The sequence below is a fragment of the Vigna umbellata genome, chromosome 6 (assembly GCF_029865625.1).
Source record: "Vigna umbellata cultivar VRB3 chromosome 6, Vumbellata_1.0, whole genome shotgun sequence".
Lineage (NCBI taxonomy): Eukaryota > Viridiplantae > Streptophyta > Magnoliopsida > Fabales > Fabaceae > Vigna > Vigna umbellata.
Window position 1 is genome coordinate 18,962,925 of NC_142170.1, and position 72,089 is coordinate 19,035,013.

At 35.2% G+C, this 72,089-nt stretch overlaps 1 protein-coding gene, 2 long non-coding RNA genes, 2 other non-coding genes and 2 pseudogenes across 13 annotated transcripts; 3 read left to right on the top strand and 4 right to left on the bottom strand.

Annotated features, from left to right (window-relative positions):
• Positions 1 to 8,242: 8,242 nt before the first annotated feature.
• Positions 8,243 to 21,431, bottom strand: LOC124835823 (putative terpene synthase 2). 2 transcript variants are annotated; one of them, XM_088092519.1, is made up of 7 exons: positions 21,239 to 21,431; positions 20,844 to 21,129; positions 19,675 to 20,050; positions 19,343 to 19,504; positions 19,128 to 19,266; positions 9,007 to 9,252; positions 8,243 to 8,676 (listed from the first exon to the last, which is right to left on the bottom strand). In XM_088092519.1, the coding sequence occupies exons 1-7, from the start codon at positions 21,365 to 21,367 to the stop codon at positions 8,383 to 8,385; spliced, it is 1,632 nt and encodes a 543-aa protein (XP_087948645.1). In that variant the 5' UTR covers positions 21,368 to 21,431; the 3' UTR covers positions 8,243 to 8,382. The 2 variants fall into 2 exon arrangements, with proteins under 2 accessions (XP_087948645.1, XP_047166783.2); XM_047310827.2 differs by having other exon boundaries at positions 19,343 to 19,558.
• A 7,687-nt stretch (positions 21,432 to 29,118) lies between these two features.
• LOC148196892 (uncharacterized) lies at positions 29,119 to 32,917 on the top strand. Of its 6 annotated transcripts, XR_015780111.1 has the most exons (8): positions 29,120 to 29,353; positions 29,490 to 29,578; positions 29,674 to 29,846; positions 30,593 to 31,460; positions 32,064 to 32,085; positions 32,202 to 32,272; positions 32,459 to 32,515; positions 32,681 to 32,917. It is a non-coding gene; the product is annotated as an uncharacterized LOC148196892 (long non-coding RNA). The 6 variants fall into 6 exon arrangements; XR_015780114.1 differs by having other exon boundaries at positions 29,119 to 29,353; positions 30,593 to 30,635; positions 32,064 to 32,272; XR_015780113.1 differs by having other exon boundaries at positions 29,486 to 29,578; positions 29,648 to 29,846; positions 32,064 to 32,272.
• A 3,403-nt stretch (positions 32,918 to 36,320) lies between these two features.
• On the top strand, positions 36,321 to 38,211 carry LOC148196893 (uncharacterized). 2 transcript variants are annotated; one of them, XR_015780414.1, is made up of 4 exons: positions 36,321 to 36,445; positions 36,899 to 36,957; positions 37,104 to 37,154; positions 37,525 to 38,211. It is a non-coding gene; the product is annotated as an uncharacterized LOC148196893 (long non-coding RNA). The 2 variants fall into 2 exon arrangements; XR_015780413.1 differs by lacking the exon at positions 37,104 to 37,154.
• Positions 38,212 to 44,621: 6,410 nt separating this feature from the next.
• Positions 44,622 to 49,648, bottom strand: LOC124822148 (eukaryotic translation initiation factor 4B3-like; annotated as a pseudogene). The gene is made up of 4 exons (XR_015780482.1): positions 49,595 to 49,648; positions 45,978 to 46,794; positions 45,194 to 45,240; positions 44,622 to 44,950 (listed from the first exon to the last, which is right to left on the bottom strand). The product of XR_015780482.1 is annotated as a eukaryotic translation initiation factor 4B3-like (transcript).
• A 4,037-nt stretch (positions 49,649 to 53,685) lies between these two features.
• Positions 53,686 to 53,881, bottom strand: LOC124822149 (U2 spliceosomal RNA). Its single transcript, XR_007027523.2, has one exon. It is a non-coding gene; the product is annotated as a U2 spliceosomal RNA (small nuclear RNA).
• Positions 53,882 to 59,495: 5,614 nt separating this feature from the next.
• On the bottom strand, positions 59,496 to 59,691 carry LOC148196894 (U2 spliceosomal RNA). The gene has a single exon (XR_015780524.1). It is a non-coding gene; the product is annotated as a U2 spliceosomal RNA (small nuclear RNA).
• Positions 59,692 to 63,199: 3,508 nt separating this feature from the next.
• Positions 63,200 to 65,560, top strand: LOC148196895 (uncharacterized; annotated as a pseudogene).
• Positions 65,561 to 72,089: the final 6,529 nt, after the last annotated feature.

The following is a 72,089-nucleotide window of genomic DNA, read 5'->3' on the forward strand; positions in this document are numbered from 1 at the left end:
AGAAAACAGAAAAACAGAAAACAGAAAAATAAAATAAAATAAAATAAATTCGAAATTTAAAAATAAAATAAAAAAATAAGTCAAAGATAATCAATAATCACACAAATTAACCAGTTAAACCACGAGTCCCCGGCAACGGCGCCAAAAACTTGATGGACAAATTTATGAACACCAAATTATGATGTCACAAACTTGTTTTCAATCGGCAAGTATGACCGAATCGTTCAAGTAATAAACTTGGTAAGACCAAGTATCGTTCTTCCCAAAGGACTCACGGCCTAGTTTAGTTGTGTTGGTTACTGATTAGTTAAGACTTAAAAGACGAAATATTTGGAGTTTAATATGCAAGACAGAAAATAAACATGTATGCATGAAGTTTTGATCAATGGCAAAAATCAAAAGATAAACACTTTCAATGAAATTTATGTATGAATATGTTGTTGGGGGTCAATTTCATCTTATCCACTCTCATATATTTTTAGGAATTCAACAGTCAAATCATCATTGTTAATGCCACTCTCTAATGTACCTTTCCAGAAGGCTTCTCCCTAATCACGAGTTCATACAATTCCTAGCATTCCTAATGATCAGTTCATAAGTGCAGGAGCTTAATGACAACCAATATAAAATTGGGAGAAATTCCCCGGATCTAGACTTCCCCGTACGTGCCCGTATCGACAAAACCAATAATCATGCATCGAAAGAGTTAAACAATGCAAGCATTAAGCAAAGAGGAAAAACCCTAACTAATGATGAAAAGAAAGCATAAGTCTTAATTAAAAGATGTAAAAACAGATTCCATATATGAGAGTTTCACAAGATTACATTGATTCCCCAACAAACATACAAGGTTTAGTTCACCATATTCATGGTGAACCTAGATGAACAATAATGAAAGAATGAAAGAGATAGAAAAACCCGTGAAAGAGAAGAGGAGAGCTGTCACCATCTCCCAATCTACCCCAAGGGGTGGAAAAGTGTGTTTCTACTTCCTTCCAGCCAAAGATACAAATCCTAGGACGTGCAAGTCCTTAAATAGGGCATAAAAATAACATAAAACAAGTCCAAGCCCATAAAAACAAAAGAAAACCGGTCCAAGCCCACTTAGAATGGCGCTCAGCGGTATTTTACCGCTGAGCGGTACTAGCGCATGAACCATTTTGCCCCCCAGCTGCTGTTTTGCCCCTCAGCGGTGATTTCGGCACCCGAAAAGTGCCGCTCAGCGGTATTTTTCCGCTCAGCGCCACTCGGTCAGGCTTTTTCTGCGTTCTGGTTGGTTTTTCAGCATTCTGGTTGACTGGTTGACTTTTCTGGTTGACTGGTTGACTTTTCAGGTTTCTGGTTGACTTTTCAGCACTTCAATCATTCGGTATTTCAATTCTTCTTTCAAATCATTCAATTAGCCTACAAAATCAAGGGAATCTTGCAAAAAACCATTAAATTCACTTTCAACTCTCTTATTCTCAAAACTAAAGCAAAAATATGAGTTCAAGCTAGTTTTTAAGTCTTAAAGGTTGCTTTTGGTATCAAATTTAAGCATAAAAATAACGGTTTTTCAACCGTTATCAAAATGCTATCTCAGCTCCTCATCAATCTGAGCTGTATCTTCCTCCTCTTGGATCTTATAGTCTTGATTCTTTTTGCCCGATGAGGAGGCCGTCCCTGCATCAAACATAATTCACAAAACCAAAAGATACATTGTTAAGCATTAGTAAACCACAATGAAGAAATCAGCCCCTTCAATGATGCTCTCTCCCAACCCCAAACTTAGATGGAAAACTAGTGAGCAAGTGAGTGGAAGAGAAATTTTCTTAAGAGGGAAGAGTGAAAAGATGTGGAAAACCTTTGAAAAGGTATGTAAGAGTGTGTGTGCAGAGAAGAGCCTGAAAATAAACGCATTTGCGCATCTTAGGGTATAAAAATACCCTAATGGGCTCGGGTCCCGCTAAGGGGAACTAAAGCCCATTCTGCGAGAGTACCGCTCAGCGGCACTTTCGTGTTGTGCCTTTCTTCTTCCTAGCTTACCTTAGGTGCCTTCTACTCATGCCCCTGACTTGCTCCCTACAATTAAGTTCTCAGATCACTCAAACATTCAATCCCTATCATGCAACTAAAGCAGAATAAAAACAAACAATACAAATAAAATCAATCAACTGGGTTGCCTCCCAGGTAGCGCTTGTTTAACGTCACGAGCCTGACCCAAAATCCTCCAGCACCCTTCAGTAGATGCAAATCTTTCTTACCAACACCCATCAGTAGGTGTATACAAACATAGTATCCTTCAGTAGATACTCTTCCGCCTAACATCCATCAGTAGATGGAAACCCTGTAACAAACTTATAACAAAAACAAAAATACCCAAAAGTTCAAAATTACATCACCAAAAAAAAAATTAAAAGTTCTTAAATCACTGGGTTGCCTCCCAGCAAGCGCTCTTTTAACGTCACTAGCTTGACCCAATAAAGCTCATGTTCCACCTTCTTTTCCTTCTTTCTACTGAACTTCTTCAGAAATTTGATCAAACCAGGAACCTGTTGCAATGTCTTAATCATACGAACTTTAATCTCCAATTTCTTGAAGATTTCCATGAGGCACTTAAATTTCTTTTCCTTCCTATGATACTTCTTTGGATGAGGAAGAGGTTTTTCATATGATTCTTTCTTTTTTTCTCTCGTCCTCTTTTTCTTTTCTCTCACTTTCTTTTTTTCTTTTCTTTTTCTACTCACTTTCTCAATCTTCACACAAATTTTCTCTTCTTCTTTCTCTTCTCTCTCTTTTCTCTCTTCTCTCTCTTCTTTTTCCAACTCAACTTTTTCAACATTTACACTCACTAGCACTTCACACTCTTCCCTGGGGTTAACCTCAGTATTAGCCCCAAAATTTTTGTCAGGCCTTTCTTCCAATTGCTTGGTAATCTGACCCATTTGAATCTCCAAGTTCTTAATAGCGGCTTCAGTGCTCTTTTGAGAAGATTCAGTTTTCTGTATGAATTGCTGAAGAGTTTCTTCCAACCTTGTTGATCTTTCATTAAGTGTAGACATTTGTTGCCATAAGGTTGGTTGTTGCTGTTGTTGCTTGTGAAATGGCCCTGATTGTCCAGCTTGCCTACTTTGTCCTGGACCAATACTTGAGTGTGGTTTCCACCCTTGATTATAGTTCCCTTGACGGTATTGATTGGTCATGTAGTTTACATCCTCTACGGCTTCTACTGGAAAGGCACATTGACCATTAATATGGTCGCCTCCACACAATTCACACATCTGTGGTTGAACCTGTGCAACAGTCTTTAACTCTTTTGGCAGTTGTGCAAGTATCTTTGTGAGATTCTCCAATTGTTGAGTTAGTATCTTGTTCTGAGCTAGCAAGGCATCATTGGATTGCAATTGTAGAACTCCTTTTTGTTGAATAGGAGCTCCTCTTTCACTGTTCAGCTCATTATCACTAGTAGCCATATTGTCAATGATTTCTGTAGCTTCCTCTGGAGTTTTCCATTTGATATTTCCTCCTGCTGAGGCGTCAAGCATCATCTTGGTTTGTGAACCAAGACCTCCAAGGAAGGTTAGGACTACTTGCACATCATCAAAGTCATGCGTGGGTGTCTTTCTTAATAAGCTTTTATACCTATCCCATGCATGCCCTAGTGATTCCTCCATGCCTTGCTTGAAAGATGATATCTCTTGCTTTCCTTTGTTTACCTTGGTAGAATTGAGTGCCCATATAGTTAAATTCTTGACCGAATTGCATCCTGAAAGCATTAGGCACAAAACTCTAGAAAATATTTGTTAGCACAAAAAGATATAGGAGAAGATATAGATTCAGAAGATAAAAGATTCAGAAGATAAGATAAAATAAAATAAAATAAAATAAAATAAAATCTAATCTAATCAAATCAAATCAAATAAAATAAAATCTAATCTAATCAAATCAAATAAAATCTAATCTAATAAAATAAAGGTTTAATCCTTTTCGACATCCATATTTATGTACGAATGTCTCAGATGGGTCCTCGTTTTTTAAAGTGTATCAAAATGGTCCTTAATTTTGAAAATTGATATCAATTGAGTCCTTTCCATTAAGTTGGCTGGACGGCGTTAAAAAAATTGATGAGTGGATGCTGAGATGACGAACGAACGCTCGTCCACCAACGAACGAACGCTCGTCCATCAGAGAACGAACGCTCGTCGACCACCGAACGAATGGTCGTCCAGTGTGGAACGAACGGTCGTCCAGCGTTCGTTCGTCATCTCAGCATCCACTCATCAATTTTTTTAACGCCGTCCAGCCAACTTAACGGAAAGGACTCAATTGATATCAATTTTCAAAATTAAGGATCATTTTGATACACTTTAAAAAACGAGGACCCATATGAGACATTCGTACATAAATAGGGATGTCGAAAAGGATTAAACCTAAAATAAAATAAAATCAAATCAAATCAAATCAAATAAGATAAAATAAAATAAAATAAAATAAAATCAAATAAAATAAAATCAAATCAAATAAGATAAAATCAAATAAAATCAAATCAAATCAAATAAAATCAAATAAAATAAAACCAAATCAAATAAAAACCGAAAATAAAAACAGAAATTCAAAATTAAAGTCAAAGATAATCAATAATCACACAAATTAACCAGTTAAACCAGAGTCCCCGGCAACGGCGCCAAAAACACTATGCACAAATTTATGATCACCAAAATATGATGTCACAAACTTGTTTAACAATCGGCAAGTATGACCGAATCGTTTCAAGTAATAAACTCGGTAAGACCAAGTATCGTTCTCCCAAAGGACTCACGGCCTAGTTTAGTTATGTGATTTGTTGATTAGCTAAGACTTAAGAACAAAATAATTGGAGTTTAATATGCAAAAGACGAAAATAAACATGTATGCATGAGGTTGATCAATGGCTAAAACAAAAGACAAGCACTTTCAATGAAATATATTGATGAATATGTTGTTGGGGGTCAATTTCATCTTATCCACTCTCATATATTTTAGGAATTCAACATTCAAGTCATCATTGTTAATGCCACTCTCTAAATTACCTTTCAAGAAGGCTTCTCCCTAATTACGAGTTCATACAATTCCTAGCATTCCTAATAATTAGTTTTTTTAGCATAGGAGCTTAAGGCAACCAATATACTATTGGGAGAAATTCCCCGGATCTAGACTTCCCCGTACGTTCCCGTATCGACAAAATCAATAATCATGCATTGAATGAGTTAAACAAAGCAAGCATTAAGCAAAGAGGAAAAACCCTAACTAATGATGAAAGAAAGCATAAATCTTAGATTAAGATGCAAGCACAAATTCCATATATGAGAGCTTCAAAAGATTACATTGATTCCCCAATAAACATACAAGGTTTAGTTCACCATATTCATGGTGAACCTAGATGAACAATAATGAAAGAATGAAAGATAAAACCCTAGAAAGGTGAAGAGGTAGCCTGAGCATCCAAGATCCTCCTTCAAAGGGGTGGAAGAGAGAGTGTTTGCTTCGTTTCTGCCAAAGATACCAAACCCTAAGACATCTAGGTCTTTAAATAGGACATAAAAATAATAGAAAACGGGTCGAAGCCCAAACAGATCATAAAAATCGCAGAAAACTGGCCCAAAACTCGTATGGTTGACTTTTTCCGTATTTTGGTTGACTGGTTGACTTTTTGGTTGACTGGTTGACTTTTCTGGTTGACTGGTTGACTTTTCTGGTTTCTGGTTGACTTTTCTTATTCCATCTCTTTCCTTCTTCACTTCTTTCACTAAATTCACCTTAAAACCTGCACAAAAACACTGAAATCAAGCATAAACCTGTCCAGCTCTCTTATTTCTGAAAATATGGATAAAAGCATGATTTCAAGCTAGTTTCTAAGTGTAAAGGTTACTTTTTGTGTCAATTTTAAGCATGAAAATAACAGTTTTTCAACTGTTATCACTATTCTTTCTCCAACAAACCCCACAATTTGCTCGTTGTAAGGTACGATCAAATCCTCTGACAAATCCATCTGCTGGAATGTCTTCCAATATAGGATGTTGACCGAACTTACCTGATCGATCAAGACTTTTCCAACGTTGTACCGAGCGATAACAGTGGTTATCACCATAGGATTGTCCTGCTTAGGATCAGGAGCATGAAAATCCTCATCAATGAAGGTGATTTGTGGCATTGAGCGTTTCTTTACGTCTACCCTATGCATACTCTTCAATTATCTCAGGTTCCTCTTCCTTGTTGATTCCAACAACCCTCCCCCAACAAAGCCTCCAGAAATTGTATTAATATGACCGCTCAACTGTCGATCTTGGCTTCAACTTCTGTTGCGGCGGTCCGACCGGCGATCATCTCTGTGATCATATCGTCCTGATCTCTCCCTCCCTGGAGGGCTCCTTCCCCGCTCGGCTCTCACAAACCTCGTCAAGTGCCCTGCTCGCAACAATTCTTCAACCTTGTCTCTAAGCCTTCCGTAGTCTTCAGTGGTATGCCTCATATTCTGATGGTAGAGGCAATGTTTAGTACCATCTACATTCTTAGGCGTCATTTTTTTCTTCAACGGGTGTACCGATCAAATCTGGGCCCCTTCGGGCCATCTTTGAAAATTTTCCCCTTTTTTCGCTCGTTCAGGACGAACATTTTCTTCCCTTCTTTCTTTTCTTGGCCTGAGGGCGAAGCATTTTCCTCATGCTGTCTTTTTTGGACAACTCGCATCTCCTCAATCCTGATGAATTCAACCGTCCTTTCTTGCATTTTCCCCAATATCAGGGGTGGCCGTGCGAATAGGTTGTCCATAAAAGAACAAGGTCTGAGGGAAGTAGACAAGGTGCTCATGATGAACTTCTTGCCTACCCCTCGAACCTGCCTTACGGTCCTATTATAACGGTCCATAAAATCTCTCATATTCTTCCTTTGTTTGATCTTTGTTAACTCCATATAAGTAAGGTTCTGCGCCTTACTAGAGAACGAACTATTTTTCAAACAGATTTCTCAACGTCTCTGGGACGTAGGGAGTGGAACCATGCCAAGACTTCCCCTTTGATGGACAAGGAAACACCATGCACCATACTAGTTCATTAGGTGAAAAGATTGACATTGTATCCGCAAACGACCTTAGATGCTCCTCCGGATCGCCTGATCCATCATACTTCTCAACAGTATGGGGCATCTTCTCCGACATTGGCTCTTCCATAACAGTCAATGTGAAAGGGTGAAGTGCCCTGGCCCGACCGACATTATCTGGACAAACCGATATACTTCTGGAGCTGTTTTCCTCCTAATTAGTTTCTCAGACTCAGTCTCAGCAAGCTCCACTATGGGAGGTGCTCGGCCACGCACCGTCGACTGCTAGTTTGACTAGGCGCTCCGACCTGCATCACGCTTCGCCCTCAAGGGCACAATCTCCGCCTGCATGGCTTCCATCTATCTTCTCATCTCTTGCATCACTGGGTCTTGTGCTACCATTCTTATGGTCTCGCTAGAGTGTCTTCAAAAATCCTCGGCCCCACGATGGGCGCCAAAATGTTCGTGCAAAAAAGGATTCCTGTACACCGAACGTTCGTCTTGCTCCTTGCTCTTATTGATCGATCGCTGTATGGAGGGTGACCTGCAGAATACACTTTGACGCTCAAGTCAAAATCTTTCTGTAGGTCTTTTGTAAATTAATAGTGAGCCAAAGTGAGTTTACCTCGAAATTTGACCCCTATTTATAAAGTTTAGAAAATTTGACCAATTAATTTACCTCTTAATGATCATTAACGCAAACCTTAACCACTTAACGGTAGTTGTTGTAACATTAATTGTGCCTTAACTCTGTTGTCGGAACCGAGCGACCACGAAACGCTTTCTTACATATCAACCGCTCGGTCCATTTCATGCCCGCGGTACCCGATTGGTCAATTATAAGACCATAGTAACCTTGTCTATTTTACAACTTTATGTTTCGGTATGTTTTAATCATTAAAATAATATATTGAAAGATATTAAGAAATAAAAGGATAAAGGTGTATATAAACTATCCTTATCTCTAACTTTTATTGTAAAACTTTCCAGCATACCAATACGGTTAGTATTTTATGGAAAAATATAATGTGTGTTTAACTTCAAAGGAAATTAAAATCGTATATATATCATCCTCAATATAAACTTGCTAATATTTACTTCAATTGTTATATCGGGAAAAAATGCATTTTAATTGTCCAAAAGTGATGTTTAATATTTATCAAAGGAAATTATTACTAATTGACAGAGATTTTCTTTCTTGACAAATTTTTATTCTTTGAGAAGCTTGTCGAACAATCCAAAAGGATATGCAAGCAACATGGGGTTTCAAGCCGACCGTTACACAAAATGTAGATCACCAACAATTAATTAAAGACCAAAGCTTCCAGTTTATACAGACATCTTTTTAACTAATAAAGCTTCAATGTGATCTTTCATTATCCCTTCTGCATTTGTATAGATATCTTCGTCTTTGTAAAGCACGTCGATCACACGTGCAAAGTTGACCGCACGCATAAGAAATTTCATTGGTACTTGAGTAGGAGCTAAGCATGCATCGTTTATGTCCTTCCAAGCATTCTCAACTAACTTGCGTAGTTCTTCAATGGCACATTTCCTTGAGATTTTATGCTCTTTCATATAGCATTGAATGCTTGAAACAACATGTTGTCTCTCCTGTTCAAACTTCACAGACAAAAATAGCAACAAAAAGAAAAAACAGAATCCAAATAAAATTAATATTTAACGTATAGGATTTACAAATGATCTTAGAAAAAATATTATTTCTTTATCTTTTAAAATTTTATGAGTTTTGCAATTGCCAACTCCTAAACTAAGACAAATTTCTTATATAAACTCAAATTACTTATAAGTGGTTCGTATAGTTTATAAAGAAACTGACAAGTACAATTCTATTATTATTATTTATTCTCGACATATTTTCTAAAATTATGTATAATTTGTAATTCTCTATTTAGTTAAATTGATAGAAATTAATTAGTGTGTAGGGTGCACCTCATCTCCAACAATGTCATCCATGATCCTAAGCAGAAGTATAGAAGCTGCAATAATTACTGGTTCATTCGTTGCCCATAGAAGGATCTCCTCTGTTGTATCTTCCATGCCTAGGAAGGATGAGGTAATCAAGAGAGGGTAACCACTGGACGTTGTTCTTACTTGCATGTATTCCTCCACTGTTGGAACGTGGTTGGAATGGCACCATCTTGCCTCAACCATCTGAGCCTGGACTAGTCTTTTTATCTAGCATAAAGGCACAAATTTAAATATATAATATTCAGAAATATATACCACACTTTTCACTGGATATAAGAAAAAGATGGTCACACTTTGTGTATGCCAAATCCTACGGGTTTTGGAATATGAAAATTTTAAAGCTACACCTTTCAATCTTTCTACATCTATCAAACTTTAAATAAAATATTAATATTTTAATTATTCTACCTTATGCATCTCATTTTATTTTATATTTTAAAATAAAATTGTGTTTTCAGTGGTGAATAGTCACTAGTGAAGTAAAGGGAAACGACAACGATTATTTTCGTCTATCTGCAGCGGTTCCGCATGCGAGGTATATACAGGCGAAGTAAATAGTCTACACCTTTTGTCTCGGTTCTGAACCGAGGCAAAAAGGTGTATGCTTTTGCCTCGGTTACTGGTGAACCGAGTCAGTACAGGGGGTCTTATGCCTCAGTTTGGAGTTGAACCGAGGCAGTAGAAGAGTTTTTTTATATTTTACGAAAATATACATTCTTGTGTAGCAGGATATTAATTTGTATTAATAGATGATTTGGTGGTCCCATTACACATATAAAGGTGTGACTAGCTATTAATCCATACTTCTTCAACGGCCACAAGTCTGGAAATCTGGAAAAAAGCATTATGCAGTCCTTTGGATAATTGTGCAAGGAAAAAGTGATTTGTGGAGTAAAATATCAGAAGAGAAAAATTGAGAACTACGAAACTAGCCAGTAATGTAGGACAAAACTGAAATAAATTCTTCTGCAGGTTGAGTATAATATTTTGCAACCAAAACAATTTCTCACCATTTGCATTTCCACATTCAGCTACAAGATCAATAGCATATTTATGTGAGCCTATTACTGTGACTCTTTTTCCTTTGATCAATTCAGCAGCATAACTCACTAGTGCAGAAAAGGCTTTTAACGTCTGTTATTTTGGCCTTTTAATGTCAGATCCAGACCCAATGTCTTTGTGGGTGACGTTAATCAGACGTCGGACTGTATACACCAGTCGTCTATATAGACATCAGACTGTATATACCAGACGTCTATATAGACGTCGGATATGGATATACCGGACGTCTATATAAACGTCGGATGTGGGTATACCAGACGTCTACTCTGTTTTTTTAAAAAAAAATTAATTTATTTTTACAATAAAACCACACCTGAAAAACTGAAAATTGTCCCAGAAAACAATTTCAACTAAAGAAAGTTCTAATTAATCCAGAAAACAATCCATACCAAAACTATCAAAATATAAACTTAAACTAAACCTAAGTAATGTTCAACAGCAAATATAAGTGTTCCTAACTCCATCTTTGCAGAAGATAAGTTGTCCACTCCTGCACTAATGACTTTGCCATCAAAAATCATCCAGAATAACGTATAAAGTAAATAAAATAAGTGGAAATACCACCAACGTCTTGAAAATCAGAAAAAAAAGTACCTTTTTAGCTTTTGAAAGAATGAAAGGCTTATGGGTTTTGATGCAATGAGCATTACGGAGGTTGTCATCCCCAAAAATCAATTTCTTCCCCACCGCCAACGCCAACAACAAATGAGCCTCAGCCACCAGCTCCTCTGTAATAATCAGCCATTTCACCCTCCCTTCCAGCAAACCTTGTAAGCAGCGACTCTCGCGTGCGTTGCCATCCCTTGCGCCATCCCGGATGCGTAACAAAAAAGACTTACGCCTGAAACCACTGATCCCGCGACTGTGCTGGCTGTCTGGGTGCCGTGACCGTCATCTTCGCGAAGGGATATAGACTCCTCAGTCTCATTAATAGGACCCAACATGGCCTCGCAACCCTTGGCAAAGAACCTGACTCTGATCAACTTTCTGTTCTAGTTGGAAGCACTAAAGTTCGTTCATGTTAAAGGGACCGCCAACACGGTTGGGGTCGTTGTCGCCCGTCGGAGGTCTCGTCGATGGAGTGGGACTCGAGGACGAGGTCGCACTAGGAGCAGACGAGGCCGTCAGTGGAGTGGTCGGGGACTAGGCCGCACTCGGAGTAGACGACGCGAGAAAGAAGGCACTCGGCCGCACTAGGTTTTCCTTGCTTGAATGAGGCATTTGGGGAAAATTTTCATCTTGCGCATATTAGAAAGGCTTATATGTCTCAGTCCTTCCTGCCCCCGAGGCAGTAAAGGCTTATATTCTTTGGTCCTTCCTGTCAACCAAGGCAGTATCTTTGCCACCACAAACGTACCAGGTGAAAGGTGTAATTAATATAATATTTGTGGGGTTTATGCCTCGGTTAATCTTGTCAACAGAGAATCTATTATCTTTAGACATTGGTTATTTCACAACCGAGGCATTTAATGTTCTAATATTATGAAATTGCCACCGCGTTTTGATACGCTTCAGTTTTGCTGGAACCGAAGCGTAATATGCGAGTTAAAAATACGATGTTTTACTAGTGAGTATAAAGTTAGAAATTAATGTTTGTATTTCGTAACCCATCAAATAATAAAATTTTATTTTTCTATTGAAAAGAAAATTTCATAAGACGGACGGGTGTATAGTATACTACCGAGATGAAATCATCTGGACCTTAATTAGGAATATTATTAATATAACAATAAAAAGATTAAATCCTCTTATTAAGATATCTTAAGTATTCCTATATTAGACCTAATATATTTGGCATTGCCCATTCAACATATATAACAGATATAAAAGTGTGTTATTTACGAGGTAGAATTTATTTTTCATTTGTTACTGTTTTTATTGCATCTTATAGTCGGAGTATCTTGTAGCCACCCCTCAACTTATAGGCAAAAGAGGAGTAATTATCTCATATTAGGACAAGGTTGTTAAAGGAGGATCTTGTAAGGGAATTTCAATACTAAAATAAAGCTCTTTTGTCTCTCTGCTGTAGCCCTTCCCAACCTCCAACTAACCATATACCTTACCATGTAGCTTGCAAAATGGCATATGTAACAATGTTATATTAACTGCAATAAAAATCACCAAAAATAACAATAACAGAGGGTCAAACTTAAGATAGGTAGGGTAGAACATAAAACGGGTAGGGCCGACATTAAAATAGATATAGTCTTTATAGTCTTTATTATTAGTTCTAGTTTACATTTGCTCTTAGAATTTAAATGTTTTTCCTATGTACTGAGATGTGAAAACTTGTAGTGTTGTAGTATTGTGGCAACAAGTATCTTATGTAAAAGACTACAAACATATTATGCAATACAATTTGATATCTCCTTTTCAATTATCCTTCTCCAATAGAAATATCAGTGGTTAGTTTGACTCGATGTCATGAAAAATTTCATAAACTGCACCACAATGCAGGAGAGTAATAAAAAATCACACGAAATTAGTACCAAAGCAGAACATAAACTGCACCATAATTGGTTACTGGACAGCAGAAAATTCGCCCTTCGGAAATTACCGAAGGCTTTCACCCTTCGGAAATTACCGAAGGCTTTTTTAGCCCTTCGGTAATTACCGAAGGCTTTTGGCCCTCGGTAATTACCGAAGGCTTTTGGCCCTCGGTAAATGTTAGCGACAAGGGATTTACCGAGGGCTCTTTGACCGTCGATAAGCCTTCGGTAATTACCTTTTACCGACGGTTTTGGGCTGTTTCCGAGAGCTTCTGGCCTTCGGTAATGCCCTTCTTTTTTGTAGTGGATAAGATCAACCTAAAAATAGATAGGGTGAAGATTAAATGGATGACATTTAAAGCTCAACAAGTCTCCAACACGCACTTCAACACCAACACTTACAACTACAGATCGTGTGAATTCAATAGCGCTATCACCTTCAAAATCTCCTCATTCGATTATATCTCGTTCTCGTCCCCCAAAGTGATAAAGACAAAATGGTCTATAGGTCTAAATGCTCTAATGTTTTGAAGTTTAATTAAATAACATTAAAATGGGATAATAATCAGAAAATGACTTAGGATGAAAACACAAGACTTAGAGCCTGAACCCCAAACATACACAACCTAAAACCAGAAACCTCAACATAAAAAAACTTAGGAAAACTCTTACGTCCTTAGGACATAGAAAAACATCTATGTCAAAACACTCAGACACAAGGCTAAATGTTGTTGTGCTTAAAGCGTCTACGAGAGACTAAGTTAAACGCTGAATGCTTATTGTTGATAGGGGGAGCACAGTGTTAGCTAAACTTAATCCCTATGATGTTTTGTTTTTGATGATGACAACACATTGTTAATAAAAACACATGTATGTGTATTATGTTATGTGTGTTATATGTGTATGGGCTTACTATGAAATATGCACATATTGTGTTTGTCACATTTGATTGACATATTGTATTGATTGATGCATACTATTGGGCTTATGAAGTGACTATATCTGTGTATGCACAATTATGTTTTGGTGATATAAAAATCACATGCACAAAAGCATGTCTGCATGACTTAATTGATTACAGTGGTGTGATAATCAATTAAGGTCATCAAACAACTTGAGTTTTAAGGTATAATATTGTTGAGAATCAAATGAGTTTAAGATATCGACCATTTGATCCATTCATCCTAGCAAATAATGTTAGACAATTTTACAACGTCCAATAACCAACATTTCACAACATTGACAAACGTAGTTGGTGTGTTTCAATACAAATCAAGACTAGGAGTCGCATTGAGTCAAATCATCTCGAAGAAGATATCCCCTGCCAAGTTGATGAAATGTCACATGACAGTAAAATTATTGGAGTTAAAGGTGTAACTGTATTGCAGGACTTTGATAGCGATCTTGAAGAAATACAAGAAGAAGAAGAAGACGAAGAAGAAGAAGATGAGGACGATGAAGAAAAAACAATCATGATGATTATGATGATGACAATCATGATGACATTGATGATGACGATGACAAGGATGGTGATAGAATTTGGAACTGACTTTTGTGTTTGCAAAACTAATAATTGAAATACATTCTTGTAGTCTTTAGCAAGTAAACAGTTATATGGATGAACTATATGGATCAATTTTACTTCCTATACATGTTTGTTTTACTTCATTTGAAAATATATGTGTTACTTATACCTCTGCAGTGTTGTGCTATGTTTTATATACTTTCATTGCAGTAATGTCAAGAGAATGACCATCTTGTGTTGATAAAGGAAAGACTATAGCGAAGCCAATGAGACAACCCTACTACATTTTAAGGGTTTTTCAAACGTTACCAGCCCTAGATGGCCGAACTCTACCTAACGTTGGGTCACCACGTGTAACACACCATGCACTAGGGCCCACACCAAATCATCCTACGGATCTGATACCACCTTCTTATAACACTCCTTCTACACCTACTCCATCTTCAGTTTCGTCTCAAGATGTACAACATGCATCTGATGATCCTGCTGATGGACTTGACTTTGCTCCAAACGATAGATCGATCATTGAACCTTATGGTTGAGGGTAATATGAAATCTTCTTTCTAACTAATTTTTATTACATTCTTTGTTTAACTTGGCCTGCATATCATAACTTTTATGTATTCATATTCAGGTTTCTTCCTTCTAGAGTTGTTTCACAACCCATCACAAGGTCTATTTAGCAATAATTTCTCCAACCTAGGTCATCATGGGGACCAATCTCTTAGAGTATTTAGTACCCTTTTAGTAGCGATTTAAGGTAAAACATCCCACTACTTAATCTCATTTTATATTGATTTCACCTATTAAGTCCATTTGTTTTATTTTTACATGATCTACCGTAACAACAAAAGGTGTAGTGGAGACCTAAGCATGAAGCTCAAATTAAGAAAAATTTGCACACAAAAGCATATCACAAGTTGTTAGAAATGTTTATAGATGGACGCATTACAGGAGAATGCCCTTATTGGCTGGAAAGCACATATGGAACTCATTACTGACACATTGGAATTCACTAGATTACTACAACAAATGTGTACTGCCCAAAGAAATAGGGATGCAAAAAAGGGTGGTGTTCTACACATTGGTGGTTCAATCATCATACATGAGCATGTCATTCGTATGGTAGAAATCTTCATTGATTTCCTATCAATTATGATATAATTTATATACTTTGAAATTGATATCGATATATAACTTCTATAATTTTACATACAACAAAGTTGGGACAGGTTGTTCACGTTGATGAGGTGTTTTAGCAAACTCATCTACGTAAGAGATCTGGCCAATTTGTTGATTAGAGGTTGTGAAGGACACGTGTAAAAAAACTATTATGAAAACTTGAAAGTTGTATTATTTTTGTTTCTTTTAAACTTGTACCGACACTTTGCAGATTTTAATAGGAACAACATAACACTAGACTCTCACAAGTCATATCCGAGCAAGGATCATGGCCTACTAATGATGCATCCCAAGCAAATATGGATGACAAAGATATTATTAGGATATAGTGTTAGGCGAACATCGTTAATCGAAAAAACAAAGGACGGCTATATGGGGCAGGACAACTTGCTGCCTTATACATTGGTGAAAAAGGTTCATTGAAGCATGAACCATCTACATATCTAGTAGTGCTGACCAGGGTTATGCTGATCTGACACAACAACTGCAAGCTCGTGACCAAGCTTATGATGATTTCGAACAACAATTTGATAATCTCCAAAATTTAGTTATGAAGTTATTACCTCCAAACGCACAATCAATGGTCCATCAGCCTTAGTCCACACTACCACCGTCCCAGCCACCTCCCCAACAATGGTAGTATCAAGATGAAGAAGGTAATAACTCTGATGATGATTACAACGATTATAAGAGAGTTAGTTTATGTATAGGATTTTATTAACTTTATGTTTTGTATAATTGACATTATTTTTATCCTATTAATGATATGGACTTCATTTATTTCACTGCAGTGGTTGATTTATGACTACATATATCTAGATTATGTGATTAGGATTGTCTTGGATTGCCTCTGATTATGTCCAGGTTCAATGTGGTGGGAAGCAAATGATGCCCACTACACTTGAACATGTTTCGCATACAACCGATGAACCACTGACGAATAATTCACTAGTGCAGTCAAGGGAAATGACAACGGTTGTTTTCGCTTATAGACAGAGGTTCTGCAATTGAGGCATATACAGGCGAGGCAAAAAGGTAGGCCTTTTACCTCAGTTTTTAAGCGATTCAGTAGGATTCAGATTATGCCTCGGTTCCCAAACAATCGAGGCAGTAAAGTGTTTTTAATTTTTTTAATCTCAACCGAGATCTTTTGCTTTCTCTTTTCCTTCTCTTTTTAATCTCAACCGAGTATAGAATTCTTGATCAAACATAGCAAGAAAGAAGCTTCTTACCATTGACAACTAAAATATACTGAAAAGGAAAACCATCCACATATGAAACTTGCTGCTGAGTTTTCACTATTCAATGGTAAGAAGCTTCTTACCATTGACAACTAAAATATACTGAAAAGGAAAACCATCCACATATGAAACTTGCTGCTGAGTTTTCACTATTCAATGGTAAGAAGCTTAACAAATAATGTACATATAAACAGAACCTATGATTGTGCTGGAAAAAAGAAGGAAAGAAGATATGAATGACAAAAGGAAGAAAATAGACAGAAACACAATTTTGAGACAAAAAAAACAATATGTGGCTTGATTATCACGAACCAGTGACACCCAAACTCCATTAGCGCGTTCTCACTACCAAATCCTCTGATTATGACGAACTAATGGCACCCAAACTCCAACCTGCATTAACAACCCAACTTTTCAACCCCAATCAGAAGCCCCTAACGGAGGTGAAATCAGAGCTCTCCAATAGGCTTCAAATATTGGCGCACTACACCTTCCGAAAGTACACGGCGGAGGAGATCCTGTTGGCCACCGACAACTTCTCTTAGCGGCTGAGGTTGAAGTCTGACGAAGATTGGAGCAATGTTTACCGAGGACGCTTCAACCACTCCATCAAGATGCTCCCTTTCTTTCTCTCTTCTTTTCCAGCGAGCAATCAGAAGTCGCAGAGCAACCTAAGAATAAGAACCCCCAAATCCATTTCGCCATCCACCTGCAAAGACACTATCTTGACCGATTAATCAGTGGAACCAAGGTTTTAAACGGTAGAAAAGAGGAATGAACAGAGGGAAAAAGGTTTAATCGGTAGAAAAGTGGTTTTATGGTCGCTAAGGCTGAAGAAAGGCAAAATATGGAAGAAGAATGTTGGATCTGTGAAGGAAACTAGACTTACAGTGCGGAGGAGAGGTGGATCTTTAATGGAGGTTGGCGATGAGGAGATGCGCTCTTGAGAGAGAAACTGGCTCGCAAGAGTGTGTAGAGACGCGACTAACCGCCACCATTCCGCTGCAGCCGCTCCATGAGAAAAGAGTTTCCGTCATCGTAGCACCGTCGCCGCTCTCTCCCCACACCGTCACGCGCTCTCACCGCCAACGCACATCGTAGAGAAAAAGGAGAAGAGAAGAGGTGCTAGGTTTTTGGGGAAAAATTTTGTCATAGAGGCTAGGTTTTCTTGGCTGCTTTTTTAAGGTCCAGTCCAAGCCCATATGCCTCGGTCCATCTGCTAACCGAGGCAGTATCTTTGCCACGTGAGGTTTATGCCTTGGTTCACCCTGCCAACCGAGGTAGTATTCCTTTTAGACATCGGTTGCTTAACAACCAAGGTATATACTATTCTAAATATTACGAAACTGCCACCGCGTTTTGATACGCTTCGGTTTCAAAAAAACCGAAGCATAATGTGCGAGTTAAAAATGCGATTTTTTACTAGTGATTACAGAAATGAAAATTTCTTTTACAAACTAAGACTCATAGTCCACTACGAGCCTTAAATGTTAGTGTGAATACGACCAAGATCATTCAATCCCTTGGGAGATTATTATCTCGACCTTAATTAAGACCATTATTAAAATAAATAGAAGATTAAATAAGTTAATTCAGATACCTTAAGTATCCCTATATTAGACATAGGCTACCTGTCATAGGTCCATATTAAGGAAAATTCCCATATGATGATAATCACCCTAAGGGCTTACAAAATGCATCCATGACTATGCCTAACTCTAATCTTTTTCTCTCTAAATATGCAAATAATGTAGAATTGTATAGGTTTTCTTGCACATTGTTTAGGTCTTGTACTTTTTGGAACTTGTATTTATAAACCAAGTTGTAGGTTGAGCTCTCGTGCTTTCAATCGGGCTTTAGGATCAACCTTTTGAGCTCATCTATTTCCAGTTTAGCTTCTAGACAGACATGCAACTTGGTCTACAAATTCAAGGTCCAAAGAAAGAAAGTCCCAAAAAATGTGTAAGGAAACCTATACAATTCTACATTATTTTCATATTTAAAGAAAAGAAAACTAAATTTAGGCCTAGTCATGGACCCATGTTTTAAGCCTTTACGGGGTTGTAGGTTTATTCAAGAAAAAAAGCCATATAACTAGTATACAACCATTGGAGGTAAAATTAGTCATTCATTTATTACCATATTCATTGTATATAATGTATTATTGATTTAAGCATCAGAGTATCTTGTAAGCACTCCCCCTCAACATCTCGACAAAAAAGAAGTAATTATTTCATATTAGAAGCAAAGATGTTGAAGGAGAATCTTGTAAGGTCGACCTTACAAGAAAAAAAGGGACTATGTATTTTTTAGAGTCTATCAATGTTGTCGAACATTTATAGTTCGATTATAATATATATATATATATATATATATATATATATATATATATATATATATATATATATATATATATATATTGTATACAGTAAATCCAAACTTCTTTTCTTGTTTGGTCATTGAATAAGATAAGTGATTTTTTAGAGCAATTTTTTTTATACCTCCAAGAATATTTAATGTAACTTCTTAGTATAAGTTGAATAAAGAATAAGAATAAAGGAATCATTGAAACTATAATTTTACCTCTTTCTTGACATAGTTAATGCAATATACTTTTCCTTGCTTTCTCATCTCCTGGTCAATTTCTTCATATACATCAAAAATTGCCTTATAACATAATTGCATGTAATTTGGGAGATCAACACAGCAACGAATATCCCACCTGCTAGTTTTTAGGAAGTTATCTTTGATATATCGATAGAATTAAGCTAAAGATATATCATTTTGATGTGCCTAACCTGTCAATTGCATTGGTGAAAAGCTCAAGTTCTTCTATGGTTCCATAAGCATCGTAGATGTCATCAATGATGGTACCTAAAGCTGCTAATTTTGTTGTTATCCATCTTGAATATTGTGGTTCAAAGTACACCCCCAATGCCCAAAAATAACATTCTACGATCCTATCTCGTGTAAAAGGTAAATTGGATGAGACATCTAAATCCTTATCCCACCATCTGAATAAAAAAAAACATTAATATTCCAAAGAAAAAAACAAAAAGAAAGAATCTTTAACTGATATATATTCATTTATACATCGAAAGGTAATGTGTCTAAAGAAGATATATATTACTTGGTTATACTGCTGAGTTCTTTCAAATGTAGCTCCTGCAACTTGTTAAAATCTAATTTTGCAAATGTTAGCAATTTTTCATCATGAGATGGATATTCCTCGTATAAAGACATAAAATATGTTGTCTCCAACCTAGGCAAACCTCGGCGAAGTGATTGTCTTAAGTTATGCTGAACTCGTGCCACAAGAGAAGAACTTAGTTGGGTGGTTATAGACTTAGTTAATTGCTCCATACTGAAATTGTATGCTTCTTCAAGTACTTCTTCTCCATGACATCTTAGTTGGGCTGCTTCATAAAAGCTTAACATTCCTTCAATATCATCCGTTAAACTTTCCTTAAACTTTCCGGTTTGGTCTTCGAATTTGAAAAATACACCTGTTTAACTTATAAACATGTTTTAATTTCAAGATAAATATATCTAATTATATAACTATTATATAAGGGATATGCCACCACACAAATGACATACACATTAAAATCCAACTATTTGTATAAGTTGGTTTTAGTCATCCTATAAACCCAATCTTAAAAGTGAAAATGAAATAATAATTTGTTGTATAAGTTAAAATAAAATAAACCCTATTTAAAAAAATTATATTTATAAGAGGTTAAGTTTTGATGATTGAGAAATCTGTACTGACCCAAACATGTATGTATTTTGCGATTCATTGATTTGAGTTTTCAAACTCAGGCAAATTTTATCACCATTAACCTTCTAACGCAATTTCATGGTTACTCAGTACTTTAATATATTTATCTTGCAAGTCTACTATTTTATATAATATAATATTAGTATTACCCTTATATTAAATTCTTAAAATATTAAATTTATGAATTTTATTTTATATGATGTTCAATTTTTTTTCCTTGAACTTAATGTAAGATTTAAATATGATTCATCTTAATAAGATGTTAATAAGACATGGGTGTTTGACCCTCTATGTAAAAAAAAACGTTTGGATAGAAGAATGTATTTGAATCCATCACCAAGACTAAACTAGTTACTACTAAAGAAGGGAAGGGAAGACATAAGACGTAGTACTCAACAAAGAGATAAGTGGCCCATAGAGTAAACTTAAACAATAAATGCAATAGCATCGTAGTGAGTTGAACAAGGAGTTATTGTTCTTTGAAAAGTAAATTTGGTGAAATGCTCAGGAAAACCTACTTGAAGAAATGCGATATCCATGTTGTCTAAGCAGCCGAAAGAGTAGAGCCGTATGGTAAAGATCATCACAGTGAGCTATGATATTATTATCCTTTGTTGAAATGTCATAAATTTGACATAAAGCGCTGTCAATTTCGTGCTCAAAATGGTAAGACACACCCAAACGTTGGACTGAATCAATGAAGTTCAATTTAAGAGAGAAATTGGTATCATCAATAGGTGAGACAAGCCTCTTCCTCACGTCCTCTTTTAATAGATTAGCCTCTTGAATACGGCTATCACTTTCCTGCATCAAGTAGTAACGAAAAGTCCATTATACGAAACGTTTTATCTACACAGACTAAATGTTACCGTAGGAAAGAGATTGAAAAAGTAACGGATGAAAGAGTAAATACAGAGGAAGAGGGAACATAAGAAAGAAAGCGATTGCCCCAAATGGAGGGATGAAAATTGGCGGTGGTTCGAGTGAAAGGAGGTTTTGCACCACTGGCAGAAATTGGAGGTGATAAGGCACCGTTGGACATGGTTTGTAGGAGACTATGGGTTCAACGTACGTTACTAAGTACAGACACGCTTCTTATATTTTTGTGCCAGTCACATCTATACTGTCACGGACTTTATAAGAGGTAAAGTATTAAATTTTGGAATATATATTTTTGAGTCCACATGATTAAGACACTATAAATAAAAAGAAAAATAATTTTCAATGTTTTTGAAAAGTAATTAAAAAGTAAAAAATTGAATCATTATTATCAATATCTTTAATATTTGAATAAGTTAATGTTAAAAGATCATTAAACTTAAATATATTAACTTTGTTGGCACTTTTTAATAATTGCATGACATAGAAATTTCATTAAAACAAATATGTAAAAAAATATGAAGAACTATACTAAATTCATCATAAAAATTATATTTCACCAAATATAGAAAAACAAGATCAATTATAAAAAATATTTTAGATAAAACCATGAAAATTATTTGTATTATTTTCTATAAATAAAAGTTAATACGATTAATTTATTTACACAAAAATCTCATTAACAACGAAGAAAGTAAATTTTAAAGTATTACCATAAAGGCTTAATTACCTACTTAGTCCCCATGTTCGGAGGTAATTTGCTGTTTAGTACCCGGTTTTAAAAATGTAGGCATTTGATACCTATGTTTTGAAATTTGTATCAATTGAATCCTACCCACTTAACGCCGTTATAAATCTAACGTTTTTCTGACATCAACTTTGAATTGTGGACGAGCGGTTGTGGACGATCGTCCAAACAGAGGAGGACGCTCGTCCAACACTGGAGGACGCTCGTCCAAACAGAGGAGGACGCTCGTCCAACAGTGGAGGACGCTCGCCAAACAGAGGAGAACGCTCGTCCAACAGTGGAGGACGCTCGTCCAACAGTGGAGGACGCTCGTCCAAACAGAGGAGGACGCTCGTCCAAACAGAGGAGGACGCTCATCCAACAGTGGAGGACGCTCGTCCAACAGTGGAGGACGCTCGTCCAAACAGAGGAGGACGCTCGTCCAACAGAAGAGGACGCTCGTCCAACGATGCTCGGACGCTCGTCCACTACCGCTCGTCCACAATTCAAAGTTGATGTCAGAAAAACGTTAGATTTATAACGGCGTTAAGTGGGTAGGATTCAATTGATACAAATTTCAAAACATAGGTATCAAATGCTTACATTTTTAAAACCGGGTACTAAACAGCAAATTACCTCCGAACATGGGGACTAAGTAGGTAATTAAGCCTACCATAAACTAAGAGTAATATGTAATATGATTGAATATAACAAATGAAATAAATTCAACAGTATTAAATATGTCAAACGGGAAGTCTCCCTCTTATATAAAGATAGAACTTTAAAAAACAAAAATAATCAAAATGTAAAGAAAACACATTTTCCGCATGCGGAATCTTTTTCTAAAGAGTGGCTGGGAATAAAATCTTGAGTAGAAAATGGTGAGAGCTCGCCCACTATTTGAATTAATGTGGGTCTACAATAATACAACACACTAAGCTAAAAAAGATGTGATTGTAAATTAGCACGTGTGGACTTGACTAAAACATAAACCAATTGACTGTGTACCTAAAGCTGATAAGAGATCATTATCCTTCTTGCAAAAGATAAGAAAATAGTGGTGGCTAATGTGAAGGTTGTAGATTATGATCTCAAAATACAGTTTAAAATAAAAGTTAAAATATAAAACCAAGATGTTACAGAAATATATATATATATATATATATATATATATATATATATATATATATATAAACCTACATGTTCAAAATAGTATATTATTTTTTTTTAAAGATGTTGAATTTTTTTTTACAAAAGTATTTTTTTCAAAAATAATACTTAAGAACAAGTGCGAAAGACATCTAATAAGAAGAATGTGTTAATTTGAAAGGCAATATATGATGCTTAGAGATCTCATAGCTACATTTGATCTTTATTTACTGATCATAAATTCCATTAGATAAGTCTATTTTTCTTTTATATTTTAGTTTTTTAAACACCTGATTCATTGATATTTTTATATCTTTTGATGGAAGAAGATTAAGCACGTTACATTTAGAACTATATTTTTTTTTTCATATGCATAGGATATTCATCCCCTTAATAAGTTTAGTGTTTAGTGAGCTTTTAAACTCAAAAAATAAGATTAGAGCTGTCAAAACGGGTAATCCGCTTCAATCCAACTCGACTTACCACAGGTTAGTCATTTAGTGAGTCAACCTAACCTGTTTCATTTATTAGCAAGCTGAAAAATTTGAACTCGGCTCGACCCACCCCGGATTGGTGGGTTAAACGAGTTGGCTCATTAGCTCACTTAATTATAAGTTTTCTTTAAAATAAAAAAAATTATAATTTTTTTAATTCAAATCTAAATAAATTTCACTCTAAAACGATGTTAAACTCCAAAGACAATTCAAAATAAAAAAAATATCATACAATCCAAGCGTAATGCAAAAACAAACACAAAAGGCGAACAAATAAGTTTTTAATATTGATAATTTTTGTATCACTTGTCCATTTATAATATTAGAGTCTTGAATAGATAAATCTATAATATATTTCTCTCTTGAAACATCTGTTTTATATCCTCATCTACAATATAATAAAAGAATGTTAACTAATAATATTGAAACACAAAATAATAAATAATTAAATTAAATTAGTTAGGTTGGTGAGTCAACTCAGCTCACCACGGGTTCAACCCGGGTGAGCCGGGTTGAAAACTAACTCGCATAAAAAATTACATTTTTTTCACACCCAACCCAACTAAAACCCGTGGTGGGCCAAATTGACTCGCGGGTTATAACCCATTTTGACAGCACTAAATAAGACATATTTTAAATATCTTAATAAATTTGCAAAATTGAATTAGATATAAATATTTTACTAATTTATTAGAATCAATTTAACCTACTTTAACATAATGTATAAGATTGTTTTTAAGTTAAAAAGTATAATAAATTGACATATAAATATTTATTAATAAAATCCTAAATTATAAATGGAATTTCTACATAGTTCATTTTATAAAACGTTGTTATCTCTTTAGAAAAATTTTCTCTTAAATCTCTTTCCCTTCACATGAGTGCAGTAAATGGATATGACAATGGGTAACGGTTTGAAATAAAGATATATTAAGACAAATAAAAAAGGGAGAGTTTTTTTCCTCGCACTACAAAAAAGAAGGGCATTACCGAAGGCCAGAAGCCCTCGAAAACAGCCCAAAATCGTTGGTAAAAGGTGATTACCGAAGGCTTATCGACGGCCAAAGAGCCCTCGGTAAATCCCTTGTCGCTAACATTTACCGAGGGCTTTTGCCCTTCGGTAATTACCGAGGGCCAAAAGCCTTCGGTAATTACCGAGGGCCAAAAGCCTTCGGTAATTACCGATGGTCAAAAGCCTTCGGTAATTTCCTGTCGAAGATAAAAAAAAGGTGAGTCTTTCTTGTTAGCCAAAGCTACAAGGCAAAAGGTCATATGAACCTAAAGCTTCTTATGTGTTCTATTCAAACAACCAATTTGGAAACATTGTAAACTTTTTTTAATGTACAAGACACCTGGGAAGTGGAACAAAATTTACTTCAGTTGTTGAAGGCCAATTGCTCTGATTCTAATCAAGAAGCTAATTGACGTAGAAGACATTACTAAACTGAAGAGGCTAATCTAAACCTACACATTCTATGATCTTACAAACAAGGTAAGATGTCTCATGGCTAATTCTAACAGATTACAACCAATGGAAGAGGCCATTGTACATGCTTTATTTTATCAAATTCATCATTCACAAATTAAAGTACCAAAAGAAACCTCTTACATATTTGGCAATCAGTTTCAAACCATTCACAACAAATTTTGACATACCTCAATGTTTACAATATCATAAAACTTCAATCAGTATAACTTAACATTCAAACTCAACATTCACAACATCTAAGAACAAGATCAAATTCATGAAATAAAAATGAAAATAATAGGACATACATACAATCATGCAATTTCAGTTTAGGTCCCCATACCTTTGCCTTTGCTTTCCTTTCCTAGTTAAGTCTTCTCCGTAGACTCTCGTCCTCCCTTTGTGGCCACAATCCAAACTCCTTTAAAAGCTCACCCTAACACATGAAATGGAAGTTCCTCTAAAAACTCCTTTAAATGTCCACAAAAAATTGAATCCAATTTCAGGAACTTACAGTCATTCCAAATAGCCTAAGACTTTAACATAAATAATATTTTCCTAATGAACTTACTAACAACTATAAAAAGCGTATGGAAGTGATTTAAACAAAGAAAGTAGAGAAGTGTGTTAACACCCATCCATCCTTTTATTTTTTTCCCCTTTTCTGGAACCTTTTTAATCATTTGACATTTACTTTGATCAAAAGTTAAATAACTCTCTCAACCATATAAAAACAAAGCATGCAAATTAACACAGGAGATAAGGCAGCTGCATTTGGTTTTGGACATCTCACTCATATCATTTCTCATCATTACGACAAGAACAATTATTACTGCCAACACCTCCCAAAACATTAAAATTACACAAAAAAAACTCTAAATTATGGAGACCATATGAAATAGAACAACCAAAGCATAAATAAACACCCTTTTCACACTGCTACTCCTTCCACAATCCAGACTCTACTTCCTCCACCACCCAAACCACCCTCCTTCAACAACACTTTTAAATCATTCAATCAATATCAAACTTCATTTGTAATAAACACTTTTAAATGATTAAAAATAACATCAGCTTTGCAGCCATACAATTCAAATAATTAATAAGCATAGCAACAATTTAAGCATTAACTAATACTATCCAAAAAGGAATAACAATAACCAACTAAAACATCACCAAACAAATTTATCATACTGCACCAGAATTCAACAAACCAATTTCTTTGAATTTTGACAACTTTTGGCCAAAGAAAATAATCAAAAAGTAGCTTGAAAAAAAATTTATCACTACTCCACTTCCATTTTAACTCAAAAACTGATGGTTTAGAAACAAAATCTTCATATAAATCAAACTATGACCAAATGAACAGTAATATCAACTTTATTACACCAATTTAAACTTGTTCAATCTTTCCAATAGCATAGAAAAAGCATAAACCGAAAACCAACCCTTACTATTGCCAATTATGCAGTACAATAAACCATCATACCACCAAAATAAAGATTCAAAGTAAGTGAGGAACATCAACAAAACCAATTCAGACTTTAGACAATGTACTCATTAGCTTCTAATCTTATCAAAATCATTTTAGAGTTTAGACAATTCAAACAAAACCACTTGTTTCATAAATTAACCAGTTGAGTAGTTTTAAGTATGGCACTATTGTATCAGCACCATAAGAAGTTGACTGAACTGAAAGTAGTTATCCTAGCAAACAAAGAGGTTCACATATCAGGGTAATGTATTATTATTATAGCATGAACTGGATATATTTTCCGTAAAAGCCATAGTCAAATATGTGACTTAATATTTGTGTATATTTATTAAACAAATCGGATGTCCTTAAGGGGAATTCTCTATAATTACCACTTTTCATAGTTTTGGGTTTTGTTATGTATAGGTAATTGACGCTTTGCATACTCTATAGGTATTAACCATGTGTGTGTTTATGTATATAATTCAAAATTATTGTGTAGAGGTATTGGGTAGCAGTCAAAGAGTAGTAGTACCATTGAGTTAGAGAAAGACAAGAGTGAGGTTACAAGATGCAGAATTCAAATTACAAATTACATCAGCAAGTTTGATATATGATTAAGAACTGATTTGATAAGATAACTCATGCAGATTTCAAATTACTCACAAAGGCAATGTTCCAAACCTAATTTTACTTCATATATTCAAATCAACCATCCAAATTTTGATTCAGAAATTGAACCAGGTTGAAAACCAGGTATTTGGCTCAAACATACCACTCAAAAATTGCTCAAATAAGTAGAATGACAGTATACATGGCTACCAATGGTCTAAATGCTACAGCCAGAATTTTAACACTTTAAAGATTGAGCAAATATAAAGCAGATCGCCCAACTGCTATACCAGCAATTTTGAGCTATTTCTCAAGGTGCAACCAAGCTCTTGCTTTAGGAAATCATAGCTTAAATGGTCTGCACTTAGTAATGGCTCAAATCAGAGTGAAGAAATCAGTTCTAATGTCACTAACTGGTTGAAATTATAACAGCTTATGGATGAACCAGGAAGGTGATTTTGATGATGTGAATTAGGCACCCGAGCTCTGTATAAACATATCATTGCTCATTTTTGTGTGCTTACTATTGATCAATCAGTTAGATGCACCAAAACAAAATTTCACTCAGCAGAATACTTGGAATGAGAACAAAACAAGTAATATAACATGACTTTGGACAAAACTGGACAAATTTCAAAATAAAATGACTCAAATCAGAATGAACTGACTAAAAATGACGAAACCAAAGCAAATCAAGGTTGGCACACAAGAATAAACATCATCAGAACCTAAGAAATCAAAATTCCATGTTGTAATGATGAACAGAAGCAATGAAACAGTGAAGGAAACAAAGTTGACAAATTCCAAAATAGAAGAACTAGACACTGAGTTGGACTCAGTAGCTCCATGGCTCTGAATACCACATGATGTCACGTCTAGTCAAAGATCCTTGGGTGCAAGGCTTCATAGATGACAACTCTTATTGATTGTGCATGACTTTATTTGATGGGCTCATGCTTGTCTATTGGGCTTCAGCCCAAGTCATCACTTTTTAGAGAACTTGCCTAGAGAATTAACTGAATTCAACAAATGTTTCTCTCTTTACAAATGGATTACAGAATAGATAGGGTAGCACTTATGGTAGAAAAGATGCGTAAGAACTCAACTTTGGTGTTGTGGCATGTGTGGAGGGGATTTGTATAAGCTCTAGTAAGGAGAGTAGTTCAAATAGAGGGTACCTTAATTGCTAGACACAAAGGGAGACGACAGAAAATTATAGGTAAAACCATTGACAAGGATTTAACAACCAATGATGCTTACAAAAATTCTTAGAATGGGGTCTATGCCTAGCTCAACCCATAAAATTGACTTATAACATCATTTTATTAAATATCATCTTCTCCTCACTTATATATATCATCATTTTATTATATTTTTAATATGAAATCTTAAACACACCTTCTTTTGCTAAAAAATAGGTATCTTGAGTGTGAGACTAGATATTTTAAAAGTGGTTCAATAGTAGTTTGATAGCAAGTAATATGATAGACCCAATAATAGTTGCAAAGATAGACTCTTATACTATCTTAAAATGTAAGATTGGAACTTAATCAGTTCCAAAAAACTTGCTTGTATAGGATTGTTCTTCACTTATATAATATAATTTCATATCTCTCTTATTGATTGAAGATCTCTAGTAGACATGATGTATGGTAAATCATTATGTTGTTTGTTCCAGTAAGCAAGCTCACGTACACAAAGAAGGCTAGATTGTTGTTGTTGGTCATAAACACTAGTGCAAAATAGACTTTTTATAGCGTCTGTTTATACCTGTTCAAATTCATCAGGTGTAAAAAATAATGCGGTAGCAAAATGGTAAATAAAAAAAACTTTTTTACACCAATTACTCTAAAAATAGGTATAAAAAATAATATGATGACAAAATCGTAATAATAATAAATAATTTTACACTGGATATACTCAGAAACCAGTGTAAAATAATTTTTACACCTATTTTACTTATAACCAGTGTTGAATATTTAATATTCTAGCTTCTATTCACAATTCACTGCGCGCATCTTCTTCTTTTTTCCTCTTGGTTCTACATTTCTTCATCTTTGCTTCACATCTTCTCTTCTCTTAGTTCTCTCTGGTGTCTTCTTCTCCTCCGCAAGCTCCTTCGCATTGATGGCATTGATGGCAGAGTTCAAAACCGCCAATCCGCGACTCTTTTCCGATCTGCTCGTCAAAACCCTTGTGCTCTTGGACCGCGCCTCCTCTAGAAGGTTAGATCCTCTCTTTTGTTATGTTTGGGCGATTAGGGTTCCACTTATATAATGATAGATGTTATTATTTCCTTGGTATATAAAATCATGGCTTGTGAAGCATGGCCTCTTTTTGATCGAGTTTCTTCTCAGCTAGGTGGTGGATGCCAAAAATTTGCGCTTCCAGCTTGATGAGCACCGTGGCTCATCTTCATTCCTGAAGCATATTTTCAGATAGCATTTGCGGTAAGTGTTGATTATATTACTGGATATAGGAGGCAAATTGCAGTGGATTTTGCCTGACATATGCTCCAGGACCATAATGACCGAACCTTGTGCAGTAAGGATTTGGTTGATAAGGCTTTAAAGAGAAATAGTGGAGACAATTTGTCTGCGGTTGAGATTTGCTTCCAGCAGCAACCTCCTCGCAACTTTGTGGCCCCTTGGTCTAGAGTGCACTAGAGCTTCTCTGCTTAAGGTTTGAAGGAGCTGTAGAGTTTCCTTGATAACTTAGGTAATTGAGTTCCTTCAATTTTCTTCTTTTTGAGGATTAAGATTCATTTATAATTGTAGGTGTAATATGCTTGAAAGAAAACTTTGACTGTAACATATGCCATCTAGTCGACATTTAATTTAGTTCTTGGATGTTTAGAATCACTACCACTGTCTCTGCATCATTCTTGTTACATTTATGCATAATCAGTACGTATGGTTATGTGATGCATTTCAACAATCTTGTTCTTTTTAATTGGACTATTACATGGTTCAGATTAACTTTTATCTAAAACAGATTATTTTTGAATTAATTATAATAGGCTTCTAGAAATTGCTCATTTATTTTATGTTTATAATAAACAGATATTTTTAAAATTATAAATTATACTTTAGATTTAAGATAAAAAATTTAAATTATGATACGTGGTTCTTTTAATAGTTGACAACTTAAAAAAACTACTAAAATTTACTTTAGAAATTAATATGCAGAGATGTATGAGTGTAAAGTGAAAAATATAATTAAAAAATGTAATTTATAATGGTTGAAAGAATCCTGTTAACTAGTTGCAGCGTGAAATGTACTTCTAAATCAATGAGAACAAGGATATTCTCATCATCTAATTAAAATAGAAATTTAAAACTATATGTTTTCATTTACGATATTTAGGTTGCTTATATGAGGAAGTTGTCAAGTGGTAATTCTTGGTTCTGTGTTTTGGTTATGTAATTTTATTTTTTATTTACGTTTGTATTATTGGTTTGCAGGATCTTGTGGAACTGTGTATATCATGCTCTGTGGTATGGATTGGTATGTTCTTTCCTCTCCTTGTAATTTCTGTTTTAAATTTCATCTTGCTTAACATGTTTAAGTTTTTTGTATACATTACACTATCGATTATGTTGCAATTCAAATTACTATCATTTAAAGTCCTTTTTTAAAGTGTTCAGTTGAAATTTACTTTGTGCATCATCAGACAAAAATATATTCATGTTTCTGTAGGGTGTTACTCTTAAGGTTTTCTCAAAGCAAGAATATTCAGATGATGTGCTATTGTCCTTCAGACAAGAAGTAATGTCTAGAAGTCTAATTTACTTGTAATGTTAGGAAATGAAAAATGAGCTAAAGTTTATCCATATGATGAAGTCAACTTGTGTATAAAGAATGCTATGATGACCCATACGTAGGAGAGAAAATTTAATTAGACCTTAATAGACTATCCTCTGTGGATTTTACCTTAATGAATTTTACACAATGAGATAATCTTTATTAGATTAGGAAAACCTGATATACAAGACTTGGCTGATTTGAATCACTTGAGGAAATCATTAACTATACAAAGCCTGTTTATTTTAAATTTCTTGATTTAAGTGCAATTTAAGTTTGTAAAGCTGAATATTTGATAACCCTTTAACTTTCCTTTGCTTCGAGCATTTCATTCCCACTGTAGTTTCATGGCCTATTTGTTATCCAATGTGAGTGATGCCTTGCCTTTGCATCCAATGGTTAGAAACTTTAATGTTGATTATCCACTACATTTTGATGACATGAATGTTGTTGTTGAGCCTGCCATTGGATTGATGGAGCTTAATGAGTATTTGGAACCTTATGGACTATTTTTTCCACTTGATCCAGGTCAGTTGGTTATGACTTGGGATATCTCTCATAGTTAGTTTCAGGATCTATCGCTAGTTTATATATATATATATATATATATATATATATATATATATATATATATATATATATATATATATATATATCACTGCAGTTGTTATTTTGAATACTTGTTCCTTAATGTTTCTTCGAATACAAGGGTATCTTTGCATGATATATATATCACCCTAGCAACTCATACAGTACTCAACATTCAATTTAGTCCTTGGATATTTAGAGTCACTATCTCTACCTCATTCTTGTTACATTTCTGCAAAAGAATCAGATAAGAAGATAAAAAAAATTGAATCATACATTATACATTACGTGTATAAATGCATTTATATAGAAAGAGAAATTGTGCCAGCTTATCCTTAATTATACTATTGGTACCTATTATAGAAAGATAATGCCTACTCAAGTTCTTTGGCTTGATTCTTCACAGCATTAGTAACCTCTATGGCTGATTGCTTTGATGGCTCATTTAGATGGAGCAAAAATGTTATATTGTCATGCAACATTGTATTTGCATTTTATTAGAACTAACTATAATTATGCCTTTTCTTATCCCTTTGTTTTCAGATTGCCATCAAGCTTGAAAAAGGTCTTCCACCCAATAATTATATGTGCAACATTTGCAGAGCTGTCAGCAATTGCTTTGGTTTCTTTCCAAGTCGTTTTTAATGTTATAGAGCAAACTGATTTTATGTTTTGCCCCAGGTCCCTACTGTTCTAGTTCAAAAGCTATTTAATCAAATTTTTCAATACATCAATGTGGAACTCTTTAATAGGTAAACATGTCCTTTTTCATTCAATCCTTTTTACAGTAATGGACTAATTATAACTCTTTAATCTGATTTGAAATCTGATTGTAGTATTGATAGCTTCTTATTCTGGTTTGGGAAACTAACTTAGGAAAGAAATTCTGATTTGAAGTTCTTTACGATTGATTTGGTATTCTATCTTCTGTTCTACAGGTTTGTCCTGTTTGTTTGACCAATCCAAGAGACTTGGCCTTCGGGTGTGGTCACATGGTGAGTTATCATTATTCTTATTTATTATTATTATTATTATTATTATTATTATTATTATTATTATTATTATTATTTATACAATATTTTAGAAAAACAAACTTGCAAGGATTGTGGATACAAGTTAACTAATTGACGCCACAATGTAATCTTTATTTATTGTTACAGGTAGAAGATGCTCGATATCTGTTTTGTAAATTCAGTATCCAAAATGGCCTATAGATAATGTAGTACTTGTTAGGGTAACACTTTGATTTGGTCCTTTTGCTTGCGGGAGCTTAAAAAGTTAACATAAAATAGGTAGAAGACAAATTATTGAATTATAGACAATGTAATTCTTAATTTTTTAAGTTGGATTATAAACAATGTAATTTTCAATTTCTATGTATAATTGTTCTTAGATGATTAGATGTTTCAATAATACATTTTGAATTGAGGAATTATTTTATGTGTAATTATGTTATGTAAATATATTTAAGGACTTTGTTAGATAAATATTACATTGAAGAACTATTTTGATGTGTTAATAATAGAAACAATATTGATTATTTTTTTGGTTATTGATAATTTAGACTGTACTATGGAATAAAATTTTATGCAGGTTTAAATATGGGTAGTGGCACATACAAATCAAATATTCAAAAAAACGTCACTTTTATACCTGTTAAAACACAATAGGTATAAAAGTGAGCTTCTTTTTCAACAACTACTTTTATACCTGTTATATATTGAATCGGTTCTGAAACCGGTGTGAAAAATCGAAAACTTTCTATACCCCTCACTTCAATACCTAGTAGAAAATAAGTATAAAAAGTCTTTTTTTAACAGGTATAAAAAACGTTTTTTGCATTAGTGAAAGGACTAGTTATTCAAGTTTCTTATTCATATCTTTGGAGTTAAGTTTGTGTTTTCATAGACTAAGTGGTGTAGTGTTTAGGTTCATGAGATTTGGTGGAGGCAATATTCAAATTTAGTAAGTTCATAATTTAATTAGCAAATTTGATCTCCTCAAACGATACTTCATATGCTAACTATGTAATGGGAGAAAAAGCATTAAAAACCTAGAGGTTGCAGCTAAAGCTTACGATTGATTACGTGAAGTGTTAGATATGTTGAAGATTTTATATCCCAAGCTCCCAAGGATTTGTCATAGGTTTGGAGATCAGAGAAAAAGCTTTTCTAATTAATTTCTTTTATTATTTCCATGATTATGAGAATACTAGCCATTTATGTTCATTTACAGCACGATAAGTTGTTTTTCATTTGGTTATCCTATAACATCAGTGTAGACACACATAGTTTCTTATCAAACTGCTATTATGTTGCAGTAGGTGAAGTCACCAACAATACCACAATTGCCAAGACAGAAAGAGCTAGTCTCTTCTTTACCTCTAACTTAACTCTTTCAAAAGGGTGATCGAGTTGTACACTCCACACTCCACACACCACACAAACAAAGATAAATTTCATTACATCAACAGTTGTAACCACTATAACATAATGAGGCAAAAAACCACAACAATTTTTCCCACAAACCGACTACCTCAAAAACTCTAAGGTCATACATAAACAACACAATTTCTGCTACACATATAATGACAGAGACAAAAAAAAATTAAAACGAAAAAAAAGAAAGAAAGAAGGCATCATTGAAGTACAACTTCTTCTCGAGAACCATTCAATTTTGAAAACAAAACTTACCTCGAAAGCAAAATGGTCGACGATGCCAGCCTTTACAGACCACGACCCCTACGAACTTAACAAGTCCACTTCACCCCAACGTCGTCGTCAAGCCAACCCGATGACTCCCGACCACTACCGCAAACGCCAACTACCACGACCCACCACCCTGCTGGAAACACCACGAACCCACCCACACAAACCGCAAAACACCAGCCACCAACGACCACAGCTCTGCGGGAGAACGCCTTAGGGTGACCAGAAATGGACCTCCACCTTCTTATGCTTGACTCAGGGCAACCGGGGGACAAAATTTTGGTAATTTGGGGAGAGAGGGATTCCAAATTTGGGCAGAGGAGAGGAAGATTAGGGGGATTCCAAATTTGGGCAGAGGAGAGGAAGATTAGGTCTTGGGGTTTGGTGTTCTCGTTGGAGAGGAGAAGAAGATGATGTTTTTGGAGGAGCAAAGAGGAAGGGTTTCTGAGGAAGGGTTTTGGACGACGAAACTTGGGCTACTAGAAAATGAATTGCACAGAGGGAATAGCTTGATTTTGGCCAAAATACTTCGAAGACATTACCGAGGGCTCATAAGCCTTCGGTATTTTATTTCACCACTGCATTACCGAGGGGTCATAGGCCCTCGGTAAAATCCCGCCTGAAAAACCCACATTTCTTGTAGTGTCGGTTATGAATTGAAGTTAAAATGTTAAGATTTTACGTCGGTTAGAAAATACTGAAACACTAAATGGAAAAAAAATAATTTTGGGTTTTTGGTAGTAGTTGTTCGTAGAACTGCTGCAAAAAATATTTTATGCTTTGGTTATTTTTACCACGGCTACCATATGTTCAGTTTTAAATAATTATTTAAAATATAATAGGGTTTATGACTTTGATTGTTTTTGGATTCGATGACAAAAGTCTTTAATGCTTCGGTTATTTTGACCAGCGTTGTCATAGGTCCAATTTTAATTAAAATATTTATTTAATTTAAGGATCTTTGGTTACTTACATATGAAAACTAGTATGCATAACATAGGAATACAGACAAGAATATATTTTTCAATCAAAAACAAAATTATAATCATAAATAAATTCAATTACAGATTATGATATTCTATACATACACTTTATTATATCCTAAAATTTACATACTAGTGTACAATTATATTACATATTGTGCAAGAGTTTTTGGTATGTAATGAGTGGACTTGTTAGGAATGGAAAGAGAATTATTGAATCTCTATACAAAACACAATAATTTCAATTAGTGTATGTTTTTCAAACAATAGAGAAAAAAATTGTTTAAATGTAAATATTAGTGTTTCCTGACCACTTGTAATATGGACACGAATAATGGTTACCATCTAATGCATTACATAGTAATTGGATTACACTTTAGTGCTAGAGAATTTGCGTTGTCTTACTTGGACCATTTATTCCATGACATAGTGCTTGCCTTTCTTTAATTGACCATGCTTCCTCCAGAAATAATCAACTTTGTTTTTCCTTAAATGTCACTTTCTTGTACTATAGATTGTAAATTGTTTTCTGTTTAAAGGATCCAATTGCACCCTGCTTAGGTTGAATTATGTTATTTTAACTTACGGATACACCATGACCTTGGGTTTGCCATACCCTGGTGCTGTTTTATTTGAATTAAAATACAAGGACGAACCGTAGTTTATCATAGTTCAATGGTTGCACTTGAATTATAGAATTTGTAGGTGAGTGTACGAGAGTGTCTAGTAGTGAAAGAGTGACAGAGTGTGATAAGGCGAGAGATTATGATTTATGGCAGCATTGCATTGCATTAAATTGCTCCCATCAAAACATAGTGCTATCCTCTCAAGACAAAAGTTAATCTTAATTTGGCCAAGTCACAACTAATGATACTTTAATGATTAGATTTTTGTTTCTATTAATGGTTACTACTCTTGTAATGTGACTCCACAATAAATGCACTCTACTCCCTCTCCTAAGGCTTTGGTTATGTTCTTGATACCCTCAAATATTGCGCTTGCTTTGCAAAAACCAACAAACTACAGTTTCTCACTTGATTTATATGTGTCACCCACCAATCAATATTTAACTCTCAAGTGAAGATCAACAGTTTTGAACTTTAATGTCAGGGAATGAGGGAGGGTTACTTTCGTTCGTTTCCCTTTTTGCAGCTGAAATTGGGGAGCTCATAAAGTAGCTGATTTGAATGAGCCATTATTGACAAGCATATGTTCTTACAATAAAATATAGCAGGTTACTTGAATTTTGTGTTTTCTTAATGCTTATTTCCTCTCTTTAGTTACATTACCTTTTACCTAGTCATGTTTTGTGGTAATAATTCTATACTATACTCACTTTTGACCCGTACTTATGAAGGAAAGCATTATTCATTAAACATACATTTTAGTGACATTAGGATATCTTTAATCATCAACTTGATTTGGGTGTTAGTGAGTGAAATCTAAATACACCCTTAATCTTAAAACACATTCAATTCCATATCTAAAAACACATTGATATCATTTATAAATATTTATGATTGTAGACCATGATTTCTGCTACTGTTTTATTCAGCTTTGTCATACTGCTACGTAACTACTGGAAGTAAAATGTATTGTTAAATATATATAAAATAAACTTTATGATGATAGCCCTATTTTTCTTTTGTTGTCCCTAAAATGCTTAAGTTTGTTTTCATTGTAATAGAACTTTGTGGTGAACAAGTAGTGCGGTGTGCTTGTGTCATTGGTCATTCTAATCTCAAGGTAATGACTAACTGGTACACACAACTTGATTTCATTGTGTAAGTCCTATGTTATGATATCATTCAGTTTGTATTGTGACATTTCCTAAACTCTATTTTTATTAATTTTGTTTTAAGTCTTATGTTTACATTTTTTTTTGTTTCTAGAAATTTGCTATCAAACCTGACTCCACCAAGCACTACTTTGTTGTCCACCAAGTATTCCTCTATTGTTTTCCAAGAATTCCTCAATTTTGTACCAATTATAGTATGTTCAAAATGTTGTAGTATTTGTTATTTTCTTCTGAATTGCACAATATTGGTGTATGTATTATATATCTTATGTTATTATTTATTAGGTGTGACTTAATGATATAAAAAATGTAGAGTATTTTGCTTTTAACATAATAGCATACATGTTTATTAATCATTCCTATTCACTTAACTTTCCGCATTGAATTTAATTAGTGAATTATGTTTAACTGTCCATTATTTTCTCAATTTTGGTATTTGACTTAATTTGACCAGTAATTCATATTTTAATTAATTTGAATTATCTAATCATAATTATTTCCATTATTATTTTCAGGGCAATTTTAGAAACTATATTTTGGGACTTCAAGAGGGCTGCCACATCATCTATCATTTTCCACCTAAGTGTTTTATTTTAATTTAGTTTGTAATTTCGTTTCTAATTCGTTTTTGAATTGTTGGGTTAGACTTTTGACTTTTTGGGCCCATTTTTAGTATCAGGAAGAAGCTCAATTTTGGGGGCGGACTTGGCTAGACTAGGGTTTAGTACCCTTGTAGCAAGGGGTTTTAGAACACTCTCATTATGTGGGGGACGTGAACAGTAGGGCTTTGGTTTTAGGTTCCACTTTTCATTTTCCCGTCTCTGTCTGAATACGTTTTATTTTAATCCATTTTCGTTTCATTTTCATTTTGTGTGTTCTTTTTCTCTGTGTTGTTGCAATTTGATGTTTCAATTCGTTTACAGTTTCGTTTTCTCTAGTTTCCACTTCAATTTCGTTTATGGTTCTTGTTTTTGTACTGCACTTTCATTTCAAATTTCATTTTCTCATTCTAACATTACTTTCATTTTCCAGTTCATTTTCCTTTGTTGTGTTGATGTTTCTATTTCGTATTCTCTATGTTCGAACTCGTTCTTGATGGAAGCTTAATTTTGTTTGGTTAGTGACTAGGGATATTGCATTGCCTCCTTGAGATTGTTACGCTGCAATTGGGATTATGTTATTCTACCTTGCATTATGTTAAATATGTTCTATGCTTGCAATTAAGTACATGCTTAGTTTCCTAATTTGTGTTTAATTTTTGCTTAGTTGGTTAGAGACACAGTTGCTTAATTTGTGGTAGCTCAGAATTGATTAGATATTTGTATTGCATTTTCTTAATTCGCTTTTATGAAGATAGGATTAGTCTTTGCTTAGTTGGTTAATTCGTGTTGGATTAGGGGTGAGAGAAGTGAATAATTATTGCTAATAAGGGATTGGAAGCATTGCAATTGCACTAGTGGTCAACCTGTCTTTAATTCATCTTTAATTAGTCTTTAATTCGTGTCTTGAATTCGTAAATCTGCTAAAAAAAATCCCCCCACTACGTATTTGATCCTTTGACGGAACCAAAAATTGGTCCTTGAAAGAAGACCTAGGAGTCATTGCTTAGTATACTACATTTAACTTGCAACATCACTTGTGTATGGTCATGTATATTGTATAAGTATTGGTCTCTGTTTTAAGTTCATACATAATAAATTCAAGAAATTACTCCATATGTATGTTACTAATGAATTAGCTATGAAATAGGTAATAATTGGAAAAACATTATGACCAATATGTGGTAGAATACGAATTTTGATGTCTGAAGTTCAATTGATTTGAATGGGAATTTTTATGGATTTTTTTATTTGAATTGAATTACAACGATATTGTACAACTTATAGGTTGATTTATGCTATAAGAAATACTTTGGTGTTAAAATATACAGTCTATAGAGGTACCTTTTAATTAGGTTCCTCGTCTGATTTTGAATCCCAATTCATATAATATGGCCAACCCATATGTGAAAGGCAGTCCAAAAAATGACATGTACACTTCCCCTTAAGGAATTACTAATACTTAGTATCTTAAAGCAAATGAAAATACACAGCCCTTAGGAAATCCAAGCATTTTAAGAAGTTAATAATAACATGTTAAGGGTAAGAATATGTACTTTACCCCTAAAGCATAAGTTAATTTATCCAAGATGTTACTACGACAACCTTTATCATTTGTAATAACTTGATTTTACTTTCATTTTTGCTCTCCCCCAAGTTGATCTGCTAGGTAGAAGGTGTACAACACTTGTCTTTCCCTGACCCTCATTCGTCAACATGCTGAATAAGAAGCAGACGATAGTTCTGATAAAGAGTTTTCAAATGAAAACACTCAGAGGTTTTACAATTTATTGGCAAAGGCAAATCAACCTATATTTGAAGGATCGAAAGAGTCAAAATTGTCAGTGTACATTACACTCATGGCTTGTAAATCTAATTGGAATGTTCCTAATTAAGCATTAGACTTCATTTCAAAATTAGATTTAGATCTGACACCACCAAACAATTCTTTGTCGAAGACTTATTATGAAGCCAAAAGATGTGTTTCAAAGTTGGGATTGGAAGAGAAGAAGATTGATTGTTGTGTCAATGGATGTATGCTTTTTAATGACAACGACAATGGAAAGAATGATGCATCCTTGGTTGAATGCAAGTTTTATGGGCAACCTCAATTTTGGACAACACATCCAGAACAGAGGAAAAAAAAACTAATTTCATTCAAGTCGATGTTCTACTTGCCGATCATTTCAAGATTACAAAAATGATCACTTCAATGCAAATAGCAGAACACATGACATGACATGATGGTAACAAAACTCAAGGAGTGTTGCGTCATCCTTCTGATGATGAAGCTTGGAAGCACTTCAATCATAAACATTAATCCTTTGTAAGTGATGTCCGTAACGTGCGCCTTAGTCTATGTTGGAATGGGTTTACTCTGTACATTCAGGCGTATGTATCACCATAATCATGTTGGCTGGTGATTGTTACCCCATACAATCATCCATCTAAGATGTATGACAAAGCCTTACATGTTTTTAATGTGTATTGTTAGAAAAGTAGCCCCTATATCTCAAGTCAAGAAGGGGGATGAATTGAATTTCAAAAGCTTTTTAAATGTTTAAAGAATCTTGAATCTTGAAATCACTAATCGAAGGTGTTTGAATCAATCAAGTAAAGCAATATAAAGAAACACTAAAACATATAAAGATTTATACTTGTTCAGCTCTTCACAAGCCTACATCAAGTCTTCCCTCGACAACCTTAGTTAGGGGGTAATCCACTAATCAAGATTTGAGTTCAAGAATACCATGATACACTCAATTGCTATCATCACCACACTCAAATCTTAATACAACCAATACAAGAGAGGATACACTCTAACCTGGTCTACCCAACATAGGTATCAAATCATACACAAAGTAAAAGAACTTAATGAGATTACACTCAAGTAATGCAGAAAGATCAGAACAAATAAGCTCCAATGAGTCTTGATGGATTTCTATATTCCTTGTTTACTAATTTATCTTGAAAACCTTCAAGAACTCTTCTTAAGAAAGCCTGTACTCAAAACTCAAAAAGAATTTTCCAATTAAAATCGTTAAAGAGTAAGTCTCCAATCTGATTTATAACATAATTGATTAGGATTTTTTTTCTGTTTTAATCAATTAGATCACTTATAAAATCGATTAATTTGACAGTTATGCTTAATACTGCTTCTATCAACTAACCTAACATATTAGGTTACTAGCATAATGGTCATTGTTTCTGTTTTAATCGATTATACCACTCATGTAATCGATTAAAATAACATTATGCCTTGTTTCATTTCATTTCACATAGTCTAACAAATTAGACTATCTGCATAATAGATTATGCCTAACTTTCTATTTTAATCGATTATGCTACTTATGTAATCTATTATAATAGACAGATTTGCCCTATTTTTGCTTCCTATGTGTTATGGCTTCTTTTAATGGATTAGATTACTTATGTAATCGATTAATACTATCAGAATTATATGTTCAAGACTTGTTTAAGCCTATTTCATTCACCCTCTCTTGATTAATAGATCTAACACAAACATAGTTAATGTTTTAAACATTTGTTTACCAATTATGTTGTGCAAGAATGATTTAAGCATTTTCTTTTCATTATTAACCATTCATCATCAAAAACCAATATGTTTGGAGTCTAATGCTCCCCCTATCAACATGTATAATACTAGTTCCATCTAATCCTAAATCAACGATTGATGTTTTTTGGAGTCTTTGGTTAATGATTTGAAGAAGCTATGGAGTGGGATTTTGATGTATGATTTTTCAATGAAGCAAAATTTTCTTATGAGGGCAGCTTTGATATGGACTATTAATGACTTTCCAGCATATGACATGTTATCTGGTTGGAGCACGCATGGTCGATTAGCTTGTTCGCATTGCATGAAGCACACAAAGTCATTCTTATTGACTTATGGTCGGAAAAGTTGTTGGTTTAACTGTCATCGAAGTTTTTGTCCATTCATCACATGTTTGGGAGGAACAAAAAGACTTTTTGCAAAGGCCAAGTTGAAACAAATATGCCACAATCTAGGCTTACTCCATCAAAAGTATGGAGAAGATTGAAACATTTTCCAAAAGTCACTGAAAGTGGTATGAATAGGATAGGATGGTATGGATAGTGGCATAACTGGATTAAGAGAAGCATTCTGTAGGATCTTCCGTATTGGAAGGATAACTTGCTGAGATATAACTTGAATGTCATGCATATAGAAATGAATTTCTTTGACAACATTGATCGAGGACATACGCGAATCAAATTAATATGCAATTAAGTACAGTATAATACTAGTAAGTGACTCCTAGGTCGTCTCTCAAGGACCAAAAGTGGTTCAGGTGAAAAGTCGAACACATGGTGGGGGGGTTTTGAAGGTGGTTTTATGAAATGAAATTAACTGCTTAACACAATTTAAACAAAGATTAAAGACAAGTTGGTGTTAGCTCGATTACACTTGTTTTCAATCACAGATTTACAACAGATATTCAATCCTATGACCCTTAATCCAACACGAACTAGACAACTAAGTGAAGTCTAAATGGTCTTCATAAAATGCGAATTAAGCAAACGCACTCACACAGATTCATTAGTTCTGCACAAGCACAGTAATATACTAAGCGAAGATTATCATGCTTAGAACAGATTGCATATATGTAGCGCACACAAAACAAAATCACAATTATGCTCCAATATTCTCAAGGAAACCTTTGCAACCTCACTAATCACCAACCCACAAAATTAAGATTCCATGAACATCCTTCAAAACGCAGAAAACGAATGGGTAACTCAATGCGAAACTCAATGCAGAAAACTCACTAGTCCAAGGTCAGCCCACAAATTTGGCTTTTACTATTTTGACCCAAAATGGCCCAATGGTCCAAATCTGTCCAAAATACAGCAAAAACGAATTTACAATTGCATTAAATCTAAAATGAGCATGTGGAGAGTGGTTGTTGACATTTTTTTCCCTCTTGAAGTCCAAAAATAATATTCCAAACAATTCCCTACAATTAATAATGGCAATAATTAGCCTTAGATAATTCAAATTAATTAAAATAAGAATTATTGGTCAAACTAAGCACAAATATCAAAACTGAGGAAATATTGGACAATTAAGCATAATTCCCTAATGAAATGTAGTACAATAAGCTAAGTGAATAGTAGAAAATATTGATTCATCAAACATCTTTAACACAATCATGAATATTAGTGCCAAGACAAAAGATAATGAAAATGCAAGAAAAGATTTATCTTTATATTGTGCACAAAGATACTTAGAGTTGAAGGCCAAAGATAACAGGAGGTTGTTGAACCTAAAGGGAAATTACACCGTATCAAAAGACAAGACTAGAATAGTTTGTCGATGGATAAAAGAGCTTAAAATGCTAGATGGCTATTCTCCAAACTTGGCCAAATGTGCTAATATTGATAAGGCTAGTATTCAAGGTTTGAAGAGTCATGATTGTCATGTATTTATGGAGACTTTAATCCCTACTGCATTTAGTTGTTTGCCAATGAACATGTTAAATCCACGCATAGAATTCAATCACTTCTTTAAGGATTTGTGCTCCATGACGCTCAAGGAAGAGTCGTTGAGAAAGTTGGAGGAAAATATTCTCATTATTCTTTGCCAATTGGAAAGAATATTCCCTTCTGCAATCTTCGATTGAATGGAACATCTTTCAATTCATCTTGCATATGAAGCATGGTTTTGTGGACAAGTGCAATATAGGTTGATGTATTCGTTTGAAAGGTTTATGGGAGAATTAAAATGTTCGGCGAAAAATAAAGTCAAAGTAGAAGGATGTGTAACTTACTTGCATCGTGAGACAACGTACTTTTGTTCACATTATTTTAAGCACTTGATGTTATCACTCAAAAATGTTAGGAATGAAACGCAATGGCAAGCTGCCACATGTCATTCAACTTTATTAGTGTTTCACCAAGTAAGTCGTCATGCAGGCAATGAGTTCACTCATTGGTTAGTTGATGTTGAATTTAACTCTGCTCACGTCCATATGTTAATTAATTACACTAAAGTGAAGGTGTACCTTGTGTATGTTCTCATCTCATTCTTAACTTGCCAATCCTAAATTTATTATAGTCACTAATTGTGTTCATATTTAACAACTCATTTCTTATGGCTATGCAAGTCCCAAAAGGAAGTACTTCTGGTATAATAGACTCGGAGTTCCCTCAACGGTTCAAATATCAAGTATGTGTATGTTTTCATTAATTTTAAAAACAATTTGAATAACACTTGTAACTAAATCTTTCTTCTCGTATTTGTAGTTCCTAACCATCCATTAAGTCTCATAATTCAAGATCTAAGGGATTTGTCAAATTGGCCCATGAGATGTGTCAAAGAATGATACACATATTTTTTCAATGGGTACAAGTTTCACACTGATGCATTATCGTGAGGAAAGAAGTCAACTAATAGTGGTGTGTTTGTGAAAGGCCTTACAATGGGTGGTTATCATGATTTTTATGGTATTATTCATAAAATTTATGAGCTAGAGTCCAACACTTCAACTACTCCAAAGAGAGTAATTCTTTTTTATTGTGAATGATTTGATCCTTCTAGGAGTGGAACAAGAGTGGATCCTAGGTATAAGATTGTTGAAATTCAAATGACTTTAAGATACCACCCATTTGATCCATTCATTCTAGCTCATAATGTTAGACAAGTTTATTATGTCCCATATCCAACATTTCGTAGCATTGACAAATATGGTTGGTGTGTTGCAATACAAACCAAGTCTAGGGGTCGCATTGAGTCAAATGATGTTGAAGAGGATACCCCCTTACTAAGTTGATGAAATGACACATGCAAGTGAAATTATTCAAGTGGAAGGTGTATCCACATTGCACGACTTCGATGGTCATGTTGAAGAGTTCACTAGTGCATTCGAGGGAAACGACAATGGTTATTTTCAGTTATAGGCAGCGGTTTCGTAACCAAGGCATATACAGGCGAGGCAAAAAGGACATGATTTTGCCTCGGTTCACAAATAATCGAAGCAGTACAATTTTTCCTTTTTTATATATATTTCGCCTCGGTTCCTACTGAACCAAGGCAGTATCTGTCCAATACAAATTAAGAACATTGAACAATTTTTTCTTGCAGATCTTCCAACAATCAAGAATTAAGCCAATACACACAATACACACTAAAATAAAGATTTACAAAAGATAGAGTACCACAATACACATAAAAATAAACTCATGAATGCTTTTGCAGTAGCAGAGGGTGATTGGAACAGTGAACCATCTAGAGCGTCAGGAGTTGCCTCATGAAACTCGTTTTCACTAGGAAGTTCATGTATGAGACCTTCCGGCAGAACATCTGAAATACATAGTGAGAAAAAGGTTAATATAAATATTAATTGAAAATTAAATAAGATGACCACATCCACAAGTGGGGCCATGCAAATTTTAGTACCAACATTATTTACTTCCTGAATTATCTAGCAGTGATAACAACCACATATAAAAGCATGCAGCACTTTAATTCACTTATAAAGAAGGATAAATTCTCAACTTATGATTATGAATTTACACTTTCAAAAAATGTAAATTAATATAATACCTGAACTTCTGGTATCCGGACCATCCAGCTCAACATCATCAAGAACACTGGAAATTAATGCAAAAGAACATCATTAAATGTAAAGGCTATAAAATTTCAACAAAGGGAATAACGTTTGATACTATTGGGTACTTTTCATAAATGATAGCGATTAATAAATCAGGGATAAATCTATGCTAACTGATAAGTGTGTTTCGTATCTTCTCTTACACACATACAAATGAAAAAGAACAGAGTCATTAAACACCTTATATTCCATTCATTACAGTAGCAGACAATGTCACTGTAATTGGGAACACAATTTTAATTCCAGCACACTCCGAAAGTTAAACCATTATAGGAAAAACAATGATAAACCAACATGGGCAACAGTTTTCGATATCCTTGAGCTTCTCAATGTTTGCTTCAATGAAGGACATCCCTAAAAGATTGTAAAAATCAATGATATAAAAGCACAAAAACTTAACTCGAACTTGACTTTCTAACACGCTATCAAACAAGAAGCATAACAATTTCAGATCGTGCACATAACAATTTCAGATCGTGCACATAACAATTTCAGACGTGCTATTTATACTCTCTACGATTTTAGACGTGCACGTAACAATTCTGAGCACTTGGTTCATTTTTTTTTCACACTTAGGCATCAGCTAAGAATACACGTTGAATTAATCAGTATCCAAAGAAGATAATACTAGCAAGAAACGTCCAATATGATAAAAGACACAACACAATCTCAACAGCAAAAACAAGGATCCAAGAAGAAATAGTATCAGTGACAAACCTTTTAGAACTTTCATCATCAAATATGGGCTTCCTCCAACTCCTCTTAGTGAGACTTTCAGGCAAAGGAGTTCGTCCTCCTCCATTGAAATACCAAAAACCCTACTTTACAAAGGCATCACCTCCACCTGTCTCCTTAATCTTGAAGCTGTTAATCAATCTTTTTTCAATCTTGCCCTTTCTCTGCCAAAACCTGCGTCCCTGACCTCGCTTCTCCGAACGGATTAACTCCCTTTAGATTTCCCCACATTCCCATCCCCCCTTTATTGAACACCGACAGAGATCGAGGTTGCAGAAAAGGCCTTGGTCTCTTTCCACCAACACAACACTCTCGCTATCAACGTTGGATTTGTCCTTCTTCTTGTTCCAGTCATTTGAATCAACGCTGTCGTTGGAGCCAAACCCAATAACCTTCCTCTCTCCCTCAAACCCTTCACCGTTGGAGGCGAATTTCCGCTCCGACGACACAAAACTCTTTTCCGAAACCTAGCTCTCCGATTTCTCATCGCGCGACTGCGAATCGAAGAACCCTCCTCTATCCCTCTCCCTCCTCTCAAACCCTCCGAAGGTTTCTTTGTCGCCGCCCAATTATCAGTCTCTTCAGCGCGAGAAGGAGGAAGCTCGCGATTGGAATCCCTAGCCCCACTTCGTCGAAGACAATGGAGGCGTCGGAGACAATGGAGGCGTCGGAGACAATGGAGACGCCGATGGTGGACGAACTGTGGCGGCACGACAGTGGACGCAACGAGCAACCTACGAGAGAAACCAGACCGCGAAGTGGAGATTTCTTTGCACGAGAGAAATGGAGAATGCGAGAACTATGCGTTTGGTAGTGGAGGTTCGCCCACTTGTGGTTGAGGTCACAGGGGAAGAAGAAGAAGAGCGAGGAGGCGTGCTAGAGGAAGAAGAAAACTGTGTAAACTTTCAGTAATTTTGAAAAAGTGTAAGGACTACTACCTCAGTTCAACAAATAAAGGAGGCAGTAAGAACATTACTAAATCGATTCGTATTCTAACCGATGACTAAAGAGCTAAAAGAAAAATTCAAAATAACCTATATGCCTCGGTTAAAAGGCAAACCAAACATAAATGCCCAATGACATCTTGCAGAGACCTTTATGCTTCGGTTTCGTAAATAACCGAGGCAATAGAGTGCATAGGTTTCGGTTTCTAATGAACCGAGGCGTATAAGTGGACCTTAATTACAAAAATGCCACTGCGTTTTAATATGCTTCGGTTTTAAAAACTGAGGCGCATTAGACGCGTTAAAAAACTATTTTTTTACTAGTGGTTGAAAGGACTAATACAAGAAGTTGAAGAACAATGAGAAGAAGAGGAAGAACAAGACAACAAAGAAGAAGAACTTGAAGACGATGAAGATAATGATGATTGATGAATCATTATTTTGTACTATTCACTTAGCTTTTCGTACCGAATTGTATTAATGAATTGTGTTTAATTCTCCATTATTGTCTCATTTCACTGTTTGGGCTTAATTTGACTAGTAATTCTTATTTTAATTAATTTGACCTTAATTATTCCCATTATTATTTGTAGAACAATTTTTGGAATCATATTTCAGGACAACAAGGGTGTTTCCACGTCATTTACCATTGTGCACGTCAACATTTTATTCTTATCTCGTTTTTAATGTAATTGGGTCAAACTTTATGGCTTTGGGCCCATTTTTAGGAAGATTTTGTACAAGCCCATATGAAGGGCAGAATTCGAATTAAGGGTTTTTAAAACCCTTGAATCATATTTGGAGGCTCTTTTCTCCTCAGTCTCGTTTTAGGCTTAGGCGTGTTTCAACTTCCTCCATCTTGGGGCTTGGGTTTCATTTTCATCTCTTCTTTTCATTTATGTATTGAATTTCGTTTTCTAATTGAAATTTCATTTTAGATTTCAGTTCTGTCATATTGTTCTTGCTAATTTCATTTTTCCTTGCTTCTACTATTCTAGGCATTTCAACCGACGTTTGATTCATTTGTTACTGCACTAAATTTCATTTTCGTCTTGCAATTTAGCTTGGGTTTGTTATTTCAATTCCAATTCCCTTTTCCATATTCGTTTTACTGTTAGGGTTTCGTTGCATTGTTTTTTTTCTTTATTTTGTTTCCATATTGTTCATGAATGTTGTGTTTTGTTGTTTCCATTTCATTCTAATGGTGAATCTTTTTGGTTGGTCATTAGTGTCATTGAGATGTTTCCATGACAATTCTGCATTTTTATTGTGTTTTTGCTGCTTTGACTTTGCTCATATTCAATCTGTTTGTGCACTTCCAATTGGGTACATGCTTCGTTGCCTAATTGCTTAATTCACTTTTATGAAAACATGATTAGTCTTCACTTAGTTGGTTAATTCATGTTCGATTGGGGGTTAAAGTAGTGGGTAATTGTTGTTAATCTGTTATTGGAACATTGCAATCGAATTAGTGACCAATTGTTTTTAATTAGTGTTTGAATTCGTGCTTTAGTTGTTTAATTTCAATTCACAAATCTTTCCAACAAGCTCCCCCACCATGTGTTTGATCTAATGACTGAACCAAATGTTGGTCCTTGAGAGACGGCCTAGGAGTCACTTCCTAGTATATATTGCACTTTAATTGCATATTAATTTGATTTGGGTACAACCTCGATCAATGATTATGATGATCATAGTAACGGTTCCAACAACGATGACAATGCTGATGATGACGACAATGAACACGATTGAATTAGAACAACCCTTGTGTTATCACACAACTACAAATTCAAATACAAACATGTACAAATGCACGATTCTACAAAGTTGTAACAATACACTAAAATTATGTATTACACGTTAATTAATCATCTCTAGTCTTTTGCAATTTATTTTTATACTTTCACATTGCAGTAATGTTAGGAGAGGGTCATTCTCGTCCTGATAAGGGAAAGGCTGTAAAGAAGCCTAGAAGGCAAGCTCAATACATTATAAGGGTTCCTCATAAGCTACCTGTCCCAAATTCTATATATATATTCTATAATTTTACAAGTAGTAGAGCTTGGACGAGTTATCAACGTTGATGAGGTGTTTACACAAACTCATCTTCGAAAAGGCATTGGTGTATACGTTGATGAGAGGTCTCACTAGACTATTGTAAGCCAACTTTTTAAAAATATTCAATCATATAGTATTTATTTTCTTTCAAACTTTGAACTTCATGTTACTGATGCTTTTTATATTATTTAACATGAAGGTTTCTCTCTTAGACTCTCAAAGGTCACATCTAAGGTGGGATATACTCTTGATGTTGAATCACAAGTAAATACTTTTGGCCATTGGAAATTTATCAGTAACTATGTAATACCATCGAATATTTGACATTATCAACAGATTTTGTCAGTCGGTAATTCTTTTTTTTTGTAGTATATTTCCTACCTCCGTGAAAGTAGTTAGTGACATATGCTTAGATGTTATCAAAGTTTATTGCCTTCATGTGTGAGTTGACGGTCAATGAACCTATAGACATCATTGACTCCATATTGTTACTTACACCAAACATATACTTCAAAAGAAAAAAATTATTTGATGCAAATATAATTAGATAAATCAGTTTTATATAAAGAACAATTCATATGATTACATCATTCATACCCGAATGAGGGTAATATTCAGTTCTTCTTTCCCTGACGCAAGCTTTTGCGACATCTTGCCTATACAAGTACAATGGGAAGTGAATGTCTCTCCTAAATACAATGATGTTAGCAAGTTGATGTAAAGCACCAACAAAGTTGTCTAGAGATAAATGAATCATCTTGGATGTAGGACTTACCTCTCTGTGTGTTTATTGTTACTTGGAAAGTATTTAAGTCTGAAGATCAATAACATTTAAAGTTCAAAACTAAGAAGAGTATAATAGGAATCCATACTAAGGGGTCAAAAATAGAACCAGTAAATTGTTTAGGCTAGGTGAGAAAAGATTGAAATGGTTGTGCCACTATTTACGTCTTTCCATGCATTGGTCTATCTTTTACAATCTATTACAAGAGGTTGTGGTAGTTACATGGTAGAGTGCATGGAGTTTCTATTTTGTGTGCAGCCACGACTTGTTCCTAGTGCTTAAGTATATATATGTGAGATTGTGGAAAGAATGGGTTGTTTGGGTGCACTTTAGCTGAGTAAGTGGTGTAATGGTTTGTTGATATTTAAATGTGATTATACATAAGGTAGATTGTGGTTTGGGTTGGAGATTTTTTGCCATACATTTTTGTTTCCAAACATGTTTTGTAAGGACCATGGGGTGTAATGGGGCCATGGGGTATCACGTAAGACAATAAGATATTTTCTTGATGTGGAGCAAGAGGAAAACATGGGGGTGGGTTTTGTGTGTAACAATATTCGTGTAAAATGCAGTGATAATGGGTTCTTGGGTTCTCATGGGAGAATGCTTAGGGTTGGTAGAGATTGGGGGGTTTTAAATCTGTTGTTCCAAACTATGATTCTTTGATTATTCACATGTTATGCTTGTGTATACGATTTCTGTGAGCCTATGGTGTCTATTTTAATTGATATGATGTAACCATGATGAAGAATTTGCATGTTGAAAAGTTTTTCTTACTCCAAAACAAAATTTAAAGCCTACAATACATGGAATCAAGGATAAATAACACCTTATACATAAAAAAGTCTTCATAAAGGTTTTCTTTCAACTTGAACACTTGAGACTTGACTTTGAGACATCATCAAAACACGTAAACTTCAAGATTTTGCTAACAACTTCACGCTGTCGTCGAACAATGTTAGGAATGAAATACAATGGCAAACTGAAACATGTCACTCAATGTTAACACTTCGGCAAGTGTACCGAATCATATCAAGTAATAATAAATGGTAAGACCAAGTATCGTTTCCCAAAGGACTCACGACCTAGACAGTTATGTGATTTCTTGATTAAATTAAACTTGTAAACAAAATCATTGTGGTTGAATTGCGAAAAATAAACATGAATGCAAGTTTTGATCAATTGGATTGAAAGATGCAAAAGTGATTGATGTAAAATATGGAATGATTATGTTGTTGGGGTTTCCGACTTATCCTATCCATTCTCATGTATTTATGAATTCATCTTTCTTCATTAATGTTAATGCCACTTTCTAATTTACCTTAAACTCGATGTCTCAGTGAAGAAAGCCTAATCCTAATTACTAGTTCACAATGTCTTGTCTCCCTAGCAATTAATCATGCATTACATTCGCACATAAGCTTAAAGGCAATCGATCCTCCTATTCCTATGTCTAGGTAATATTGTTTCCGAGAGAATTTCTCCAATTCTAGATTTTCTCATATGTGTCATAGTGACAAAACCAATAATCATGCAATTGAATGAGTTAAACAAAGCATGCATAGAGTATAGAGGAAAAACCCTAACAATTAATGAAGTAAAGCATATATAATCAAGAATCAATTCAATACATGAGAGTTTCAAAGGATTACATCGTTTCCCCAACAACAATGGAGGTTTAGTTCACCATAGGCATGGTGGAACTAGATGAAAATAATGAAAAGAATGAAAGATAGAACCCTAAAAGTTGAACATCGGAGCTTCCGCATCCAAAATCCGCCTCCAAGGGGTTAAAGGAGTGTGATTTCGCCTCTTTCTGTCCAAAGATGTCAACCCTAGGTCGACTAAAACCTTATATAGTTTATTAAAAAATACAGAAAATTGGCCCAACCCCAAGTTAACGGCGCTCAGCGGTGAAATGGCGTTGAGCGATGAGTGCGGCACTCAGAATTAGCCCTCAGCGATGACGCTTAAGCGCAAGACAGTGTACTCAACAAGCAAGCATGGTGCTCAACGGTAAAGTGGCGCTTAGTGGTGACTACGATACTTGAATTGTGCACTTTTCCTTCCTTTCCTGAGTCCAACTCCTTGCTACTTCAACTTATTTCATCCAATTCTTCTAAATTCCTGCCAAAACAAGGAAAACCAAGCATAAAACTCATCCAACTCTCTTATTTCCACAACTTAAGCAAAAACATGATTTCAAGCTAAATTCTAAGTCATAAAGGGTGTTTTTTATATCAAAAATAAGTATAAAAATAACAGTTTTTCAACTGTTATCACTCAACTTTATTGGTGTTTCGACAAATTGGTCATCGCACGGGTAAGGAGTTCACTCATTGGTTAAGTAATGTTGAATTCAATTCAGCTCATGTGCATGTGGTATTCAATTGCACTAAAGTGAAATTATACATTGAGTATGTTCTGAACCCTATTTGTGTTTTCCAATCATTAAATGTCTATAGTCAACAATTATGTATTTGTTTAACAACTCATTCCTTGTGGCCGAACAAGTCGTAGAAGGAAGTACTTATGCTAGAACACACTCAGAATTTCCTCATTGGTATAGATATCAAGTATGTATATGCTTTCGTTAATTAAAAAAAACAATTGGTATAACACTTGATGTTACTGACGGTGGTTTGACGTATTTGTGGGTTCATAACCAGCCATTAAGTCCCATAATTTAAGAGTTAAGGGATTTTTCAAATTGGCCCATAAGATGCGTCAAAGAATTGCATGTGTACTTTATCAATGGGTACATGTTCCACACTGATGCATGGTCCAAAGGAAAGAAGACAACTAATTGTGGTATGTTCATGAAGAGACTTACAGTATTGTCGATCGAATAGGGTACGGATAGTGGAGAAGCTATCCACTGTGTTGGGTGGCAAAATGTTGAACCATGTCAATGCTTCCCCCTTCAGAGACAAGGAGAAGACCCTACACCATACTAGATCACTCGTTGAGTAGAACGCCTTGGTGTTGACGATCGCAGATGCTCGTCGGGGTTAGTCGACCCATCATACTTCTCGAACACTAGAGGCATCGACCGCTCGGACATCGTTGCCTCCATGAAAGTAGCTATAAAAGGTAGCAAACCCTCTGTCTATATCGTTTGCACTGTGAGAGCTCCCATACTCGCCCACGTGCTCGCCTCTTAAATTGTTTTGGTCGTTTGATCAACCTACTTGTTCCGATTGGACAGACTAGCAACGATCGATAGAGAATGTTGAGTGGTCTTCTCCTGACGCACAATTGTGTTCTCAGCCTTTAGTATCGCTATCTCGACTTCATGTCTTCCTTGCATCTCTTGCATAGATTCGATAGTTTAATAATAAATGTATATTAAATATAATCAACCTACCACAATACCTCAAACCTCTATTTTATAGATTTCGAAATTGACTTCGGATTAACATCGACTTAATTATGGATCAACTAGTAATAAGCGTACTTTGACTTAACATAATCATCACCAATCCTAATTCTTGTTTAAGACCGACCGCTCAATTCATTTTGCTTGGCTCACCAATCAATTTACTGGAGGTTCAGGTTCTTGACGGATGAGACTGACTAGTCCTAAGCTAACCAAATACTAATGCAGTACTAAAATGACAGCGAATATTTATCTTATATATGGTAATCTTTCAAATATCTGAATTATCCATTTCATTTATAAAAAAAAAAATACAAGTTTGTATTAGAACTTCATCTATCTGTATATATATTTTATTATATGAATATATAAACTTCATGTCTACATATATATAATTAATGAGACTGAATAAGAATAGACAGCAAAACAACATGATTAACAAAACTTAATTCGGATAAAGAACAAAATAAAATTAATAGTTGATAAATCTAAGACATAAAAGACAAACATTAACATAGAATATAGGTGGGATGCACCCAGCCCTTGCAATAGTGCAAAGCAAGAGCGATGCTTAGGAATCTCAGTAGCAAGCCACTGCAATTGACTCCGTCCCTTAAAAAATAAATTTAATATCGTATGAACCAATGGTTCACATATCAGATATTAAACTGATAAGAACAGATACTACACTTGATCTTAGCCAAAAGGCCGAGAAAGGTATGATTTGGGTTGAATATGGATTCCAATTTTATGTTATATGTTGCAGCTTCTTGTCAGACTCACGATGGATGTGGGACTTTATCACTAGATTGATATGACCAGATGATTATAATTTACTATTAAACCACCCGTATTAATTATGGTTCAAAGTATAAAGATAAGTGACTGTAGTTAAATTACGTGAAGTTAGGATTTAACCATAAAGATTTAAACTATTTGAAAAATGTAAAATAGAACATTTCAATGTATTACAACTTCAAATTCAAAATTCCCTGTTTCCTTATCATGGATAAAGATGCTTTAGAAATTGTATGGTTTACTACCTTCCCTTCTGCATACCAAACATTATTTAGGTAACATTTTTCTGATTTGTTACAGGTACCTATAGCCAATGCTATATTTTTCTGGCGTGATTCCAAGGGTCAGGTAAACCAGTGATGGAGAGGTTATAAAATTTATATAAACTATCCGAAATTGTTGTGTCCAAATTGTTGTGATGACTACTTTTCACTCTTTGGATATTAAGTAGATAGATAGACTAGATTCATTTTTGTATTAAGTGACGATATATTTAATTTATTAAATTTGACTAACTTAGATGATTTTAAGTATATAAATGTCAGTATCTGTGCTACATGTACAACTCCAAACCCAAAATAATCAATTCTCGGTTGAATAATTATATGTGAGGGAGAAATAGCAGTGTATAACTTTCTGTAATCTGTTACAGAGAAAGAAAGGAGGAGGAAGTGTATCTGTTGAACCACTACTTTAAGGTTCTTCTCTTGCTTTTTCTGATATACAAATCTCTGTAATTTCTTCATGTCAATATAATCAAATGATAACTAATAATACATTTACCGATTTTTCATAACAGCACAACTTCCTTATCTGTTTTTGTTCGTTATCAGAGAAGAGATTGAATCAAGTTATTTCTGGAACACAACCCACTTAAACAAGGCTTCTTATTTGTTGTGTTATTCAAATTTTAGATAAGTCTTAAATTATTTTAGACAAAGCTTATTGATCTCTGACAAAGGCTACAAAGGGTGATTATTGCTGCTGATTGCTGCAAGGGTTGAGAAATATTAAATTAAATTTTCTTTCAATTTCTTTTTTTTAATTTAGTATTTTTATAATATTGGCATATAAGTGAATTTTCAAAGCACCAAGTCATTGAATTGCTGTGCACTAAAAAGTTAGGACTGAAATCCTCATGGGATTAGCTTCAAAAACTGAAATTTATCAATCCTAAGACTAAAACGTATCTAAAAACACCTAATAAGCACAAATTCATCAAAACAACTATGTTATCATGAAAAGACAAATTTAATCTATCAAAAACATATAAGAACAAAAAATGGCCCAAAAAGGAGTGTTTTAACTCATAAAAACATGCTGAATTGGGGACTTAACACACTTCATTTTTAAGCCATTGCACCTCACTTAATGCCCACATAAATTTCGCTGGGATAGGTTCCAACCTGACTTTGATACCATGTTAAAAAGTGAGCTTTAAACCTAACTTAACCACACAAAACCAGCTTGTATAGTGAGGTTTGCATCCTACTTATATATTATAATTTGGCCTTATCTGTAGTTGATGTGAGACTTCCAACATTATGAACATCCAAGAATCTGTCAAAGCATAACTTCAACATCCAACCATGTCAGAATTAGCTAAAATAAGGCAAATGCAGTAAGAATTGATCAAACCAAACCCTAGAAACAGAACTGAGCTCATTGGATGGTGTTTACCCTCATGCTCTCAAGTGTGTTTGGGGTAGGTGTATATCTCAGCACACCAGGAACAACAACATTGGCATAGGCTTGGAAAATCTCTCAAATCAACCACCAAGTTGGAACAGTGCACTTATAAGGCTTATAATGTGGCTTGAGTAAGGGTAGGATAGAGGATAGGATGCAGAGCTAAACCAAGGAAATGTGAGGCAGCAATGGGAAAAATTGGAAGATCAACTGAGTTCAGTACCTTCATCACAAGTCAGACCTTTACACCTCCTTTTGTTTTGTTATTTACTTTCCACTTTCCTTTTTTTTCAACTTTTTTTTTCTTCTTTTTTCCAATTATAGACCACATCTGATTTTCTATTTTTCTTAGGTAACTCTTCTTTTCAAACCTGATCAGCATTTTGCCTTTGATCACACTGTTTTGGCACACTTGTCTCCCACACTTGAGTTTCACAGAATTTTCCACCGTACTTTCACAGCCCCTCAAAAAACCCCTAGTTAGGTGATCCTTGGTTTCTCTGGTCCAAAGCCTTGCAGTGAGCTAAAAATGACAAGAAAAGGGTTAAAATAAGCTCAAAAACTGAGTGCAATGAAAAATGTGGTCAAGATAGGCTATTTGGCTAGTGAGTTCAAAACAAGGAATGCCTATATCATATCACAAGTGCATCATACAACTAGCAGTTTCAAAGAGAAACAATACAAGTTCTGCAGTGTTAGTATCTTATGTGCAATCACACAGCAAAAGGCCAAGGCTCAAAAACTCACTTGTTTCAAATATGTCAGAACGGATTCAGAATCAGTTATTGCAATAACTTACACATTTTACCTCAAATAAACTTATTCTAACAGGCTAAACATTCTAACTACGCAAGCAGATCAAAGAAACTCACAAGGAAGTCAGAAAAAACAGTAAAAAGTAATTCTAAACAGCTTGTAAAAGGTTTACAAAGAAACAAAAACAGAAACCAATTGGAAAAGATTTTAGCAAACTTAGAACATCAAAAGAAACCGTCTAGACACTATCAAATCTGCCAAAGAAAGCTAAAACAAAATTGATATACAAACCAAACAGGAAAAACAAAACTGGACTCAGAAAGCAGGAAAAAAAAAACAAAGCAAAAACCAATTCTTGAAATTTAAAAACATCAAATGCAAAAAACTAAAACGGATAGCAAAACTCTAAAAAGTTTCAGAGAAAAGTTCAGCTCCCTTTCCCCACACTTCAATGACACATTGTCCTCAATGTGTAAGGAGTGAAACTTGAAAAAGAAACTAGCCTAACTCAGATTGGCCACAAATCAAAGTTTATTGTTTTAATTTTCATGTTAAGCAACTTGCTTTCTATCCTATACTACTTATGACTACACAAACTAACATCAAAATTATATTTCTACTATAAGAGACAAAAAACAGGAATTGACTTATCAATCTTGCTCCCTTATGCTCAACCAATCTGTGTAGCTTGATCATGCTCAGTTGATTCTACATTTCCCAGGCACTCTGCTGCAGCAGCAACACCTCCTCATCCAATGAAAGTTTTTGGGTGTGTGAAACTGGAATAAGCCGTGCAGGTCTATCAGCAGCAGGAACAGTTCTATTTAAGCAAAAATCAGCTGCATTAAGATCAATTAACACTGCACTAAGAGTGTCAGCTGCAACATCAAAATTAAAATCAACAGTTTCATCCTTGAATTTAACAGAAGTTTCATCAACATGTTCTGCAAAGCTGTTATCAATTGAAATTGTGTCAAAATAGCGCACTCAACAATTGAATAAAATACAGCGGTAGGTATATCAATGTGATCCATAGCAAATGCTGAATCAAGAATATGAGAATGGATAGTCCTAACAGCAGCATGGACATGAGAAAAATCATCAAAACCAGTGGGAACATCATGTAATCCAGTAGGAACCTGAAATTCAATTTAAGCGTGAACTGGAGTGTCACAGACTAACTCAGTTTGCAACTATTATTACACACAATTTAAGAACATACACTCCTCACAGACCTCACTTTTCTCTTGAAGTTTTTCACCAACACAATTATAAGTGGACTCATGCTAATACTAAGTTATGTTTTTGTTCTCAAAAAATTAAATATTAAAGCCTTTTAGGATTCACCATTGTCCTTTTGTCTTCTTTTCAGTTCACGCTCTTCCCCAGATGAACACAATGCAGCCACACAAGAGTGTGATCCAATTCAATATGAATGTATATATGTATTATAGATATAAGAGACACAAATAGAACAGAACTTCATTTCCATACCTATGATGCATCATCCATATTCCCTTTCTTGAGAGACTGAGCCGTGCTGGTACAAGAGTGTGATGAGTAACTTTAGTCCTTGGGTAGGAAACTGGCTCCCCAGTGTCATTTTCAAGCTCGTAGTCATCAATAACCTCTTCATCTTTGGGAACATAAGAAACTCCAAGATTAAACTCCACTTCAAGGTTCCCACAATTAGAGACATCTTCACTCCTCAAAAGCTTTATATCATCTTCCAACTTCACAACACTGGCACGAACTTCAAAAGCTTTATATCAAAACCTTAGGATGTGATGTCTTTGACCTGTATCCAAAAGTTGATGAAAACACAACATCTAGGAATTTCAGGAAGGAAGCATGTAACAACCATGGGTCAAAGCTTCCACTAAAAGAGTACTTCAATTGTGATTCTAAATGATTGACGTGCACCAGTTTCTCAGATAACCAATCCGCTTTAAACATCTTGGAAAGGCATCACATGGGTCAATGGTCCTTGCAGGATAATTTAAGTATTCTAAGGCCTAGACCTTAAATCAACATAATCAAACATCCAATAATTTCAAAATAATATTATAAACCAAATTAACTATAATAACTACCCAATAATGGATAAAATAACTGCAATAGTAAGGCGCAACCAACAACAAGGTATACTTGTGATGAATTTTTTTGTTGTGATATACATGAAGAAACTCGACTTATACTTTCCAATAAGGTATCATAATCTGTCATACCCCAATTATAGTCATCTATATCTTCTAAATTATCTACAAGCTTAAAAAAGTTTAAACCCTATAAAATAATTTGTGTTAGGAAAATAAAATCCGGCTAGTCCAAGTAACATGTAAAATCTAGCAAAGATTTCAACATTATCGTTGTGATGTTCCTCAAGTTTACAAAAACATCCTCATAAAAAACATTCTTTTTTGTAAAATTATCATTGTTTCACTCTAATAGTCGTCAATTAATTTTACTTGTCTCCCCACAATACAGAAACCTAATAATAGACAAACATCTAAAGGGATAAAAACTACAAATCTACTTAATATGAGAAAACTCCATCCATATGACCTTTTACATAGCTCTAGAAGTAGTGGAATGCTTATATTTATTTCTTCACTTATTTTCAATAATAATTTGAAGGGATTTTCACTTATTCTAGTCTTCTGCATATATGAGATATCATTATTCACTTTCTTAATACATTTTGTTGCACAACTTATGTCTCAGTCAAATTTGAATGGTTGTAGGATTAAAGTTTTCTTGTTGAATACCTCGAAACAAAAAACAAAAGAGAAACATACTGACTTAAGTAAAAACGATTGGCATATATTATATGGAATATGCAAAATAAGCTAACAATTGTTACTCTTGTAGAATCTGTTTTATTCCTACTATAGGGACAGGAACTGGATTCGAGTATACTGATGAAAATAAACTTTGACTTGTAACCAATTTGAGTTAAGATAAGTTGATTGTAGATTTAGGATTAGTGTAACTTTCTTTTCTTTTTCATAGTCTAGGAACACTTAGTTGAGATTTATTTTTCAATTCAGTTTGTAGAAGCAATAATTTACTTTATAATTTACACTAACAAAGAGGGATGCACCCAGCCCTTGCAGTAGTGCAAAGCAAGAGCGATGCTTGGAAATCTCAGTAGCAAGCCACTGCAATTGATCCCGACCCTTAAAAAATAAATTTAATATCGTGTGAACCAATGGTCCACATATCAGATATTAAACTGATAAGAACAGATACTACACTTGATCTTAGCCAAAAGGCCGAGAAAGGTATACTTTTGACAGTGTCAGTGATGAAGATTTATATTCAGACTTCCAGCTACTTGACAAAGTCTTGAATAATGTGGGACTTTGTAACTTGATGTGCTTCTTGCTTGGCGTATCCTTTTATAAATTGTCAATAATATTCACTTAAGTCGACAAGTCCATCTAATTGTTTCAAATTTGTTTGCTGAATCCAGTCCTTAATAGCTTTCAATTTTAAAGTATTCATGGCAATAACACCTAGACTTGGCAGAATATGTCCTAAATACTATATTTCCTGCACTATATTCAAGTAGAAGACATTTCTTTTATTCATCCATGAAAACATGTTCGTGAATGAAGGATCTAGAAAACCACTTCTAAATGACGTGTATGCTCATCTATATTGAACTATATGTTAAGATGTGAGAAAAAAAAATGAGAACAAACTTCCTCAAGTCATATTTAAAAATATCATCATTATGCTTTGAAATGTGGCCGGTGGATTCAGTGGGCCAACAGGTATCACAAGTCATTCAAAGTGTCCATGATGCGTGCAAAAAAGCAGCTTTTTATCTGTCCACTTGTGCCAACATAACTTGACACTTACATGATCTGAAATTGAGCTAAGAGAAAGAAGTTTTGATAGTTTGTACGGACCATCCAAGAACCATGTTTCTTCTTCATAAATATAGGAGATGAAAAAGGGCTCTTGCTTTGCTGAATAATCCCCTCACGAAACATATATGTCATTAACTTTTCAATTTATGATTTTGGGCTATGGGATAATTAATAAAAGATTTAAAGAATAATTCTGATGTATTATTTCAAAGAGTAGAGTACCATATATATACATTTAAGGATCCTATAATTCTTCATCTATTAAAAGAATGACAGGTGCACAAATATGCACAAATTATAATAATATTTAAATTATAACTACACTAGTAAAAAATGCAGATTTTGACGCTTAATATACGCTTCGGTTATACCAAAACCGAAGCGTACAACGTTATATACCTCGGTCCTTATTCAACCCGTTGTGGAACAGACCTATTGCCTCGGTTCAGACAAAACTGAGGCCTATACAACCCTGCTGCTCAGTCTGAAAAGCTTGAAAAGGCACTGGAAAGTCTGACAACAAGCTACTGCCTCGGTTCGCCCAGCAACCGAGGCCTATACACCCCTGCTGCTCAGTCTGATAAGACTGCAAAGGTACTGAGATGTCTGAGCACAAGCTACTGCCTCGGTTTGCCTAAAAATCGAAGCCTAAACACCTACCTATTGCCTCGGTTAGGACGAGACCGGAGCCTATAAGCCTTTGCTGGTCACCTGAAAAGTCTGAACCATAGCCTATTGCCTCGGTTAGTTGGGAAACCGGTGCCTAAAGCGTAGCCTACTGCCTCGGTCTGCAGGCGAACCGAGGCCCAAACCACCTGCCCCAACTGCTGTTGCTACGCCTGTCCAACTGCTGCTACGCGCCTGTCCAACTACTGCTACGCGCATGTTCAACTGCTGCTACGCCTAGGGCATCGGTTAAACACTGAACCGAGGTCGATTCTCCACACTTTCTACACCGTTGATGCTTTTAATCGATGTCGTATGGTGATATTACCTCGGGTGTATGAGTAACCGAGGTAGTATCTCAATTTCATATTTTCAAATCGCGCAGAACCTCCATTTTCGTCGACAGCTTCTTCTTCTTCCTCGTACACTGTTTTTTCTTCATTTTCCTCGCGCAGAACCTCTAGTGCCTCTCCTTGACTCGCCGCGCCACCGCTTTGCTACCAGTTTTCTCGCCGGCTTCCGTCCTTGTAGTGCACTACTCGTCGTCGTTTTTGGGCGCGCCTCCTCCCTTCGCCGTCACGCCATTAGTGCCTCGCCGGTGCTACCTCCGCCACTACTGCTGCCAGTGCTCGCGCATTCAGTACTGCTCGTCCTCGTTGTTGGCCGCGCCTCCTCCCTTCGCCGGTACTGCCTCCAACGCTGTTTCAATCTTGTTGTCTGCATTGAGGTTGGTTCATTGTGTTTTTGCTGATAATAATTGGTGGAGGCTGAAAGAGAAACAAATTGTATGAATTGGTTGTTTTGATTTTTTTAATTTTGGTATGCGATGTATTGGTTGTTTGTTGTTGGCAGTGTATTGGCTGTTTGTTGTTGACAGTGTATTGGCTGTTTGTTGGTTGAATAAATTACATGTTGCATATGTATTTATTTTTTTGCTTGAATATATATTTTTGTTGTGAATTAGCCTTAGTTTCCCGTTTGAACAAACATACTTTTTACAAATGAAAATAGAGGAGATGGTAATAATAATTTACAAGTATTGAATCTTGAATTGTCCGGTTGGACAGTTTAAGAAGAGTAATAACTTTTTCATAGTTTATTATAACATATCAATTTTAATATACATGTCTTAAATTTCACGAAAATTTGTCGTTGTGTTTTGTATTGATCTTCGGGTGCATATTTGATTGTGATTTATAATCACTTTCATTTCGTGTAACCTGAAGACCAATGCGAAATGCTGACAAAATTTTGTGAAATATGAGATATGTTGTTTAAAATTGATATGTTTAATAAACTATAAAAAGTGAATCTTCTTGAATGGGATAGGGTCACACCTTGAATACAAACACGATCAAAGTGATCATTCAAGATTATTGAAATTGTGTAAACAATTTTAGTAAAGATGCGTATGGATAGAGGGTGGATTAATTTACCACGCATCAGCACTGAGTACGAGAGAGGAGTAGAAGAATTTATAGAGTTTGCGCAACGTAATGCGAGTACAAGTGGTGATAATGAAGTGAAGTTCAGATGTCCCTGTGTGAACTGTTTGAATGGGAGGAAGTTGAACGCAAGTGATATTAGGGAACATCTTATATGTGATGGTTTCATACGAAGTTATACAACATGGATATGGCATGGCGAATTAATAGACTTTCCAACTGTCTCTCCAACTGAAAATGTTTATGATTCCACAATGGATATGGAAGATCAAGCAGAAGAAGATAACTTAGAGGACATGATCCACGATGTTGGTGCAGAAGCTTTTGCCCAAGCGCATGTGTATGAAACAATGTCCACTGATGCGGAGACTCCTTTGTATGCGGGTTCAACTAAGTTCACACGGTTGCCAGCGGTGTTAAGGCTCATGAATTTAAAGGCGAGCAATGGATGGAGTGATAAGAGTTTTACAGAATTGTTGTCGTTGTTGAATGAAATGCTGTCAGATGGAAATACGTTACCCAATCGTAATTATGATGCAAAAAAATTCTTTGTCCGATGGGTATGGAATATAAACGGATACATGCATGTCCGAATGATTGCATATTATATAGGAATGAGAATGAAGTTTTGATAAAGTGTCCAAAGTTTGGGTTATCACGATACAAGTCAAAAAACAACGGTGAAGATGGTGGTCACACAGAAAGAATGGTTCTGCTTTGAAAGTAGTTTGGTACCTTCCACTAGTTGCCAAACTTAAGCGTTTGTTCGCGAATCCCAAAGACGCTAAAAACCTAAGATGGCATGCAGATGAGAGAACAACTGATGGGCTGCTTCGTCATCCAACTGATTCAAAGCAATGGAAAATTATTGATCAAGAATTCCCCCAATTTGGTGAAGAATGTAGAAATCTTAGGTTTGGCTTAGCTACTGATGGAATGAATCCATTTGGTAATTTAAGTACCAATCACAGTTGTTGGCCCGTTATACTGATAATTTACAACTTATCTCCTGGATTGTGCATGAAAAGAAAGTACATGATGTTGTCAATGTTGATATCTGGTCCAAAGCAACCTGGAAATGACATCGATGTTTATCTAAGGCCACTAGTTGAAGACTTGAAGTTGTTATGGGTTGATGGGGATGAAATATTTGATGCCTTTGCTTCAGAAACTTTCATGATGCATGCCATGTTATTTTGCACCATTAATGACTTCCCAGCTTACGGTAATTTGTCGGGGTACAGTGTGAAGGGTCATAAAGCATGTCCTATATGTGAAGAAAACACTGCAGTTCAACAATTAAAACACGGAAGGAAGACAGTGTATATGCGTCATCGATGATTTTTACAATCTAATCATCCGTATCGAAGGTTAAAGAAAGCATTCAATGGAGAACAAGAGAAAGACAATGCACCCAGTCCACTTACTGGACTTGAAGTTGCTGAGAAAGTTAATAGAGTACATCATATATTTGGGAAAACGTCGAAGAAGTCTTCTGTAACGACCCCTTGGAAGAAGAAATCAATATTCTTCGATCTTCCATATTGGTCAAAGTTAGATGTTAGACATTGCATAGATGTCATGCATGTTGAGAAAAATGTATGTGATAGCTTGATTGGTACACTACTAAACATCCAAGGAAAAACAAAAGATGGAGTGAATGCGCGTTTGGATTTGGTTGACATGAAGATCCGAGAAGAGTTGGCACCAAGAGAGATTGGTAAATGTACTTATTTGCCCCCTGCATGTTACACAATGTCCAAACAAGAGAAGATAAGTTTTTGTCTTTGTTTAAAGAGTATCAAGGTACCACAAGGATACTCTTCAAATTTCAAGAGCTTAGTGTCAATGCAGGACTTAAAGCTTGTTGGACTGAAGTCTCACGATTGCCACGTCTTAATGCAACAGTTGTTACCAGTGGAAATTCGTGGAATTTTGCCCAAAAAAGTTAGGCTGACCATAACTCGATTGTGCTCATTTTTCTCGTCAATTTGTAGTAAAGTCATTGATCCTACAAAGTTATATGAACTTCAAAGCGAAATTATCATCATCTTGTGTCCACTAGAAATGTTTTTCCCTCCATCCTTGTTTGACATCATGGTGCATTTACTTGTTCATTTGGTCAGAGAAATAAAGTTGTGTGGACCAGTATACTTAAGATGGATGTACCCTATTGAGCGTTATATGAAGATTTTGAAAGGGTACGTCAAAAATCAATATCGTCCAGAAGGTTCGATGATTGAAAGATATATTGCTGAAGAAAGTATTGAGTTTTGCTCTGAGTATATGACTAAAGCAAATCCGATAGGAGTCCCTTGGACATCATGGTTGAGTAGATATTCTACAAGTAAAAGCATCCGAGGTGTGAATGTGGTGACGAAAAGTCGTGAAGAATTGATGCAAGCACATCTGTACATATTAAACAACACAGATGAAGTGATCCCATTTTTGGAAGCACACAAAGCCGTTGTAAGGGACAACTATCCACGACAATCAGAGAAATGGCAGTTGCTGGAGCATAACAAAACATTCTTGTGCTGGTTCAAATCTGAAGTTTCGAAAGAATCACGGTCCTTTGAGACTTTGTTGTGGTTAGCAAATGGCTTGAAGTTTGATGTTGTATGTTGTACAGGCTACGAAATTAATAATTGCACATTCTATACAAAGACTTTGGATGATAAAAGCACAGTACAAAATAATGGCGTCAGTCTAGAAGCTAAGTCGCTACAATTTTCCACATCCAAAGATCAAAATCCTATAGTTGGATCCATAAGATACTATGGTAGAATTGAAGAGATATTTGAAGTTGATTACACTAAGTTTTCCGTTGCACTCTTCAAATGTAAGTGGGTAGACAATAAGAGTGGTGTCAAAATAGATGAATCTGGTATGACACTTGTTGATTTTCGAAAGGTTGGTTATAGAGACGAACCGTTCATCATGGCATATCAAGCAAGTTAGGTTTTTTATGTCAAAGATCCTGCGTCTGACCATTTGTATGTTGCTCTCCAAGGAAAAAGGTAAATTGAAGATAAAGAAGAGAATCTAAGTAATCTTCATATCGCTGACAGCCATCCATTTAAAACGACAATAAATTTGGATGGCGACCCTCTAATTGATGATATACAAGCAATACGAGAAGATCACAATGAGGGAATATATATATGACAAATCCATATGATTATGTATGAATTTCATGTTTGTGTAAATATTTATGGCTTTTGTTAAATAATATATGTTATTTTATAAGTGCTTTATTTATATTTCATCTTATTTATTGTGACAGATATATGGCTGAGTCACCTCATTCGTCAGGCGATGAAGTCCCCACCACTTCTAGACGGACGAGAGGAGCAACGAGGTTACGACAGCTTATACTTAGAAGAAATGTAGGTGAGAGGACACCTGTCATTATTGACGTGGTCACTGGAGTTGCAGCTGGCCCAAATGCAGATGTATTTAGGTCTTACCTTGGAGTATTGGCACATGATCGTATCTCTATACTTACTCCATCCTTTGACCATGTTTCTGAGGCTGATCGGAATCTTATCTGGCAAGATCTATTAGTAAGTTAAGCAATATTGCTCCATCTTCTATATTCATTATATTGATAAATCTGTATTGATATAAGGTTATTACTTTCTTTGTTGCAGATAACATTTGATATGCCAAACGTCGAGAGCTTAAGGAATAAGTGATTATCTGCAATTGCAGAAAGATTTCGAGGGTTTAAGACAAAATTGACGTCTATATATATATTTGGACCAAAAAGTAATGAAAATCCATGTTCCAAATTGATAACAGTTGAAAAACTGTTATTTTCATGCATAAAATTGATACTAAAAGCAACCTTTCACACTTAGAAACTAGCTTGAAATCATTCTTTTGGTTATATTTTTAGAAATAAGAGAGCTGGACAGGTTTATGCTTGATTTCAGTGTTTTTATGCAGGTTTTAAGGTGAATTTGGTGAAAGAAGTGAAGAAGGATAGAGATGGAATCAGAAAAGACATCAAAAAGTGCAAAAGGAGAAGCCACAAGTACCGCTCAGCGGCAGTTTACCGCTGAGCGGCACTCAGAAACCCACGTTGGCTCCGTTGAGGGGTGAAAAGGCCGCTGAGGGGAGAAAAACAACTCACGCACTTACCGCTGAGCGGTAGTTTACCGCTGAGCGGCACTATTTTGGGCTTGGGCCTAATTTTCTGTATTTTTAGAATAGTATATAAGCTTTAGGACGTCCTAGGGTTTATATCTTTGGCAGAGACGAAGCAAACACTCTCTTTTCCACCCCTTGAAGGAAGATCTTGGATGCTCAGGCTACCTCCTCCTCTTTCTAGGGTTCTATCTTTCATTCTTCCATTATTGTTCATCTAGTTTCACCATGAATATGGTGAACTAAATCTTGTATTGTTGTTGGGGAATCAATGTAGTCTTGTGAAACTCTCATATATGGAATTTGTTTTAACGTCTTATATTAAGATACATGCTTTCTTTCATCATTTGTTAGGGTTTTTCCTCTTTGCTTATTGCTTGCTTTGTTTAACTCATTCATTGCCATGATTATTGATTTTGTCGATATGGGAACGTACGGGGAAATCTAGATCCGGGGAATTTCTCCCAATATCATATTGGTTGCCTTTAAGCTCCTGCACTTCAGAACTAATTACTAGGAATGCTAGGAATTGTATGAACTCGTAATTAAGGATAGGCCTTCTTGCAAGGTGATTTAGAGAGTGGCATTAGCATTGATGAAAAGAATGATGAATTCCTAAAGTATATGAGAGTGGATAAGATGAAATTGATAACCCCAACAACATACTCATCCATCTAATTCATTGAAGTGTTTGTATTCTGTTTTTCTCCATTGATCAAATTCATGCATACATATTTAATTATTGTCTTTTGCATTTAAACCTACAATCAATTTGTTCTTAAGTCTTAAATGATCAACAAATCATATAGCTAAACTAGGCCGTGAGTCCTTTGGGAAAACGATACTTGGTCTTACCTTGTTTTATTACTTGATACGATTCGGTCACACTTGCCGATTTTTAAACAAGTTTGTGGCGTCGTTTTTCGGTGTTCATAAATTTGTCATCAAGAAATATTCAGCAATTGACAAAGAAACATGGCGTCAGTTTGTAGAGCTTCGTTCATCCTAGGCGAGGCAGGTAAGTACAGTAAAATCATTCAATTCATCATTTATAATTCTCTACTATGACAATTGTTTCATATTGTCACAGGAAAAAAGGTCAAAAGCACAGGGAATAAGCGCTCAGAATAAAAATCCACACCTACTGTCTCGTGGTAGATATAGGAAGCTTGAAGAAAAAATAATGAAGCAGAAGTCAGATAGCAGACTTCCACTTTCTTAAGGTGGTGACCCTCCTCCTCCTCCTTCACCACCATCTCGGCAGGAGAAGTGGAAGTTAGCCCGTATAAGACCATCGGGCTCCTACACTTCCAAGTCTGCCAGAGAAATATCTGAAAGAATTGTAAGATGTCATTTCTTATATTTTTACATTAATTTTGTTATATATATTACATAGATTTTTCTAATGATTTTGAACTTTTGTTATGTGACAGGACTCCTTGGTTGAGCAGAGCTCCCAAGGTCAATTCACACAAGAAGGTCGTCAAGATATTCTTGCCACAGCTATTGGACGACCTGAGCACCCAGGACGGGTGCGTGGTGCTGGGACTGGCATAGGCATACGATAGTTTTTTGGGTCTTCCTCGCGTCCATATTCATACGAAAAGATGAAGGAGGAAATAAGAAAAGAGATGACCCAAGAGATCACAAAGAAGGTTCGGGCAGTTGTATGATGAAGTTGCTGAAATGGTTGCGTGCCAGTTCCAGCAGCATTATGAGGATTATGGCAATCGTCCTCCGCCATCTCCTGTAGCGGAACATGTTGTGCCCCCTACAGGTAAACTTATTTATTTTTGGTAACTAATTTACTTTTTGCATAACCTAACATTTAATTTGACAGGTAGAAGCGGTAAAGGAAGTTGTTCAGCTTCCGGTGCCCCAAGGGACGACATGGATGAAACTCGTCCATGTCAGTTATATATTCTTTCTGATACTGGGACCGTGCTAGTGGCTCGTGGTACAGTTTATGAGACAGCCACTATAGTGCATGGTGTACACCTTTCAGAAGATGAGTTCAAGGTCACGGTGGATGAAGTTGTCATAGCGGATGTCGTTCTTCCTGTGCCTACAGATGAGTTCTTCACTGTGGAAGAAGCATTTAAGTCCTTTGTCGCCTGGCCTAGACATTTGGTTGGTGATGTATCTAATCCCCCGGTAAACACTCGTACTATATACTTCTCAATTTTAATATTTACTTTTAATTGACGTTATAACATAACCATTTTTGCATTTAACAGCAGATAGGTAAAGAGGGAAGTCCTCCACCGAAGAAGACTCATTTATCTGAGGATGACCCTCTTGGTGCGTTAGACGAGCTTGCTAAAATCATTTCAGATGTGCCGATGAATGTACACTGGGATTCTACTACATTTGGAAGAGAAGCTCAGATCCCATTGTACTTGCATCATCAAGATGTTAGGGAGCTTGCGTCGGGTAGAGAAGAAATTAATATTACACTCATTCAGCTGTGGATGATGTAAGTTTATGAAAACTTTTTTATACAATTCTATTTTATCAACTTACTTATATCATATTATTTCTTCATTTTAGGTATATGTTTGATGTTAGTAACAAGAAGGGGTTCAACAATGTATATGGGTTCATTGACCCTTCTATGACTCATGAAAGAAATAAATTTGATGATATCCAGACATACATCACCACCTGCTTTGGAATGGGGAAGGAGATATATTTTCTCCCTTATATACATGGGTAAGTGAAGTTTGTTAACTTCAACACATTCATTTATTAATTTTGGTATATGATTCATAAGTTATTACCAATTTCAGGTGTCATTGGCAGCTACTTGTGATCTCCATACCGGAGAACACTGCTGTCTGGTTTTGTTCATTGCAGAAGTCTCCTCCCAGCCCTCTTAGACATGTAGTAGATTGGTAAGAATCTCAATGTTTTGACTTTTTTTTATATAAATGTATGCTAAAGGAATTGTTTTTAATAGTTCCCTTGCAACACATATGATGTTATCTGGGAGATCTACTACTACAGCTAAAAAGCTTGCATGGGTTGCCCTTAAGGTTTGGTATTTTAGTCCATACTTTGTTACATTTGGTTCCATTCAATTGATGTTACTTAACATTTTATAATTATGATGATATATTGTAGTGTAATATACAAACGGGGTCATATGAATGTGGTTACTACGTCATGTTTTGGATGATGACCATTATTCGTGCACATTACACCAATGGATGGGAAACGGTATTATTTAGGTTTCAATTTTATTTTCCCTATAGTTTAGATTTCAAATACACTAAGTTAAATCATTGTATTTTATGCAGAGATTCAATAGGACTGCTCCAATTCCAGAGAAGTCACTTCAACTTGTGAGGAAAGCACTGGCTAAATATGTAATTCATTTATATAATAGTATATACTAGATATTAGGATATAGTAAGTTCTAAGTTTATGTTTCTAAGTTGTTTGATGTTTTTCTACATTATTATTAGTTTAACTTTGTACATTACATTGATTTATGCTTCAAACTTGATTTATGATTATAATTTCATTGATTTATGCTTATAAGAAGTTGATTTATGATTCAATTGAATGTATTTATGTTTTATTATAATTTTCATTCAAAATATACGTTTCTGGATTATTCTCGACTGTTCTAGTTGTAAATATATATGCAGGTCTGTTTCTGTTGTTGGGAATATTGTAGAAACAGACCTCATTTTAAAAAAAAACAAGGATATATGCCTCGGTTAGGGTCAAAACCGAGGTAGACAAGCAACTTATGATCTCGGTTATGACCACAACAGAGGCAGAAAGTACTGCGTAAAAAAAAAAGACCTCTACTGCCTCGGTTCAAGCTACAACCGAGGCAGTAGGGTGGAACATACGGCCTCGGTTCGCCTAACTCGAGGCATATAGTCCTTCGAAAAAAAAAAAAGAAAAAAATCCAAAAACTGTACTGCCTCGGTTGTGGTTGAATCGATGTCAAATCGCCTCCCTTTATGCCTCGGTTCAAGCCCGAGGCCAAAAGTAGTACATTTTTTGCCTCGCCTACATATGCCTCGGTTCGAGAACCGGTGCCTATAACGAAAAACAACCGCTGTCATTTCACCTGCCTGTACTAGTGCTAACACAATATTTGATTGCCTAATATCCTTTAATAGAATATTTGGCATATCTTAACACCCACACTCAAGTTGGCGCATGGATATTACACATTCCCAACTTGAATAGAGACTCATTAAACAATCTTCTTGACACTCCTTTGGTGAGAATATCAACCAACTGCAATTATGATCTTACAAAAGGAAATGAAATTATTTCAGCTTCAAGCTTCTCTTTGATGAAATGTCTATCAATCTCCACATGCTTTGTTCTATCATGTTGCACAGGATTGTGAGCAATTGCTATAGCCGAAGTATTGTCACAGTACAAACTCATAGCTTCATTTTGTTTAAAGCCCAAATCTGATAGCACATTTTTAATCCACAAAAGTTCACATACACCTAGTGCCATGCCTCTGAATTCTGCTTCAGCACTAGATCTTGCTACTACAGGTTGTTTTTTACTCCTCCAAGTTACAAGATTCCCTCCTACAAAAGTAAAGTATCCAGAGGTAGATCTTCTATCATCTTTTGAACCTGCCCAATCTGCATCAGTGTACCCTTCTACCTTTAAGTTTTCATGATTTGAGAACAAAATTCCTTTTCCAGGAGCAAACTTCAAATATCTCAAAATCCTTTCAACAGCATCCATATGAAGCTTCCGTGGGTCATGCATAAATTGACTAACAACATTCACTGCATAGGTGATATCTGGACGTGTATGGCACAAATAAATTAATTTTCCTACTAGCCTTTGGTATCTTCCTCTATCTATGCTTGTTGAATCTGAGCATTGAAAGAGCTTATGATTTTGTTCAATTGGTGTATCAACTGGTTTACTCCCAATCAGCCCAGTTTTTGACAGTAAATCAATAGTATATTTTCTTTGGCATAGAAAAATACCATGTTTTGATCTAGCTACTTCAATACCCAAAAAATATTTGAGGTTTCCAAGTTGTTTCATCTCAAATTCAGATGCGAGATATTGTTGTAAACTAGAAATATCATCTTGGTCATTTCCTGTAACAATCATGTCATCTACATATATAATCAAAGCTGTAATTTTTCCTTTTCCTTTCTTAAAAAATAAGGTGTGATCAGAGTTATTTGCTTTATAGCCAAAAGTCTTCACGGACTTGGTAAACCTTCCAAACCATGCTCTTGGGGATTGTTTTAATCCATATAGAGCCTTCTTTAATTTGCAAACCTTCATTCCAATTGAATCAGTCATGCTTGGTGGAGAATCCATATAAATTTCTTCTGAAATTTCTCCGTGTAGGAAAGCGTTTTTCACATCAAATTGTAGAAGAGGCCAATCTTGGTTTGCAGCTAGCGACAAAAGTATTCTCACAGTATTGAGTTTGGCTACTAGTGTGAACGTCTCTTGGTAATCTACATCATAAGACTGAGTATAACCTTTAGTCACAAGTCGTGCTTTATACCTCTCAATAGTTTCATCAACTTTA

What these genes read in the sequence shown, in the direction of transcription:
- LOC124835823 (XM_047310827.2), bottom strand. Translation starts at nt 21,367, where the DNA reads ATGTCCAACGGTGCCTTATCACCTCCAATTTCTGCCAGTGGTGCAAAA. An exon ending in GAACTCAGCAGTATAACCAA is followed by an intron (nt 19,559 to 19,674) that starts GTAATATATATC and finishes TTTTTTATTCAG; the next exon opens with ATGGTGGGATAAGGATTTAG. An exon ending in TTAACTATGTCAAGAAAGAG is followed by an intron (nt 9,253 to 19,127) that starts GTAAAATTATAG and finishes CCTTTATGCTAG; the next exon opens with ATAAAAAGACTAGTCCAGGC.